Below are 57,391 nucleotides of genomic sequence, written 5' to 3' on the forward strand. Positions count from 1 at the left end.
TTTTTTTTTTTTTTTTTTTTTTTTTGTGCTTGTTTGTTGTTTGTTTTGGAATGGTGAGGGGGAAGCTTCTTGAGACTTCTCTTTCAACAGTGTGGCAAACCACGCCATATCCTGGCTAGAAGATTGCCGTGTCTGGAGGTTATTGCAGTTGGAGCCATTTAAACAGCATTCACAGTCAGTGCTGAGAGTTGCAGTACTGCAGCCCTGCATAAACTTCTGTTCCTGGTATTTCTCGAAGCAGCTGCAGAAGGTTCTTGGGTTTTCCCCCAGAGCCCCATCTCAAATACCATAATTTTTCAAACTTAGCCTCGCAAACTTCTTATTTGAAGTGTGCTTTCTCTGCTGATTGCAATGCTTCTCAGTTGTTAATAAACTCTCTGATACACTCTGTTGCTTTTGTGTCTTGCTGCAGAAATGAGAAGTATATTGTAGTGGGTCATAGCCTAATAGCTTTTAGATCTGGCAATATTAAATGTATTGCATACATGGACATCTACATCTGCCTTCAGGTATGTCCTGAATGATGTGTCACCTTTAGACTTTGGGTTTCATCAGGTTTCTTCAAGTAATGTATTCCATTTCATTTACATGCATATATTTTTAATATATTACATTTTCAAAAAGTAGTAAGTCCAAATACACCCTGAGTTCAAAAACCACAGTACCTGGCAGTGCTAACTTAAGAAGAGTGCTACTGTTCAGTGCAAAGACATGGAGTCATGTGCTGTTCTGACTGGAAACCGCCAGAATCAAATGCCTGACTTCTGTAAGGCGGGCTACATGAGCAGGCAAGAAGCAAATCTACATCCGTCCATATCCTAACTCAAAGGAAATGGGAAAAAAATACATGTATTTTGTCCTCTCTAAAGCATTTTGTAAAAGGAAGTAAAGCTCTAGCATGGCCTGGAGATCCTAAGAGATACTAAAATAACTAACAGAGTTTCAGATGTCAGTTTTGCTCTTCTGAAATTTCTCATTGGAAAGGTATATCTCATCAGTTGAGAATTAGTGTCTCTATCAAAAAAGTGTTTTATTTTGGGTAATGCTTTTATTTGTATCAGGATGGTTTTGCTTAATGTGTATAAGTAAAAACGGACTTGAGCTGGAGGGAGATACTTCCTGAAAGAGCAGATTTCATTCACTGCCCTGTGTTAAATTGCATTAAGTTTAGGGAATAGCACTATCTTCTTTTTAAAAGACTGGCCTTTGATCTGCAAGTTAAATATTCAATTGTAAAAGTAATGGATGTTGCAATTCAAGCAGTGAAAAGAAGATGAAAACTGAAGCTGGCACTTCAAACAGTGCCTGTTCCTAAAAGTTTGCATCAGATGATAATGGAGAGGGTGGTGATGTGCATCCCTGCCACCAAGCTGTCAGTGCCTCTGAATATGCCACTTTCCTACCCATGTTCTTAGTGCGCCCTTGACATGGACTGATGGACTGCTGTTGCAACCATCCTGTCCGTACTCCTCCTTGATTCTTTGGGATGGGGTAGTTGCACTTGGAAGTGCAGGTGGCATCCCAATCCAGCTAGACAGAAAACAGATGCCTAGCTCCTGCACCTTCTGATTAAAAGGAGGTGAGGATTTCAATCGCAGGGGCATTTGCCACCAAAGGACAGAGTACTGTGGAATAAAGATGAAGTGGTTGTAGGAAGTGGGGACAACAAGGCTGCTGAAATACAGGCTGTCTGGCAAGGGCATTATTTCCAGGGGAGCTCTCCTCACCAAACAGCCGTCACAAGCCCAGATCTCCTTGAAAGAGAATACCACAGTGCATGTTGCCTGCACAAGCAAAATTCAGGAGCCCAAAGCTGTCAGAGAGGGCCTGGAGGTGTAGGAAGGGTGAAGATACAGAGCTCTGTTACTGTCTATTCTTTCCCTATACTGATGCTATGCAGGAACAACCAAGAGTTTCAGGAACATGTGCCAGCCCAGCATGCATGGCTCCAGGACTGCTCTCTCTGTTCCCTCATTCCCCTACCCCAGGGGAGGATGTGGTCCTCATCTATTGCTTTTTGCAGGTTCCTCCTTCTGAGGGGCAGTGCACAGAGGTGTGCTTGAAGCTATTCTTGCCATCGCATCTTCAAGGCATTATCCCACCTCTGAAATGGTAAAGGCTGCTATGAGTATGATTACGTGTGTTCTCTATTGTAAAAATGAGCTTAAACGTAGTGATTCCAAATTCCTTGAGATTTGTAAGCTTGATGGTCGTAGTCGTGTATCCTTGTTTCTTGTCTTCTCTTTCTCCACATGGGTGCCAACCCCACTGCACTTCAGGTTTTGGGGTAAATCTCTGGCTGCACTTTTCTGGTTTAAGGTTTCTTAGAAAGTGGTGATCATGAGCCTGTCAGACACTTGTTTCTAGCCTTGCAATGACATGGAGATTCTCGAGAAAATTCTTCAGATGGTGATAGCATATCTTGAGCTATGTATTTTCCCAGGGAAATCCTCAAAAATATTCCTGGAACTTAATGGTTCTTTTATCATACCACATTTGATGAGGCAGTGACAAATGCCAAGTTCAGTGCCCTAAAAACCTATTTTAAGTAATAGTAGCACTGCTGCACACATCACAACATACACATATATCTTAAAGAGAAGTCAGCTACCGGGAAATGAAAGAGAAAACCAGTTGAAGTAGATCAAGCTGCAGAGCTCTTCAGCAGGGAATCCAGAGATTTTCTTCCTTGTCAGCACCCTCCTTTTCATATGGATGTACATTACTTGAAAAATAGATGCTTCCAAACTTGATCTATGCTCTCTAGTGTGGTCCTAAGCTTTTTTAAGGTGGGAACATTGTCTAGAATGGCACTTCTCAGAGAACAAATTCTTTAGTACATCCACTGGAGTCACATTGTCTACCTCTTGCCATGGTGCTGCTTTGAAGAAGGCAAATTGCCTGTGGGTAGATTAAAAGCTCCTTTGCTGTAATGTGCAGTTAAAACGACAGGAAAGCAGAATGTGTCATGCCAGAGATCTTCATGCAGTTCCTCAGAGCTTGGGCAGATCAGCTTTGCTCTGGTCTGGGGGTCCCAGCTGATCAGAGGTCCCAGCAGCATCCTCTCAGAGACGTGAGGAGTATTTCTGCAGAAAAGTAGCCCCAGAACACTGTATCCAAACAGAAGACAACTGGTCGGTGACCTGTGTTCTGATAGGTACTGATGATATTGTGGCACGAGGGTTTTCTCAAGCGGGATCAGTATGTGTTTGTGAGAGGCTGCAGGTACCAGCAAAAGGTCAGTAATTTTAGCTGGAATTCGTGCTGTGCAGACCGTTTCAGCCACTGTTGAGAGCACAGAGATTTCAGATAGAATCAGTGAACTACTTGCTACAATCTTGCTGCAGCAACTTCGAACTGGTTTTAAGATACCAGTATTAATAAGACTTTAAATTTTCTGCATGTGAGATTCCTTTTGTACCTGCACCATGGGTGGCTGTCTCCCTTCACAGCATCTTAAGGCTTCTGGGTTCACACAGACGCCAACTGCATGTAGTAGACCTACCCATTGTCCTACTGCAAGGACAGGCTCCTCAGTTTGCAGCTGGGGATAATGGTCCCATGTTGAGGCATTTGAAAGTGAGACATCACAGCACGCAGCACTGCAGAGCTTGAGCCCTGTGAACATATTTCCAGTATTCCTAGAACTTCTAACCTTGAGACATTCAAGGATAAGAATGTGAAGTGAACTCAGAAAATCCGAACTTGTCTAACCATGACTTCGTGCAGTGGTCCTTTTCCTCTTGCTTTTCCCTGTAAGGCAGGGATGTTAAAAGAAAATAGCTTTTGCCACTAGGTGGCATTTAAGGATTGTGTTTGGTGGTTGTTGTGGTTTCGTTGGTGTGTTTTTGCTTTGTATTTGTTTTTCTTTTCTTTTTTGTGTGTGTTTTGTTTCTTTTTTTTGTTTGTTTGTTTTCGGTTTTATTTTTTTAATACCCTGAAACACAGTATTGAAAATTGCCTAACTAGGCAAAATGGATTGCTAACCTAGTTTCCTCTCTCCCTCCAGCTGTTGGAGAGAGTCACTGAAATTGGCTTTTGGCTATTCCTTGAGATGATCTAAGGGCTGCCAGCAGAGTAAAGGAACAGGACTTACCTGCTGTTTCTGTAGGAGTTGGTACCCTAGAGAGAGTGAATCACCTGCATCTGAGGGACAGCTTTTTTCCACCCTTCTCCTGAGGAATATCTGCTGCTGGGAGATATCTCTATCCTTAGTGCTGTAGAGTGAACAGATACCTTAATCCAAAGGTCCAATGTCACAATGTTCTTTTCTGAACTTGCTATTGATGCAGAGGAATAAATATGGATGCGCCTTTCTTGCTGTACAAGAGATAACATTGCCTGCATTTTGTCATTGCCCCCTGAACAGCTTGTCTCAAACAGCACATGCACATTCAGAGCACGTGTGAGTCACCATCCACCTGCCAGCAGGGACAGGTCATGGGAACAGCATCAACCTAAACTCTTCGCTTAGATGCTAACTTTGCTTACATGTTTTATAAAGGCTATTCAACACATTTTTTTTCAGTGGCATAAAGCTTCTAAACATCTGACATCTTTGCTTAGTGTTTGCAAATAAACTTTGACAACTTTGCTCAGCTGCAAAGGCAAAAATAGATTAATGCAGGTAAGAGTCAAAAGTAGTAAATGAGGACTGGTCTCGGAAGACAGCGGAGTTCAGTATCTGGGGCTCAGGCTGAAGATCCCAGAAAAAACATCATCATCATCATGCTAATGATGCCAAAATAGTGGCAGCTAACCCTCTCTGCAATGCTACATCCCCATCCCAGAAGGATCCCACTGGCATGACAATCATGGTGGATTTGTTAGCTTGTGTCATGCATGCCCCTTTGTCAGGGCAGCAGCAGGAGAGATAGTTCTTTCTTTTCTTGGGGTGTGGTGTTGTGGTGTCCAATGCCTGTCATGTGCTTGCACCCAAGGAGCATGCCTTCCCACTCTGCTCTTTCCAAGTACCTATATGCAAACCCACTTCATCCTCTCCATCCACACTTCTGCACCAGCCTTGCTGACATGTCTCCTGCTCTTCACCCTGGCCTCTGGCAAACCTTAGGCTATCAATGGCCAGGCAACAACATAGAAGTATGTGGTTTGCCTGCACACTGCCTACAGGGCCTTTCTCTGCCTGTAGCATGCCCCAGAAACAAAGATGACAGTGCTTGTTGCAGGAAGAGAAACAGTCACACAACAGTCACACAAGTCAATAAAAAGCAGATGGCTAAAACCAAGAAAACTGCCTGTGTGGGTTTTTTTATCACATGATAGCAGGGCAGAAAATGTGCCCATCTCTCCATGGCCGATCACACAGTAAGAACATCAAAAAGGGTTTTACACCTGTTTGATCAGCAATGCTTAAATATTAGTAATTGCTAGTAATAACACTATAATACTTGTAGTATTATTTATTACACGTATTTGTGGAAGTTGCAGTATTCTCACTTCCTCTCATCATGCTACAGGTTGCATAATTTTTAAGTTCTGGTTTTAGTAAAGAATCAAAAGGAGCAAAAAATACTGGATGATGTGAAGGTGTGAATCTGAAACACTTAAACAAATGCTGGCAATTAAAAAGCTCTCCTTGAAGGAATTTTTCTTGCAAATGCAGTAATTTTCCATCTGGGTCATTGTGGGGGGAAAACAAGCAAAAGGCATAGTTTTGTGAGGGAAAATAGGAAGCAAAGTAAGCAAACTCATCACTGGGTTAACTAAACTGGCAGGTTTCTTCCCTGACTCATATTTCTTCAGAAATTCTATAGGTGTATAATCTGTTAAAAAGTAGATGGAGTAGTGATCCCAAAACTGCTGTCATTTATAGCCATAGACAGATGCATGTAACTATTCATATTGCAACATTATTAAGTTGAGGCTCTCATTAAGGACAAATCAGGGGTGACCTGTTTTAATATGCCATAATAATTCATATGCCATATGAATTACCTGAAATTCTGCTGGAAGCCTGATGAGTTAAAATTATCTCATAGCTTTATTATCTGAATTGGCGCCAAATGGAATTAAATCTAGTTAAAACAAAAAAAAAGTCAAATTTTAATATAATTATTATATCATTAAATGTGAACCAAATGCAACTCAATGTCCAGGCTATCAGTAGTTTTGATACTAAGCCAAATTTTTAATTTTTACATTTCTTTGGGTTGACATAGGCAATACATCTGATTTATCTAGTGCATAGGTTTTTTCTGCAAAAATTACCATCTTTTCTATTCTGTGATAAAGTAACATTTACGATTGTGGAGTTCTAGCTGTTTTCATTCTCGGCAGCCTCTTGAGTCTGATTCATTCCTCACATCCAGAACAGCTTCCATCCCTTTGGAATGGAACAAAAGTTGTGTCAGATAAGCAATGTTCAACATGATATCCTGTTCCCAATTATACCCCTATGATTTTCCTGTGGTTTCTCCTTCTGGGGGCCCATTAGTCCTGGAAGAGAACATTCAGGCTGTAGTATTTTCAGTCTGCCATGTAAAACAGGTCTTTCAGTATAAACTTTAAAACTGTAAATATACTGTCAGAATTTGTATCTGCATTTAACTTGTATTTTCATGTCACACACACACACATGTGAATTGAAGAGGATTTAGGGCTTTTATCATGACAAATGCAGGGGGTTTTGAGTCACTCTGTTTAAAGGGGCTCTATTTATTCCCTTCACATAATCTTCATCAGAAATATTTATATTATTTACTGCAAAGAAGACACAATGCATGACTAGGAACTTTGTCCACTCAAAGGGACATGCTGTACTTTGCGTCAATAGCTGAGGTTGAGCTCAACTCCAAACACGCTGCTGACAAGCCAGAGTAGGGAGATGTAGCAGGTGTTTCAGAGGGTTTGCTCTGCATGGTGGTGAAACTTGTGGTCTTTCTTGTCCCAGCACTCTGCTTAGTTGGCTTCCAAACATCAATAAACCACAAAATTCAGTGTTTCTTTATATGAGCAGAGCTCTGAAAAAGTTCTTTTCTTGCTGTGTGTTAGAAAAGTGCAGCAAGTAAGCAGGAATGCATCTGTGTTTTGAAAACAGGAAGGCTAGCTGTGAAAATTCCACCAAGACCATGGTCTCAAAGCAGTCCTCAGTTCATACGGCTTTTTGTCTTCCCCAGAAGCTATTACAGTGTTTTCTTTCCACATGGAGATTCTTCTTACAAATCAGCTGCTTTGAAACCTTTGGGTTTACCAGACTCTTCTTTTTAATTGGCACCTCAGGGTGAGTATGTAAAGAAACATGTAGGAGAAGGTTGTTCCCGAGGTGGTAATGGCTACTTTTCTCTCTTTGCTAACACAAATACACCAAGTTCCTTTGCTAGAATTATCTTGAAATTGACTAGCCTATACTGTTTGTTTGCCATTATATTTTTCCCTTAAATTTCTGTTGAGATTTACATGTGCAAATAAACAAGTCACTACAAAATTTCTGTCTAGATCCCCATCAGCTGCAGAGCATGACAGCTGCCTCACTATTAACCACACCAAAACTCACTATTTGGACTTCTTATTCTCAGTCCAGAGTGCCAGTTTGCCTGCCCAGTTTTCGAGGAGTATGAGACTGGCTACAAGTGAGACCAACAGAAAGCCAAACTTATCACTGTTACTGCAGTTTTTGATATCTGATCCAGCTACTGAATTAGTGATGAAAACCAACTTTGAAAGAGTAGCAAAACTGAATGAAAGCCTAAATTATATATGAGGCTGCTAGCTTTTTTCTTTGTCTTTCTTCCCTCTTCCTTGCTGCTAGTGTTGCCTGTGCCAAGTCATTCAGCAGTCCTCTTTTGCACTGCAGATGGGGCACAAACACTTCTAGAAGTTGCTATTCATACCCACAATGATGTTCAGAGCTCAGATACTCATGTCAGAAATACTGTAGTATGAAAGTGTAATGCTACTCACTGTCATGCCTCTGTTCAAATGACTTCTTGGTCAGTAATCAGCCCCAGCATCATAATTCTGGTGAAAACATCTGTATTTTTCCTGTGCATAATGAGAGGGTTAAGGAGAAAATTTTATTACTATGTTGCCGGTATAAACTAATCACGTCTACCGTGAGGAACATACAAATAGCTTTTCAGATGAGAGGGGAAAAAAATCTGCCCTGTGCTAGCTAGATTTTTCAAGACATTTTAACAGCAAACAATTTGTCTTTTGCCAAAGTAGCCAGGAGGGACGGAGAGATAAAAATACTGGATGATTTTGATGTAAAACTGGGCAAGAATTAGGAACTTATTAAACAGCTATAATGTACTGAGAAATAAATATATTCTCAAGCCATTAAAACTTTCAGAGGGGCTGGATGGCTGCCACTGGCAAAGGTCTGTGACACTGTTGCACACATCCTTGTCTAATAGCTCTTCAGAGAAAAGTGGAAAATTTCACAACACAAAAATTCTTGCTTATAATCAAGCATCTTGGACCACTTTGTTCCACAGCGTGGTGAAGTTTCCCCTGGCCACTTTGATCCTTTCTCTCTCGCAGGTCTTTCTGATACCCTTCAAGGTTATGTGAAGGAGCTGGGAGCTGGATTGCCAGGCCTGACTACAGGTGGTTACAGCTACTGGAAAAGATCTTCTCTGAAACGGTCAGGGCTGATACCTGAGGCCAGGCTAGCTTGTTCAAAAGCCATCATCAGCAGTTGGAAATCTGGGCCCTCAAGCCTGGATTTGGTGAACAAAAACTGCAAGGAAAGTCAGACCCTCTCACAGGAGTGGAGAACTGACAGAGCAGGTAAAGACCACAGCTGCAGCTACATCCTACATGGCCCCAGTCCTCAGGCTCTGCACAGTTTTTTGAGTGCCTCTGGCATATGCAGAAATTGAATGGGGAAGGGAAAAGCAGGTCCTTGGTGGTTCTGTGCCCCTCATGCTCTCACCTTGGCATAGTCAGAGCCAAGAGGCACTGGCTCCTCTGCCAGCTGCCCACCACCCTAGGACAAGGGTGGCCAGTAGGGCCCTTCCTTCCTGTGCGGCAAGGCCCCAGGTACAGCCAGCATGATGTACAAGTGTGCTGTCCTGGGGAGTTGTGCTCAGGAGTGTCCCCATGTGTGCTTGAATTTTATTAGTGTCACTGCAACTGTACTGTATCACTATTCAGCCCCCTGCCAGCTTCTCCTCAGCTTCTGGAGTTACCCAAGCAAGCCTACCCTTCCCTGCTCTCGCATAGCTGTATGTGAATACTGAATGTGTGTGAGAGGACTCTTCAAGGCTCTTGTGCCTTTCCCTTCTTGAGACCAGTTTTCTTGAGATGTTGTGGTAAAATTTTGAGATCAATGAGATTTCTTTCAGGGATTTCTAACGGAATTTGCAGGGGGGGAGTATTTGAGTACTCATGTGGGCTGCTGAGATGCTCTGTTTCTCAGAGAAAAGATCTTGTCATTAGGATGACGTCCAGGATCTGGTGGCCATGAAGAATTGCAGCTCAGACCAGAGCACAGCATGGTTTTTTCTTTGGACTCAGGAAATATCTGTCTTCATCCATCATCTGTGACTAACCCTGGGTTTTCTGTAAAGAACTGTAGTTCTCCCTAGCTTTTTAACCTCAAAACATTGCAGACCAGCCAGGGACTAACTTGCTTTAAATAATTAGCATATTCTTGTATGCATACATTCCAGTTCTTCACTCAAGGAAAACCAATAAATTACTTTTAGCTGGTATAGATTTAAGGTAGAGCTAGCTCTTGCTGCTGCCTTTGATGTACTTGGATCTGGTCCATGCACGGAAATGTAATTTAACTTGGGCAGGTATCACAGTACCACAGCTGAACCACTCTTAGAGCTGGTAACAGACACCACCAGGGCTAGCACTGTGCTTTGTAAATAAACCTGCTTGCTAGCAACCACTCTATAAATCGCTAATGCAAGACACACTGTACGGCACAGATAAAGCTTCAGAGGCGGATCTTATAAAGCATCCAGCACACACAGGGAGCAGCTGCGATATCCCTTCAGTTGCTCCCCTAACCAGATTAGAAGGCCCATGCTGAAGTATTGAAGGCATATGACAGACTGTGAGTCTGTCTTCTGCCTTTACCTACTAGTTTAAGCACATTGTGAAAAGTTTTGTGTATTTCCCTTCAAACAGCAGATGAAGTATGGAGTCACATATATGGATCTTATTTCTTTATCTCTACACAGAATTGGTATGTAAAGGTGGTGATATTCACAAAGGATTGTCATTCAGAGTTGTCCTGTGAATAAAATAGAAACTTCTTAGTATGTAAGTATATGGTGATTCTTAAGATACTTCAGAGATACCTGACTACAGTGGTTGAAAATATGAAAAATTGTTCTGGTCTGTTCAGAAAAACCTTTTGGTCCTGTGAGGTGCTGGTAGACTGCAGTGCAAGCACATGCTGCTGGCAGCATGGTTTTCCAAGGTGATATAAGCTTATTTCACCCCTCTGGGTGAGCCCCAGCCTGTGGCCTGTGAGCACAAATGGAACTGCAGCAGTTCTAATGGGGTCACAACAGGGTGAGTCATTTGATAGTCAGGCTTGAATTTTCTATCATAGCCAGAAAATATGCCAGTCACTGATTGAAAGAGGAGAAGAGAAGGGTGGGGCAGGATTTGGAGGGAAAAGGAAGTTCCTGTTTCTATAATCAGTGGCCTTTGGTGCACAAGGATCTTCCAGGTCACAAGAAATGAGAAGGAACAGTTTCCCTGAAATGTCCGACAGATGCAGAAGATCGGCAGAAACCCAACAGAACAATATGTGGAAGAACACATCAGGGCTGAGTGAAGGTGCCTCTAGCTGAGAGAAGGCATACTCTACACATGTAGGGCATGAGCAGTCACTGCACATATCATACAAGCCCACATGATCCAGTGCAAACTGTTCTGTATGTACTAAGTTTACTGAAAACATTTGTTTCCATTATGTAAGATTCCAGCTCCAGACTGGTTTTTTTTTTCCAAATAAAAATGCAGGGCATCTTCAAATCCATTTTAGCTATAAGAATTTTCAAATCTTTAATGTTCAGTTCTCCATGCAGATGCTATCAGCGCCTGTAACTCATGTTTTCACCCACCATGGTAGTGGGTCATGGTAGTGTTCCACAAGTTACACATTCTTCCCTATGGCCAAAAATTAACTTTGCTAATAAAATGCTTCATCCTGGAAAATCTGATCAAGTAAATGTCTTTCCCCCCAGTGTTTGTTCAATGAAATCCTTTACAATAAAAATTTTTAAAATTTAGAGCCTTGGAGGGTTCTTTAGGTGATGTTTCCCCTTGGAATCCATTAAGGCAACATTCACATTTTTCTGAGAAGGTTTTCAGGTGAAGTGAACCATAAGATTGCTCCCAAGTAAACATTCATCTCTACCTAGAAATGGCCTCATTACTCAGCAGGTTATACATTCATTACAGGTTCTCATCTCAAGAGCTTGCAGAGTCACCTGGAGCCTCGTCTAAGTGTTTTAGCACTGGCGAAAATGGGTATTAATGATTGGACCTAATAGGGCCACATTGTAAGGTTTGATTTGAATGCCACTGAGTAACTGGGCCACCTGGAGCTGACCTGACTGAAAATGTCAGCACAGCATGTGACTATTGAGAGGGTTAGGCACTGCTGTTTCGATTAGTCATTTTATGACTCTGTACCTAAATCCATCCATTCAGCTGTTTTTGGGCTTAAAGCCAACCCCAGCTGCTCAGGCTGGGAACTGCCTTCTCTTAGGAAGACCAAAGGAAATTATTTGTGCTGTGTCTATTTGAATCAAAGATCAGCAGGGGAGACTTTCTTCCCATCACAAGTGAATTCAAGGCTGTGGGTGACAGGTAGGCCACCACTGTAGCTTATAATGACTCCAGTTAAATCCCCATCTGCATACTTTAATTGCAAAGTTTAAATTAGGATATTGTACAAAGAGGGTTCCAGACGTAGGTGTCTTGCTTTCTTAAAATAATCCTTAAAGAGCAGTCACATGCCTAAAGCTCTATGATGTGGTAAAACTTTTCTGTCAAGCCATGGCAGATACCAATGGGCTATGCAGTACTTGAATGCTAATCTGACTCCAACTTTAACACTTAAAAGATGCTGTCTCTTGAGATAGCCATTTCTGGAGTCATCCCTCTTATTCAGAAGTGTAGTTACACACACTAAATATAGCGATCAAAATTATAAATAAAGTGAATTTTGTGAATTGAATGAAGTCAGTTGTGGTGACTGATTTCAGAAAAATGTGTAGATCTCCACTTTTCAGCAACAATATCCTTATAGTCTGTGTCTGATTATGGGATTGAAGGAAAAGTCAAGTCATAAGGGACCTTCAGAGGTCATTAGAGCAAACTCCTGCCCAGAACAGAGTCAGCAATGAGGTCAAACCAGATTTTACAGGATTTGTCATGTTACTTCAATGTCCATCAGTCTCCGCAAGAGTTTTGATCCTTGCCCTCACCTTCTTTCCTCCTGCACAATCTGAGGATCACACACAGCAAGATGGTTGGACCCGATGATCTTGGAGGTCTTTTACAACCGTAACGATTCTATGATTCTATGACGGTCTCCCAGGTTTGCGCTAAGTAATATTAATATATGTTTAATGTATATATGTATGTTGCAAATGCAGTGAGAGCTTAGACAAGTCCTGCCTTAGGCTTAGATTTGTGGCAGTGGCTTTATTTGAGGTGACCTGCACCCCAAATTGCTCTCACTTGCAAGTTCTTGAAGATGGCCAATTAGGTCTATTATAAAATGAATTCTTTTTTGAGTAGACACAAGATTAACAGACAAAAGATTTTAATAAACTACTTACTACCCAGGATAAACAAAAGAACTACTAGTAGATACCTAAACAGTGCATGATAAAGGTATCTGTATTACAGCTAGTGAAGAAATAGTATAGATTTAGGAAATCAATATAATTTACCACCGAATTGATGATGGAGCACGTGACTTTCCTTTCACTCAGTTCCTGGGAAAGTAGCTGAAGACAGGCAACCTTGTTTTGAAGAGACGTCCCCATACATTTCCAGGGAATGTGTGGAAGACTTCTGCTTTGTGGAAGTTTTGTGTAGCTTTTATAATTTGTAAAGTGTCTGCCAGTCTGAAATTCAAGGCTTATCTTTCTTCAATCTGCTCTCAAGGGGAGAGGTTTATTGTCAGCTGGGAATGCTACCTCCATGGCACCAGAGATAACTCACTACTGGACAGATATCCGGCTTGGGTTATCTCACCAATTAGCAGATTCATGTGAGGGGGAAAATGCCCTGAATTATTGCACCACCTGATAGACAGAAAAGATAAGCTCTTCTGGGGTAGAGAGGAAGTCGTGCTACAATATATTAGCAAAATACTGGGAAACAGAACCTGAAGTGCCTCTGTGCTCATTCATACCTAATTAAGTAGGTTCATTTCATCCTTAGTTTTGATTCTTGCCTCACCACCTTTCCTCAGCCAGAAAACAGGATCTCACAGAGCTGGGCTCTACTTCTGCATTAAAAAACATTTACAAAAATGTGCCAATTTTTGCCACATAGCTGTCACTGTAATATAATGTCTCAAAAATTATTTTTTTATATACAGCAGAATTATATTTCTGAGTTGAACACTAGTCACAGGTCTGTATCAACTGGCTTGCCAGCTCTTCCACATATGTCTTTTTTATGTTCTCAAATACAGACTTTCTTTTTTTGTGTGTATAATCAAAGATGTCTGTTGTTGATACTACAGCTTGTCAGTTGATTACAAGATTGTATGAATTTGCTACCCTATTTCAGTACATCATTATTTTTCCTTGGAAAGATCTTAAATAGATGATCTTACTCTTTTAGGCACTTTGGAGAGATACTTCCATTTATTAATCCATGAATGGTATATCTTTAATGAAATACCAGAAGAAACATTTCCAAATCATCACCACTTCTTCCTGTCTGTGCAGGAGTCAATCTTTGACCAAAAAGGAGAATGAACTCCACACTGAAGCAGCCTGGGTACCCTCCCCTCCTGCTTCAAAGATGCCTGCAAAGACACGGCTCCCAGATGCCTGCAAATAGTAATGCCAGAAGTTACCAGTGCTGGAAGTTAGGAGAAAGCAGTCACACAACTTCTTTTGCCTATTCTTCAGACTCTATTTACCAAACAAGCTCTCATCTTGGGCTGAAAGTATGACTCAGACTGATGTGAGAAAGTATTTCAAGAAGCTCATGAGTTTTAATCATTATACTCCACCAGATGTCAGGGAGCTCTCAAAGTTTTTCAGAGACAGAACTCCAGTTCTTATCCATCTGCTCAGGACTAATTAAAATATAGTCTGGACAAGACCAAGATGTATGTTGAATAACTTAGCATAGGAAGAAAAAGTGATAGCAAGGCAACTTCTGTGAAACAATTAGCCCCCTTCAGGCCACAAACATTCTGACCTGGTTTTTTGCCATCCTTTTGCACAGTAACTTTAACATGCAATCCTTTTGTCTCAGTGCTTATGAGGGATGTCTTTAAATAGTCCCACTGCTTTTAATGTATATCTACGGGCCCCAAAAATCCATTTTGGACAACCAAGGCTGAGCTGAGCTGCATTAGTGGCTTTTGCATAACTTTGCTGCATCGTGGTGCTGGCTGGTATGGAGAAGTGTTGTAGGTTTGTCACTGTGCAAAAGAAGACTGTGTTTATCATCATTGCCTAAAGGCAGGAAATATGGAAACAGCGTCCAGGAAAAACGGAACAATGGCTGAAACAATTAATCTAGTGGAATTGCATTCAAAAACAGAGTAATGGAGGGATAGTTTTTCTCTAACAGGAGTTAAAGAGGAGGCTTTTGTCTTTAATTGTTAGTGATAAATCAAATAATATACATTTTTTATGAATATCTGAGAGAGCAAGTAGTCATAATAGAAACCCTTACATAAAATCCAACTTCTAAATATAGAAATATGAAGGGTTGTTCAGCCTGGAGAAAAGGAGGCTCAGGGGACACTTTATCACTCTCTTCAACTACCTGAAAGAAGGTTGTAGCCAGGTGGGAGTTGGCTTTTTCTCCCAAGTAACAGGCATCAGGATGAGAGAAAATGGCCTCAAGTTGCACCAAGGGAAGCTTAACTGGATATTAGAAAAAATTTTTCTTGGAAGGAGTTGTGAAATATTGAAACAGGCTTTCCAGGGAAGTGGTGGAGTCACATCTCTGGAAAGTATTTAAAAGACACATAGATGTGGTGCTTGGTGTGTGGTTTAATGGTGGACTTGGAAGTGCTGGGCTGATGGTTGAATTTCATGATCTTAAGGGTCTTTTTCAACCTAAACAATTCTATGATGCTATGGTTCTAAATAACTATTCAAAGTGAAAACAATCTGTATTATTCCATACAGTGGTCTAAAAAAAGAAACATAAATCACAGAGGGTTCACGCTGAAATTTCTTTCCGGTGACTCAGATAGTTGTTTCCAGAAGAAGCCCCATACATAAAACGTATGATAAGAGGAACATAACTAATCATTTTTAAAACCCGTAAATTGTAGAGACGCATTTCCCCCTCCTCCCCTTATCTGCTTCACCAATGCAATCACAAAACTATCACCGAGCAAGCAGAGCAGGTAGCACTGCAGAAAATATGTGCAAGGAATTGGGAAGCAGGTACTATGAAAAAATGTAATTATACTATATAAAAATATTTTTCTTTCAGGACATTCATATGGAAGTGACAGCTACATCCGAAGAAATACAGGATATTTTTCTAAAATGTGGAAGTTAAAAGTTTCTCTGCAAGATTCTATCTAAACCTGCAAAAAACAGGCTTGATTTCTAGACTAGCTGGTGAACATATGTAGCAGTTTTCCAGTTTGTTCTGTGGAATGGTAAGACTGGCATAAAACAGCAAAAATGAAAGACGTATTTGGAAGCTCTTGGGAGAAGCTGGTGTGAGGGCCAAAAAAGGGAAATGAGGGAAAAGCTCGGCATTCCAGTTGTTAGCTCTGGGACTTTTTATATGGATTTTGACTGATCATGTTTCATACTTTCTACATGATCTTTCTCCCTAAAGTACAAATTGTTAAACCCAAGGCATTCACAAGGCAATAAATAAATAAATTATGTCTTCTGCTGTATAACTAATGTGGTATATTTAATTATGTGAAGTTACAGCCTTAGCTAATTAGTTGACAAAAATACAATTTTAAAAGCCTTTCCTCTGAATTTTTTCATGGAACTGAGAATGTTTGTTTTTTCTTTAGTGGCTTAATAATAAAAAGCTTCAGAAAATATTCATCACGAGAATAATGATTTTTTGGAATATGCATTTTCCTTTTGAATCATATTTTCAAACGAGACTTACATACATCTTACCAAAACACTTCCCATGATTTCTCCTGGGAAATGTTCACTGCTGCATGTGCTGCCTCTACACAACTGCTTGTGTTTGGCTCTTTAGGGAACTAAAACTGAATAGACCAATTTCAGGGATACCTTGATGACTGGTAATGCCTGACTATCAGTAAATACAGGTCTGATTTAGGGGGTTTTTTTCTTAATACCTGAGAAAAGAAGCAGATATATCAAAGCCCAAACACTATGAACTCATAAACAGTTAGTCTCATGAACATTTGAGTGCATTCAAGAGACACATTGGAAACATATTATATTTGCAGGATTTTATTTCATTTCAGTCCTCATCTGTTCTTGATTCTTCAGAGAATCCAAAGACATCAGCTGGGATCTGAGGGCTTTGTCATACATTAATTTGAAATTTGGAAGGACTTTCTGGTTGAGTCATAACCTCCAAAGACACCGCTTCTGCAATGCCAACAAGCATTTCCACCTTCTGCATTGCAGCCACATATTACCATAACACTGTGAACCTCTTGTTTGAGTCTGTCAACATTTTCTGGCAATAGCTAGAAAAAAAAAAGGTTGCTTTTATCCTGCCTCATTTTCCTGTTCTGCCGTACAGTGTTGCCTCTGTGTCACTGGTGCTGGGAAGTAACCAGGCAAGATCTCCAGTACCCCATCCCAAGTGATGAACTCTGTCAAGCCCTTCCTCAGCAGGAAAGATGGATTTCAAAATGTTTTTCTGTAACGGCTGCTTCTGCTGTGATGCAGCCAGCCAGGAGCTTACATAAGTGGCTGGACCAGTTACCAGAGCCAAGGGTTGCAAGAAGTCCCAGCTTATGCCTCTGCCCCCCAAGAGGGGATTTGTGTTTACTTTCATAGGCAAGTAGAAGGCAGGGGCAGGTGCAGTGGCTCTCAGCTTGGTGGACCATGCGGTTGTAATGGGACTGGAGCCAGGGGCCTGCCTCACTTGCCAAGGGTAGCCAGAAAACTCCTGTGGACCTGGGGAGGCTAGGAAGAAGCTGGGAAGTGCAATGTACCAAATACCATCCCTAATTTCTTCAGCCTTGACTGTCTGTCCATTAAGCCCATTTAATTTAGCCTTGAAGTGTAACTAATATTAAGATCTGTTTCCTGTGCAGAAGTTGCATTACCTGGGGAAGCATGGTTCTGGAAACGAAAAGCGTCTCCACCACCATGGGTTTCTTACTACATGGAAAGTTTGGTTTGCAACCCAGGAAGGTGAGGTGTAGTTCAGAAAGAGGATAAAATGGCTGTTTTCCCATCACTAATGTCAAGGTCATGGCTAACATTCCCTTTTCCAGGAGTACGGCTTATTTGTCTTCAGTTTCTTTTCTCTGACTGCTCTAGAACTATTATAATGGTGATTTCTGTTACTTTGTTAGTGACTCAGTGGCTTTAAAATGGGACTTCTACAGTGATGTTATACTAATAACTAATTGAAAATGTTTTAATTGAAACCTGAATTGTGTTGACATTTTAACTTCACCTCTGACTCAAATAATTAATACATTAAATGGGCACTGAAATATCATAAACAGTCAGTTTTGAAGTAAAGTATTTTAAATTGAAAAAAATTAAAGCTAATTGAATGTGACATATCTTTCAGAAATTCAAAGTAACAGTTCAGATGCTCTAAATACCAACCCCCTTCCTTCTCCCCAGCACAAAAAGTATTTGTTTCTTTTAAACATCAAAATGTCATGAATGTGCCTTTCAACCACATTTGTTAAGAAATGTACTGAGGGGTGGTTAGAAGTAAACATGAGTTTTAAATGTTCTTAATTGTTTATCCTGCTCATTGTACAGTCTTGGAGCTCATTCACCCCAAATAAGAAAACAAACAACAGTTATTTCCATGACTCACAAGCACTCAGAAAAACACATGGAGAGTTTAGAGATTTTCTAGAGATCTGAGATTTTCTTGGTCCTTGAAGTAAAAGCATATTCACAGCTAGTAAAAAACCTCTTTGGTCATAGCTCTAGTCATAAAGGACGAGTAGTAATTGCATTCAGGAGCTCAAAATGTTGGTGCTGCTCTTGGCTCTTTCTGTTCTTGTACTCCAGTCTTTGCCACGTAATGGACAAGACATCATCAAATCTTTCAGTAAGCCTGATCTCCTCCTTTGGAAGTTAAATAAGATTTAGGGGCTGGATAGAGACATTTACCAGCTTTGTAATTTGAAAACAATTGCTGTTAGTGAAGAGCTTTCTTACAAAACACACAAACCGCTTTTCATTCCCATTCCTATTCTGCCAATGCAGTAAAAGGCATCTGAAAAGTCAAGAACAGTGTTCATGTAATCAACATTAATATTTATTCATCAGTTGAGAGATTTGTTAAGAAGAAGTCTCTGTAGGAAAGATGAGGGGTGCAGCTGATGCATCCTTTTGACTGTGAAGCCTTAGACAAGACACACATGCAGAGACCATGGGAGGAAACAACAGCAGAGACAGAAATCCCAGTTCCGTTTCTAGCATCTCTTATTCTCAGCTTCATTACAAGCAAAATTCGGGTGTAAAACACTTAAACCTGTTTTTCTGACTTTCTTTGGTCTCACAAGGTCATATGGAACTTTTAAGGTCACCTATCTAATGGATTTTTAGGTCAAAAGCTCAGCTCACTGGCAAAAGATACAGACTAGGGCATGCTCAGAAGGAGAAGAAAGTCAACTAATGTGATAAAGAGAAAAGATCTGAGGTGAGGGAGAACACTCAGATCTCCCACCCTGTTGAGGATACAGCTGTCTCTACAGCAGCTGGCAGCATCTTGCTGAACGCAGTGGCCAGTTCTGGATAGTTTCATGTGGTCACTGAGACCACGCCAGTCTGGGAACACCTAGGCCATCTGAGTCTCTAGGCTTTGGGGCTCAGTGACCTCTCCAGAGCATACCTGGTACCCCCTAGCACATTTGACATATATGCCCCAGACATCAGCTTCTGCAGCATTCTCAGCAAGGCTGGTGTGAAGGGAACAGCAGAGGTGGGACAGCATGGAGGTAGCACCTCTTGTTGACCTCAGCTGGATGACATCTTCCAACCACATGTCTGTTGTCTATTTTACTATTGGAAATGTTAGTTTGACCTGCAATCATGACGTTGTCTAACAGCTCTTGTCCCTTGTGTCTGAGGGATGACTGAAGCTACAAATCCTACTGGTGCCTGGTTTATGGCAGAATAAGCTAGTCACATGCAAGCTGGTCCATGCTGCCTGGAACCCTGAAACATGCCCAGGTTTTGTACTGAAGAGATCTGGTACACAACAGAGGCTGGCAGCAGGTCAACACTTGCTTCATCAGCCCTTTTTGGTTGCTGGCACCCTTTGGTTAAATGATATAAATGTTTTCAGTGAATCTCAAGAGTCAGCACTCAGGATAACAAATTTATGCTATTCCATTAACATATCCTCCTGCTTTATAAACTTAAGTGAATTGCCAAAAAAAGGGGAAATTACTTCTCTGTGTTTTGATCTCCCCAAACCAACTGTATTTCAGCATTGACCCACTGTATTTCAGTTTTGACCCATAGGTTTTCCCAACTTGGTTATTTGAGGCATGCAAACTCAGGTTGTGGCTTAGAATAATTCTGTATTACCTACTTGAGGCATCTTTGTTATTAAAGTCCTGTACCACTAGGCTTCAGTTCCTACACACATATTAAAGTACTATCTCCTTCCACTTTATTCAAGTATCAGTAAAAATAAATGGACAGAAGAACCTAGTATCATTACAGCTAAGAGATGATCTCACTATGTATCCCTGCAATCATTCTCTTTAAGCCAGCATGGAGGGAAGAAGGGTTGGGGATTTTGGACCCTTGCCAGGATCCCTGTTAAAGACCAATTTATTTTTCATTATTTAATAGACAATGTTGAAAACACAAATATCAGTGGGATAAAAAATGGTTTATGTAAGTGGCAGTGGGGAAACTCTGTGGTAAACCAAAGGTGAGACTAATCCCCTAACAGAGAGGAGTGAGTAATCACAGCTGAGTCAGAGAGAGCAAGGTTTCACTGGGTGCTGAGTGCATCCATGAGAAGCTGAGCGTTTCTACTCCTGTGGCAGTGGTCACTACAGGCAAGGTAGGACCTATGTGAGCACCAGAACAATTTGGAGAAGACAAGTGAAAGAGCTACGTGAATTTCTAGTGAAACCTGACCCAGTGGCTTTTTACTATCTGTGTAATGAGGATTACCACTGAGCAATATATTACTGGGAGTAAAAATGCTCCATGACAGTCCTGCAAAAAAGCCAAAAAAGAATCATTTCTATATATTTCTTTTAAAAGGTCAGATAACCTGTTCAAGAGTGCTATTAAGCCAGGAGCAGCATTATCTAGAACAAGAGACGTATTTCCAATGCTCAGCTAAGATTGTGCCACTTTATAGCTCTTGTTAAAGGTGTGCAACATCAGGATAGAGTTTAGTATATCATTTCTCAGGGGAGCCATTTGCCTTACGGTATTTGCAGCTTGCATAAATAGAGGATGAGAGGGATGTTGATTCTGAGTCTTTTTTCTAGGTATAAATACTGAAGAAAACAAATCAGATGGGTGGCTAGGCCCCCGAGTGTGCTCTGAAGGATGCAAAGGGAAATAATCTCCTTTAAAATATTCCATTTGCAATCTTCTGCCTAATAGGTTGTCCCTGGAAAGCAAAAGCGTGTTCCAAAGTGCCATCAGATCCTTAGTTAGCTGTTGTTCCCGACAAACTGGGAAGGCTCAGGCTGTTCCAGCAACCTGTCACTGCCAGAAAGGGGAGATTGTGTTTCCACCCTCTCCCAGCCTCAGTTACTCATGCCTGGCCCTGAATTTCAGTGGCTCCTTTGCTAAACTGCACTGTCTCTCTGACTTGGCAGGGAGAGATGTGACAGGTTCTGCATGTGAGTGGCACAGAGGAAGGTCAGACACACTGGAGAAGCCAGAAGGAGAGAAGAGGAGGACATGAGCAGTGTGACTCCAGCCTCAGTCACTAGCATCCTCTGACACCTCAGAAGAGCAGACAAAACCTACTCTTTTCCTGGCTTCTTTTATTTTTAAAGGACAAGTAAACAGCTTTAGACCCTCCCTTCTCCCTGTCTCCACCACCAGGAGGGATGATGATGATGTTATGAACACAACTTACCTGCTGCCTTCATTTGCTGGTGTGTCTGTGTAGGCTCCTAGCAACTCCCCTTGGGTAGTTTGGGGTCTGTGTGCACCCTGGCAGCGTTGTGGTGCTCACTTACCTTCACTGCTCCTGAGGCTTATCCAGTCTTGGGGGAAAAAACAAAAGGGTGAAAATAAACCACACTACAGATTCCAGCTGGATGTTCACTTCTAAACACAGGCTTGACAAATAATGCTCTATCAGTATCAATGCACATCAGTGACCATATTGTTCAGTCTTGCATTTGGGAGTGTGTTCCAATTAAAAGCAAATTGTTGAAGGAGACTTTCAAATTGATTTCATTGAAGAAGAAGAAATGAAGGGAAGCTGCTTGAGATCTGACAATAGCTGGAGTGATTTGTAAGCATGAAGCATGCAAGATAACATTTAATTAACAGTGGCAAAAATAGAACATCACTTTGAATTTACGTAAGTTCTCTTGTTCTACATATGAGCAATGCGCTTTCTTTAAGTCTCTCTTTTCAGAAAAGTGTATGAACCCTCCATTCCTGTAGATGATACACCAGTCACAGGTTGGGCAGCATTTCCCCTCCCTCTTTTGAAGATTTCAATACTCACATGTAGGGTACCCAGACAGTATGTTCTAAAAAATCTCAATCAATAGTGTTTTCTAAACCAGTGAAAATTACTGTTTGTTTAGTAGAAATTACGAATAAATCCTTGTATCTGACTGTGTAGAAACTTCTTTATTAACTGCTGCATGAATTTGAAGCACCTCTATGACTTAATCCAGTATTATGTCCAGAGCATATGGAGAAGCTGGGATACCTGCAACTCAGGTGGCAATCCTGGGCCCCCTACTCAGCAGAGCCGAACAAACAGGGTTTTGGTGCTAGTCACTGGATCCATTTTGGATGCCTGCTGTTCCCAGGCTCTGTTTCTCCCCCCTGACCAGTGAGAGGGCCCTGACACCGTGGATGACTCCAATTTTCAGTAAGACAGATCTTGAGAGAGTCTTGGCTCACAGCACAACTCTGAGCTCCATTATTACTCCAGTAATCACTACAGATGGGAAACCCTTTCCCATGGCCTCTGCTCAGCACACGGGGTGACCATGTTGCTCTCTGCATCCAGTTTCCACCCTGCATCAGAATGTCAATGTTGAGACACCACTGAAGTGGTCATTAGGTTTGTTCCAAAACCCTCTCCAACCCATCTGGCAGGCTGCATCTCCCTTTGCAGTGAAGCTGGGCAAGTTGCCTCTCTAAGGACACCATTCCTACCCACCTGCTTTGAGAGTCTGTGATGGTAGGCTGATGACAGAACAGCAGCTGTTTAGTAGGATCCATGGTGCTGGACAGGGTGCCTACCTTATTCACTGCTCCTCCAATTCCCTTGTGATGGAGAGGGTGTTTTAGACCTAAGAAACAAATCGAGGGACATATAATGCTGAGTAGCCAGGTTGTGCCTTCCCTTTCTGTGGAGAACTCCATCCTTCGCTGGCTAGGGCCCTGAGCAACTGGGTGCAACTATGAGCAAGTGCCCAGATGATCTGCTGAGTGGTCTCCAAGACAGAACAGCTCTGAGGGGCTGCAGCCCACAGTGAGCACGCAGCTCACTGGCATTTGAACACACTCGGTTTTGCTCCAGTTTTCAGTTTTTCAAGCTTACTGCATGCTATACTACCCCTCTGTAAATTAGAAAACATCAAAGAAACCATATCCCAATAGGAAAAACAGCTGTAATTAGTAGTAATGAAAAATTGTACAGGAATTAGTAGTTAATCCACTAGTAATCAATAACTAATTATGCATGGCAATTAATCAATTCTACAAGAAATATGAGCATAGGTGGGATCTATTTGTGTGATCTTATTATTGAGAATTAAGCTGTGCTCCAGTTTTTGTGACAGTTGTTTTAAAGTCACTAGCAGAACTGATGGCTTTTCAATTCTGGGGTCTCCTAATCACACCCCTGGGTGACCAAAAGCTTGTTCTTTTCCAAATGATTTTCCTTTTGCATTTCATGCAATGCAGGCTCCAAGACCTACTTGACTTTGATGTGTCCTGTAAAGTATGCAAATACACACTTGTCAGAACTTTCCCCTCCTGCTCCACTTTTCTTTAGTAAGGCTAGTAAGGACAACTGTCCAAATCAGCCAATAGATGGGAACACACTCTGATGGATCATGTGCCTCAATTAAACTGGTTTTGGATGACAGCAAGCCACAACCACTGAGACAAATCTCCCAGGATTCAGTCTAGTTCATTCTACATTTTATATTAGATCATCTGAACACCATTTCCACTGTATCCTCACCTCCCCACAAAATTGTACCATTCTCTGGCTGTAGAGATTGACAACTCAGATGGGCTGAGAATGAGCAGATTTCTTATTTTTGTAATCCCCATTATCTGTGTTCAATCTAACCAGATTATGATAGTACACACACAGCAATTTCTATATTTTGTGAAGAATCTATTTCTAACACAAAAAATACTGTATTTGGAGAGGTAGGGCTGATATAGCTGTAGTGACAAATGCATCAGCCAAAAACAATCCCCTTCCAAAAATAGCTACATGTTTGGATGTAATGAGATAATAAATCTGGGTGTTAGCTGCATTAAGAATGGACTTTATTAGGCAGGGATGGCTCTGTGAAGCTTCCCAGATTTACTTCTTTTCTGCCTCTTATTTTGAGGATCCAGTTCTTCCTTTCATATTTTTCATCATCTCCTCTACTCAAAGGAACCCAGTGTACTTTAACAGGAGTCTTTTTTCACTGGTAATACTAGTAATATTGCTTCTTCCCAAAGCTTCAGCTCAACCTAGGAGCTTGCAGCAGCACAAAGACAAAGGATTTTTAATACAATAAGAAACTGCCTACACATTCCCAAAGGTGAGGCTGGAGCTTGACTGATTAAACAGTCAGAGACCCTGTTTGGTTATCACCTCATTTGGGACACTTCATTTCTGGCTTCCAGGACTGAAGGAGGATTTACTATAACCCAGGTTCAATTATGGCAATGTAAGAAACATGCCTTATTAATCTCACTCACCTTGCAAACTGGCCAGATTTCCAAACCAAAAGATTTTTAAGAGAAACCAGAAATTTGGGTCTGTGTTTGGACCTCCTTCAAAAGGTGCCCAGTTTAATGCTCAGTTTACTACAATACCTGAATTTGAGCAGGATTGAGACCAACAGCTATTTAGAGATATTGCTGATTTTGTCATGTCTTGTATGCTCACAGAAGTGACAACAAAGTGCTTTGAACCTGCTTGTTGTCCTGTCTGCTTGGTGTAGTCCTTGGGCCCAAAGAACTCATCAGGAGAGTATTTTTCCCTTGTAAATATAGATTTCCTAATTCAAAGGTTGTGAAATCTTTCCAGAGTTGTTAGGTTTTGATTGTGTCCCTACACACCCAACTCCATATTTTTGGGATCTGCAAAATCCACATGCAGATAGTTCTGATATCAGGAGGGACCTGTTTGGCTTGTGGTAGGTGACAGCTATAGGTCGTGGAGCTGCATGTGTCCAGCTCCTGCTGAGCCATGCAGCTTGTGTGACTTTTCACCACTAGAAGGGGTTTTGGACTGGGGTAAGCCGGGTAGGATCAGCTGAGACTCTCAGCAAGTACCCCCATCAGCATAATTGAACTTCTGACATCTGAACAAGCTGACAGAAGGAGTCATCACCATCCAACTTGAGTTCAGCCCATATTACTGTGCTGTAAATGTCTGCTGGTGTCTGTCAGTTAATTCCAGCTGAGTTTTCCAAAGACAGCGATTGTTCTTCAGAAAAATAATTATGATTTTTTTATCATCTGCCATTATGATAATTCTGTAATTTGTTTTTTGTTGTGTGATAAGTACTCAGTCATCCCCTGTACTATTGCCTCATTGTTTTAATAACTGAGCTTTATATAATATTTTATTTAAATGTGTGCCAGGGCCTGCCTCTAGCTGCACATGTCCAAGGTAGGCACAGTGGTCAGTGGGCCCTGATGATGGTCAGACTGAATGATAGAGCAGCTTCTGCTGCTCTCCTTCACCAAAGAGAGTCCTCCCCAAGCACATCCTCACCACCAGCAGTGGGAAGCATCCCAGGGTAGGAGAAGTCCTGTAGGAGAAGAGCCAAGATTATCTTCACTTGACAAGTTTGCTCAGACTCCCAGGAACACTGTAAAGAGAGAGTCTGTAATACTGTAGTCCTCTCTCATGGGGCTCCAGGAGCCTGGGCAAGGCAGAGCCAGGGATGCACCAGGGGAAAGGAGGAGACCTGGGGTGCTGTGCCTGTGAGCTTCAAGTTCAGAAGATGTTTCTCCTCCAGGTTTGGGGAATGTCAGCTCCTGGCAGAAGCAATGAGGCACTCATATGGCTTCTCCTCTAGGGCCTTTCCCTTCATCATAGCCCTCCTTTGGACACTCTCTAATAGCTTTGTGTCTCTCCTATACTGTGGCACCCAAAGCTGCCCCCATCACTAGAAGTGAGACTGCCCCAGTGCAGAGCAGAGCAGGACAATCCCCTCCCTTGCCCGGCTGGTGATGCTGTGCCTGATGCCCCCCAGGACCCGGGTGGCCCTCCTGGCTGCCAAGGCACAGTGGGTGCCAAGTGGTGGGACATCCATGAGCAATGTGCCCTTCATGAAACAAGCATCATGTGCTTGACCTGAAGGACATGCTTGGGAGTCTTCAAAATGCTGTGCGAGCCCTGATGATGGACACTGAGCATCAGTATATAGATGGAAGGCAAATTTTGGTTATAAATCTGCTTGCTTTCCTGTTAGGGGCAAAGTTATAAAAAAAACTATTAGTCAACACTGTAATTGATGGTTTGATGGTAATTTGCAGCAGCACAGTACCATGAATATCAATTTTATTCAAAAGAACAGATAATGAAAACTTTTCATTTTGTAGTGACTCACGTGTAATACACTGCATTTCCTTTAATAGGAAATGATGTGCGTACAAAATCCATAGCTGCTATGATTAGTTGTTGCTGATCTTTAAAGATAAGAAGCAAAGTGGGGGGAAAAAAATTGAAAACTGTGTCAATTTATCAACAAGAAAGTTACTCAGATACCAGAAGTAATGAGTCTCTGAATAAAAATGACTATAATGAATCACTTCCTTGAAGTATAATTTAGCTGTGTTTAGAACTGAGTAAGTACAGCTTTGCGGTCCTAAGAAGTGTGCATTTCATGAAGGCAAGTGAAATTTCTGAGAGTCATTAAAAATTAGTTTGATCTCTGTAACATAATTGGTACTGAATACATTCCAGTGAAGGACAATGGAATTCAGAGCTTTCTGTACCCTAGCCACAAAAAGTAATGTAGTCCCTGCAGATACATAAATTCTACTTAGCATGTGAAGCCAGTGCAGTGTGATGGCACTGGAGATATATTGGAAATTTGCAGGAGCAGACATTAGGTGGGAAGCAAGTTGTATAGTCAAGCACTTAATGTGTTCTGCAAATCTACTTTCCTTACTTTTCAGTTTCGTGCAACTCCTCCCTAACTATTGATCGAAACTTCACCACAGAGAAAGCAGGGCATGATTGCACAGACTCAATGTTAGCAGAGCAGATAATCAGAAGATGTTTTAGAAGTTTCTTAGACTGCCATTCAGAAAGACCAGACTTGTCTTTCTCTGCGTGCTTATTTTTATTGTCAGTCGTGAAAGATAAAAATCAACATAATTTTAGCAGAAAAACTTCAACTTAAAAAAATTATTATGTATTATTACAGGGAGTTGCATATTACTGCCAATAAATCTATGATTTTTTGTTACTGTTTTATGAAGAAAGAATTCAATTCTGGGAACAGATGGTCACTTCACAAAGCAATAAATCATTTTAATATCTCACTATTGTCAGTCTTTCTAAGTTAGAATTGTTCTTCTGAGTTTTTACCTCCGAAGACAGAAATCAAAAGAATCGAAGAATCGTAAAATATCCTGAGTTGGAAGGAAGCCACAAGAATCAAAGTCCATGCCCTCGCCCTGCTCAGGACACCCCAGCAAATCACATCATGTGCCTGAGAACATTGTCCAAACTCTTCTTGAGCTCTGTCGGGCTTGGTGCTGTGACCACCTGGTGACAGGTTCTGGAGAACCTGTTCCATTGCCCAACCACCCTCTGGGTAAAGAATCTTTTTCTGACATCCAACCTAAACCTTCCCTGTTACAACTTCAGGCCATTCCCTTGGGTCCTGTCACTGGTCACCACAGAGAAGAGATCAGCACCTACCCCTCGTCTTCCCCTCACAAGGAGTCTGTAGACTGCAATGAGGTCTGTCCTCACTCTCCTCCAGGCTGAGTAGACCAAGTGACCACAGCCACTCCTGCTGCGGCTTCCCCTCAAGGCCCTTCATGATCCTTGTGTCCCTCCTTTGGGCACTCTCCAATAGCTTTATATCTCTCTTATCCTGTGGCACCCAAAGCTGCCCCAGCACTGGAGGTGAGGCTGCCCCAGTGCAGAGCAGAGCAGGACAATCCCCTCCCTTGCCCGGCTGGCGATGCTGTGCCTGATGCCCCCCAGGCCCTCCTGGCTGCCAGGGCAGTGCTGACTCACGTTCAACCTGCCATCCGCCAGGTCCTTTCCATGCCACTGCTTCCCAGCCTCTCATTCCCCAGTCTGTCTGTACATCCAGGGTTGCTCCATCTCAGTGCTGAATCCGTCACTCGCCCTTGTTAAATCTCCCATAGTTGGTGATTGTCCATCTCTCTGATTTGTTGAGGTCTCTCTACGGGGTCTCCCTGCCTTCGAGGGAGTCAACAGCTCCTCCCAATTTAGTGTCATCAGACAAATTTCTATGAAAGATTTCTAATGCACCTTACTTATTGAAAATAACCCTTAATTTCTGAGTTGTTTTTTTCCTTAAAAATCCCAAACAGCTTGAACAAGTCTGTATCTGTTCCTGTATCAAGTCCTATTTTATAAGGCCCTTGGCTGAGATTATGTCAGTTAGTTAGAGCACAGTGCAAGTAACACCAGGATTGTCAGTTTGATCCCAGTATGGACCACTCACTGAAGAGTTGGGCTTGGTGATCCTTGCGGGTCCCTTTCAACTCAGAATATTCTGTGGTCTGTGAGTGCTCTGTGTTGGTGGGTTCCATAATAATGTTCCCCTTTCCATTGCCAAAAAACTCATGGCAAACATTTTTCAGTTGACTGATTCTTTCAAATGCCTGGAGTCACTTCTCTAGGGACAGATTTTTTTCCCAGTATCTCCAGAATATTTCCCTTCTCTTCTGAATAATTTTAACAACAAAGACTTTACAGCCTCTATTAAATCTCTGCATTATTATTCACATATTGCATTTATACCTGGTGTAGATGGAAAGAAAAACCCCAACATTTCAGCTGAAGAACTATTGCAAGATTTTAAGTAGAAGAGTTTTCATTGTCAAATCTCAATGGATTTGAGATTTTTAAGGTGCGAAATTCAGCCTCCCTTTGGGCAACTCACTACATTATTTTTTCTGAGCAGTCACCCTGGGCTTAATATTAGTCCAGCAATGCAGGAGTTGATTCATGTCCTGTATCCCTCTGTCTTCGAAGAGTTTTTTTTTTTTGCAGTAAGAATTGCTGATTACTTTCTTTCCCTGCAAACAACAATTTTTAACAGTAGGATCTTTAGTAGATTTTGTGGTGCTGAAGAGTTTTTCAGTCATTGCTTGAGTGCTGGCTAGCCTATCAGTTCAAGGTCTGTGGTTTTCTTTCTTTCTTTTTCTTTCTTTCTAGCCCAGTGCTCTTGTGCCATGTGCTGTTGTGGTGTCATGACACCTTTTATATCACTTCCCTAAGAAAAAATCAGCGGTGATAACAAGGAAAAAAGATGAGGAAAAGTGGTTTATTCTCAGACATCAGAGTCTGCACTAAGTCTGTCACTCACATCTTTCCCTGATGACTTTGTGGGTTTTATCAAATCTCTTAGCATTAAGAATCTTTTCTACAAGGCCTTGGTGTTTTGGCGGTATTTAATCCATGTTAGCATTGAAAAAAGTACCACATGAAGCCGAAAGGTGGAAAATCCCACAATGAAACTGCATGAAGCAAAAGACTCTGAGTTTGCCTTCACTGGTGACTTAGTCCTCGGCTGTTGGATCTGAAATCTGCTGCTGAAACTTCAACCCTGCTGTTTCCTAGTGACCAAGGTGTAGTGTTTTAGAGACCTCTACATCTCCTCAGTTTGAAGGCAGGCATATGAATGGGAACAGTTTGACACAAGATCTTATTCCCAAATGGCACAACCCAGAAACTGCACTGAAGGGTGCTCAGGAATGGCTGGTGGTGGTGCCTTTCCCTGGTCTTAAAATCAAGAATCAAACATGGTTAGAAGGGAAAAAGGGATTTTGCCTCTCTATTTATTTTAAGGATCCTTAGGTGCACCACGTCCAGGTGTAATGCACTGAAATGCACACCGCAGTGCACACCCACAATAGCTCGGGTATAACATTATACGTCTTACTAATTAGCATATCTATCAATGATTCCCCAATGAGAGGCTCGAGTGAGCCCCCCTCCCTGAGGAGCCTTCCCCTGGATGGTTCTATCTTGGTTTACAGAATGTGTTCTGGAGAGGACCTTGAGGTCTGGGGCATTCTGATCCCTAACTACAAGGCTTCTAAGATATTTAGTCTCCTAGCTTGACAAACAAGTCCAAGAATGTAGGCTAAAAAACACCAAGAATACAAAAGCTACAAAAGGTGTATAAAACGGGTATAAAAGAAAAGGCCAAAAATCATCATGGCATCAGTGGGACTGCTTGCACTTAGGGCTACCCTGACAGTGACAGGCACCCAGAAAGGATGAGCTGAGTGAGATGTCTGGGGACAGGACAAAGATGCTATGTCACTTCAAGTTTTCTCAGAAAAAAAGCTTTTTCATTGAGTCCTGATTTTTCTCTCCCTGATTGACCACATCAGTGGCCTTCTATGATGGAGTGACTACATCAGTGGACAAGGGAAAGGTTATAGGGGTTATTTTTCTGGCCTTCTATAAAGTCTTTTACACAGTCCCCCAAAATTCTCCAAATTGGAGAGAAGGATTTGATGGGTGGATTGTTAGGTGGATGAGGATTGGCTTGACAGTCACATGCAGAGTGTAGTGGTCAGTGGCTCAGAGTTCCAGTGTACATCAGTGATAAGTGGTGTCCCTCAGAGGCCTGTACTGGGACCAGTGTGACTAAATATCTTCATTAATGTCACAGATAAAGGGATCAAGTGCACCCTCAGCAAATTTGCAGATGACACAGCAGAAGGATGGGATTAAATCCAGAGGGACCTTAACAAGCTCTAGGAGGGAGCCCATGGGAATCTTACGAGGTTCAACAAGGCCAAGTGCAAGGTGCTGCACCTGGGTCAGAGCAACCCTGGTATCAGCACAGGCTGGGGGATGGACAGATCAGAGCAGCCCTGCCCAGAAGGACTTGGGGGTGCTGGTGGCTGAGAGGCTGGACATGACCCAGCCATGGGCACTCACAGCCCAGAGAGCCAAACGTGTCCTGGGCTGCATCCAAAGCAGCGCGGCCAGCAGGGCCAGGGAGGGGATTCTGCCCCTCTGCTCTGCTCTGCTGGGACCCCACCTGCAGTGCTGCATCCAGCTCTGGGGTCCCAGCACAGGAAGGACATGGAGATGTTGGAGCGAGTCCAGAGGAGGTCAACAAGAGGATCAGAGGGATGGAGCATCTCTCCTATGAAGACAGGCTGAGAGAATTGGATTTTTTCAGCCTGGAAAACAGAAGGCTTAAGGATGACCTAATTGTGGCCTTCCAGTACCTGAAGGGGCCTACAAGAAAGATGGAGAGAGACTTTTTACAAGAGCATGCAATGACAGGACAAGGGGCGTGGATTCAAACTGAAAGAGAGTAGGTTTAGGTTAGATATTAGGAAGGAATTCCTTACTGTGAGGAACACTGGAACAGGTTGCCCAAGGAAGTTGTGGATATCCCATCCCTGGAAGTATTCAAGGCCAGGCTGGACAGAGCTCTGGGCAACCTGGTCCAGTGAAATGTGTTCCTGCCCACAGCAGGGGGGGTGGAACTAGATGAGGTTTAAGGTCCCTTCCAACTCAGGCCATTCTATGATTTTCAGATTCTAGAACTTGATGTTTCTGATACTGGGTGGTGACACCAACACTGCTAGCACTTCAGCAGGGCTCAGAAAGCCCACAGTGGTTTGCATAAGGCTGGAGCAGGGATGTAGTGGCCAAGGACCCCCCACTCAGAGACCTGAGTCAGGGCTGCTTCATGTTGTGGAGTAGCCAGCAGCACTTTTGTCTGTTTTCTTTGGAACAAAGTGAAACATTCCCACAATCCCCACTTTTTCCATAAACACAGCCCTACAGGATGGATACGCTCACCTGGGTCTGACCAGTCTGCTAAACACATCCATCTGTTCATGAGTCAGTTACAAAATCAGGGCTTCCAAAATGAAAAACGGGGATAGTCTGAGGCACCCTGTGGTTTTCACCCACTTCAGTCAGGGAGATTAACTGCAGAGCTGCTGAATAATCAAGACACTTGGTTTTGTGTGAATGACTGTGAGATTAAGAGCCATAATTTAGAGTGAAAGATTTCAGGAATGCAGCTGGATTAATTAGGTTTCACCATTAATTGAGCCCTGGAGGAAGAACAGTTTGCTCTTGTTACTGCCAGGTATCACTCCCAGAAAACATACCAATCAGCTCTTGCTCTCAGAGCTAAAACACAGCTCTGGTCCTCTGCTGAGCTTGTGCTTCCCAGAGCTCTTCAAGGCTGACACTCCTTTTCTGGGATAGCAAAGGCCTGGAAAAAATGAATCTATATTTTTGTATCTTGGCCTTCACGGGTCAGCAGGACACCTGACCAAAAAATCTGAAGGAGGGAAGGTACCAGTAAGTGTACTGCTGAAACTTATTCTGTGTGCAGGTATAAGCAACCTAGATAAGCCAAATTTTTGCTCATAATAGTTCATGGTTTTTCAGCAACATGTATTCAGAATTTTAATTTCCAGAGAACTGAACAAGACTCAGGAATTTTAATCAGTATGTTAAAAGATTTCTTCAGAAAAAATACAACATAAGAACTGTTTGCCAACTGTTTGAATGTGTTTATTTATGTTTGGATTTGTGTAAGGAAGTCTCATGCTATAAATTTTTATTAAAAACATGTCATTAGAAATAAATAGTACATTTATAGTCATAAATAAACCAGTAGTTTTTACGCACACTAATGTTGCTTCCTCTTACAAAACTGGAAGCGTATTTCACCATCTTTTTTTGTTTGTTTGTTTATACTTGATATAAAAGGATAAAGCTGCTGCATGAAGTTTATATTTATTGTGGGTTTCATATATCCCCAGACTAGTGTTTTTGTCTATTTTCCTAATAATATTTATACAGGAAACATACCCTTCTATTCTTGCTACTGATTTTGGATATGATAAATGAACTAAAACATTGCAGAAAGAATGTAATGATAATAACAAAGATGAATACATTTGTTGCTTTTTCCTGCTTGCTCATGGGAATGACTGATTTATATGAAAAAAAAATATGCTTATAGAAAGGCTCAACACCACCAGCTAGTTAAAGGAAAAAATATGTTATTATAGAACCTTACTAGCTATGTGAAGATGTGTGTCCTGGTTTCTCAGATGCTAGGAAAGCAGAATTCCTCAATGCTGTTCTCCTTTCTTGTTTCTGTTTCCTGCAGATCAAGTTGGTGATACTCAATTGTCACACGGTTGATATGTTTGCCGCTGGAGACCATTCGCAGCACTGTGTTGTCACAGCCAATCTTCATTTGGGCTAATTAGGGAAAAGAGATATAAAGGAGATATAAAGATACATTTATATGAAAGAGAGTAAGGGAAAAGAGATATATAATGATGGGAATTATAAAGCACCGATACATGCAATTTTGGAAATAAAGCAAATTTGCATGTAGTAATGACCTGCTGGTGGTGATACTGCTGATCAACCTCTGTGTTTGTTACTTTTGCTTTACAACACTTGAGTATTTAATCGTGTCCTTCCCTCATGCAAATGCCACTCCACATCTATGTGCTACTGTTAGATACCATGAGTGATGGCTAAGGGCAACGGCACTCTTTCCTGGAGATAGTCAAAACTAGCAACATTGAAATGTTTCCTTTTAGAGGGGTGAGTGGGTTTGTGTGTAAGGACATTCTTCACAGGAACAAAGGCATGTGAGAGCCCCATCAAGACAAACTCAAATGGAAGTGCCCAGCACATGGACTCACTCTGAGGGAAATCAAGTGTACCACTAACTGCTGCTTTAGATAAGCCATTTGAGTGGAGGCTTGGCAAAGCCTTTTTGTTTGGGGAATTTGGAGCACCTTCCTCACTTGGGAAGAAAATGGTAAGTCACTGGGAGAGCAGGATCTGCTGAGATGGATTTTCATTTCCTTCACACCACCAGGAAAACACATTTTAATCTCATTCCACTGCTCAGCATTCTTATTCAACAGTAGCACTTGCCAGTTAAATCTTCGAACAGTGCCTGGACTGCTAAGGTATGGTGTGATGAAAGGCAAGGGAGACCACAAGGGCCTGGAATGTTCCCGCTCTCCAACTCTGTGGAAATCTCCAGTGCCCTGTTGATACTCCTGAGATATGACAGGTGTGCCACAGGAGTTAGTTTGTCATATCACTGCCACACTTTGCAGTCTGCTGTTGAATATTAGGGAAACTGGCACCAGCATGATAGTGAAACAATTTCAGAGCCCCAGCAGGGTTCAAAGTAGAGAATGGGAGCTCTGAGGCTTTTGGGGTATGTATTACAGCTGCAGCAGAAAAGGCCTTGGAAACACTGAGTAAATGAGACAAAAGCTCCTTAACCGAAAATGTAACAATCTGCCTTTGTTTGTTGTGAATTTCCAGACTTTTTAATGTGCTGACATTCTAATATTTATTTTTGTCATAGGACAAGAATTTTTAAAATATGTATAATTTAGGCTTGTCATAACGATTGCTGAAGGGGCAAATGAAGGTAGTCATGGCTGTGCTGTAACACACAGCCAAACCACAGGCTTGAATAGCTTTAGCTCTCATTTTCTGCCAGATGTGAAGTTCACCGGTCTAGCAGGAAGTCCAGGTGTGTGTGGGGGTCTCTGCATGTCTTATTATGGTTAATTATTTTATTATGTGGAGGTAATTGGAAGAAGGAGTTCTTACCAGACCCATGAAAGGAGTGGCAGAGGTCAGCTAGAGGAAACATCTTGGATGGGTCTAAGCCAGCTCCTCCAAGAAGCTCTACAAAATCTCCCACTCCAGCACAGCCTGCAGACGGTTTCTTAAAAAGGCAGAGGCTAAAAGTTATTTACCATTTACCTACAAAATGTAGCAGTTCTCCATACATGATTGCAGCCAACAATAGGGGTTTTAGAAATCCCCTGTGCTCAAAGCTGTGTGAAAACAGTTTCTCATCCTTAGCAGTACTACCTTGATGTGACATTAGTAAGTTAATTTTCTTAAGGGATTCCAAATAAAGACATAAGTAGACTCTGAAAATTACTGACATGTAGATAAGGCGTTGATTCAACTGCTTTTATTGCATATAAGCAATCTGGTTCTGGATGCTTAGACTTTATATCAAATTAACGCAGGCATGGGCTTCATGTATGCCTACATTCAGCTGGCAGGCAGGAACTTCAGTTCCACTATACCATACTTATTCCTAATAAAAATGCTAAAATGCACCATTGTGGGAAAGTTCAATTAAAGTAGAAAGTAACAAAAAGAACAGTTTTGTCTGAAAACAATGGCTTACTATATATTAGACCCACAATTTTCCTGAAATTAATGCTGTTTGCCAAAATTATCTTGCATGGACACCTTGAGCACCTTTGGGCTGTCACCCCTATGCTGTTATTTAAGTGCCTGGTTTCTTTATCTTCCTTTGCTGTTGTCCCTTTTCTGCCCACCATTGAATAAGTCAACTAATTCACTTGCCCATCTCTCAAAGCCTGGCTTGCTCAGACACTGGCAATCTCCTTGAAGAACTCAGACTGCGAGACTCACTGGCAGGAGAAAACAAATTTCCTTGCTCTATTCTTCTGGATATTTTGGCATTGACACCTTCTTAGACCTGCCAGGCACAGGTATCGCCAACAGCTCCTGTCATCTTCTGTCTGTTTGTCACCAAGCACCAAACACCCCAGATCAGAGCAGATGGAGCAGACGATGCTCAGCATGTGGAGCAGGCAATCAATTGTGAGCACGTTTGTATTTTCTCCGTGATAATACCTTGCTATCTAATGTCTCCTTTCTCTCTTCAGAGCATTTGCTGCTTTCATTAATTTAAATAGAGACAGACAGCTTTCAGGGAAAATGCTCCTTTCTTTATAATGAAATCCTTATCCTTTGTTATGGCAAGCAATCATTACACGCATTAATGGTACTTTGCATAATTTGATTGCCATTGCAACATTACAGAGACAACGGCTCTCCTCTCTGAGGAAAAACAAGAGCCCTCAGCATGCATACAAGCGGTCTGGAGCACACATGCCTTAGCACCTAGTGTCACAGGCTGTCCCTGCTTCACCCCTTCTCTCTTCCATGCCCACGAAAATTGCACAGGCTAATATTTTCTTAGCAAATAAAGAACTCACCTTTAAAAAGAGGCCATTTAATTGTCCCAGGATAAGATCAGATATTTTTATCACCACTGGGTAGATTATGGAGAAGCTGCAGTTTCTGTGCTGGTGAGGAATGACCATGGTAAACCTTCCTGAGGGAGTCTGAGAGATGACATTGCAAGCTGGGACACAGGAAAAGGTACTAGAGTTACTTGTCCAGTCATCACTGCACGTAGCAAAACTACGTAAGTACGGTACCAAAAAAGCAGAGATAATTTAATTACTGTGACTTACAACCAAATGTCAAAAAATATGTGTGTGGCATTTTCTGAAGTTCTTGCATAGCATTTGTTCCTTAAAAATTCCCTCCCCATTGTTTACTACATAGCATGAGGTCTGGCAGAACTTGAGGGTGAAGCAGTCAATAGGAGAGCTCACACCCCAAATCTATATGTCAGGGAGTCGTGCTGTCAAGGGCTCATAGAGTTTGTCAGTTTGAAGGACACTCAACACAGGTGGAGGGAGGGATTTTGTTTAGTTTCGACAGTTTCTTGCCTTATACTGCCAGCAACCTCCTAAATCCTATTCTGCTCCTCTTAACTGGAGTTCCTTATCCTACAAAAGATCTCATTGAAATGAGAGCATGATTTTAAGTTCAAACTTAGGAGTTCAGGTAAAGGACTAACTTACCATCTATGTGAGCAGCCCAAGGGATCATTGACACAGACCTGGGGTCCTGCAGCTGCTTCAGCAGGACGGTGAAAGACACCAGCCACCTCCAGCAGTTGAATACAATAATCACATCCATGAGCATGAAGCCACACCAGAGTGGGGACCCAACTTGCAGGCTCAAGTCTGAATAACTTGGAGTAAGGATGGGGCAGGCATGCTGCCACCTTTCTTTTTTTTTTATTACTTTGCATGGTTAGGCAGATAAATCAGACTGGCCCGAACAACAATTGTTAAATGTCCTGTCCTCTCTGGATAAAACAATTCAAGTGAGGTGCTGGAACAGGTTGTACAGTCAAGTTGGGAGCCCCACTGCTGGAAGAGTTCAACACTAGGCTGCATGGGGCCATGGACAACCTGGTCTAGAGTGTGGCATTCCTGGCCATGGTGGAGGGGTCGAAACAAGATGATATTTATGATCTCTTTCAACCCAAGCCATTCTATGATTCTGTGGTAATTTGTGCCTTGCCAGCTCAGAGGCTTAGGGAAAGAACTTGCAAATATATTCTTGTGATCTTATATCTCTCATAACTGCCACATAACTATTCAATACGCTGATTTTACTGTTGAACTATTTCAAATATTTTTTCCTCGTTGTTCACCCAGATCTAGAAAATGCTGAGATTGAAGCTGCTAAATTAATACTGTTTGTTCTAGCTAAATGTGTTGGAACATGACAATATTGGATTGGGAGGGATCTTATTTGAAAGAAGGAGCCATATGGCCTTGTGTATTGAAGCCTGTGTGATCTCTTAAGCTCCTTTTTTTTCCTTTGGACAGACAGCAAGTCTGAGTCAAGCCTGCAGGTATGCAGGTGTGCATGGCTCTGCTGGCCTTACTGCAGCCATGTCAGTGCAGATAACCACAGTGAGAGAATCCAGTGAAAAGCAACACATTCTTTTTGCTTCCTACCCCAAATTCAAGTCCCTTTGGTGGTATGAAATGCAGACTTACGGAAGAGATTGCTGTTTTTCTTGACTGTGACAGTAAATCCGTTGCCCGGTTGCTGAATCCTGAAGAAGATCATTGCCACGTTCTGTGATGATCTGATGCTCCTCTGAATATTCCCACTTTCACAGAAGTCTACATATCTTTGAGACGTGGTGAGGGGATGGTCCAAGGAACTGGGAAATTTCTCCCCCTTGAGTATCCATCCATCAAACACCTACAGAGGTTCAATAATTTAAAACAAGGGTTTTGCTTATTGCTCTATTAGCAGAGAACAGAAACATGAAGTATAACAGACACTCTTTTATTTTGACATCATATAACCTCTTCAAAGAGACAAACTGAAAACAAAAATTCTTTGTATTTATTGATTTCCTAACATTTAACTAATTATTCATGCTTCAACTGATGTTTAGGAAAGGGATACATATAACTTTTAATGTTTTTACCTCCTTCAAGTGACAATTTTGGTTATCTTTTTTTTGAGTGAAGTATCTCTTTTTGCTTCAGCATCATCATATTATTTTTTTTTCGCAATTTCATTGTTACTATGAGAAGTTTTTGACCAATTTTATTTGGGAGCCACAAGAAATATAAGTAACCTTTTCAAACTCTGGGCATTATGACAATTGATCTGGCCTGTAATTTTCCACCATCCATGTTTTACAGCTTGTCATTGAAATTGTCCTGGTGGCCTTCCAGAGATATTGGAATACAAAAAACTTTGGGGAGGAACTATTGGCAGAGGTATTGCTCTCATTTGTGCTGGCTCTTCCACCTCATCCTAACCACTAGAAAGCAAAACAAATTCTGCACCTTAAGCATCAAATCTTTCCTTCATAACAAAAAAGTAACAATTTTCCCTCACCATCTTCAGAGAAATGTATCAGAAGTAGAAATACCTATTAATTCTAGCATAGATATGCAGTTGCCTGCCTTGCTGTTTCAATTCCCTCCTAGCTGCTCTCACATGGTAATTCCTTAAACACTTCAGTCAATACTCCCAAAATTCAAGGACCAGATTCAGCCATCGCTTCAGCCCATAATTCTGATGTGAGTATGTGGGACTTCCTGATGCAAAAAACCATTAGGATCAGTCTCTGGATTTGCCAGAACTGTAAATTCCTGAAGTAATGAGATGCAGGTGCTCAAATTACAGGAGGGGAAAGCTGCCTGTATATATACAGCAATATAACACAGAAGTTTGGGACACCGCTACCAAAGAAAGGAAAGCTCAATAAAACAAAAAGATCTCTTGGCATTTTTCTAGCCTCTACGAGTGACCGTAAGTCCAGGTACAAAAGCCTTGGACCCACAAGAGACTGAAATCAGCCTCCCTGTAGCTACATGGGGAGAGGTCTCAGCCAAGGTATGGAATGGAAGGACAGAATTCTCCAGGGTAAAGGGAGCAGGAGACAAGGAAAGGCCTAAAAGTCAGATTTCCTCATTCTCCCCATTCCTGGACCTCAGCTGGCCATTAGGTGGGATGTGGTCTGTGCTGTGCCTGGCCAGGGCAGCCCAAAGGGCAAGATGCAGGGAGAGGAGAGCCAGGGACCACCGAGCCTCCCCTTCTCTCCTTGACCCAGTTCAGATCTTGGTGAATGTTCCTGCCTGCGAGAGAAACATGCTGGTAAAGTTTTTTAACACTCGGATATCAATGGCTCTGAGTCATGAGCCTCTCTCTGTTCAGAGCCAGTGTTGTGAAAAGTTCTAGCAGGGAAATTTTAAAGAAAGCCTGCAATGATCCATTCACTATTAATCTGATGCTGAGTGACCTGTGAGCAGAGGTCCCAGAGCAGTAACAACCACCCAGAGAGCTGTATCATTATGTGCAGGGCTCACAGTGCAATGATTCACAGTGCAATGAGAAAATCCTACTAACCAAATTTTCAGCCATTCCTAAAAGTATGGACACTCCATAGAGGCGCTTCCAGTGCTGTAGTTTGGAGAGGGATCCTCATCCTGCATCTGACTTTGCTTTAGAGGAGTTGTGATGGGGGGGGACACACACTCAGAGTGCCTCAGGGAGAAAAAAGAGCCATCCCAGAGATGGTTGCTCTGTGAAAGCCTGTTTTGCACACACAAACACACGCATACAGAGATGTCCACGTGCACTCGCCTGCTCCTTGCAAGCACAGCAAACACCTCACAAGTCAGAGGAGAGCAGAGACGTGCAGCTTCTTACCTTCAGGAAGTCACCCCCTTGGCAGTCGATGTTCACAAAGTCGTAGTCTATTGTGATCAGCTCCTCAGGCTCCCCGATGAAGAAGGTTGCGCAGTGCAGCTGTGGTTGGTCTGCGGTGAAGGTGAACTGCCCCTCTATACTCAGCATGTCAATGCACCCTGGAGAAGCAGGGACAAAGGGCTGCTGCCTCTGCCTTCTCTGGAGGGAGACTCAGTGACAGCTCCCACTGCGCAGGGAAAGGGGGGGATAGGAGAGACCCCCCCAGCACTGGGATCCGGCTGGCTGTGAGGACAGGGAGAACCAGCTGAAGCAATTAGGAGCCTGCTGAGCATCAGAGGATAAACAGTAACTTGCAGGTGTGAGCACAAGCATGTTACGGGGGGATGCGGGGGGTGGTGTGTCAAAGCATCTCTGAGCAGAAAACTCTGTGTGTGTATGTGCACAAGTGCACAAACACTCTATTCTTTCAGATTTCTCTCTAATCACAGCTGCTACACCTGCCCCACCCCTTGGCAATGTGACTCTGCCCAGGTACATAGGTGTAGAATCCCCATCCTGCTCCAGTTATTTGGACCATCAGCTATGAACCCTAACCCTCTGCCTCAAACCACAGGTTTCTGTGGTTGTAATGTTTTGTCCTTCTTCTCCCTAGTCTTGCAAAAAGCTCCTGCAGCTCTGTCATTCCCAATTAGCCCCTTTTCCCCCCCTGAGGTACTCCCAGGATTCTCCCACCAGCCAGTAGTCCCTACCAGAGCACCAAAGAAACTCACGGAGTGACCGCCGGTAGATCTGTCCTGCAGACAGCTCTCGTTTCAGATCTTCACTGAGTAGTAGGAAGGGGTCATCTTCACCAGCATCTCTCACCTGGTGAAAGATGGAGGGCAAAAAGAGTCTGGGGCAAAGTGAAATGCAGCCCTCTCCCTGTATCTCTCAAGAACAGGCACAGCACATTACATCCCTTCTCCAGAAACAGTGCAGCTGTGGAAGAGCTCAGGCAGAAAGATGCCAACCTGCAGTAGAGGGGAAATAAACCTGGTACATAAGAGGTGATCCCAGCAGCTAAGTGCACTGAGAGTCTCTTAAATCCTCAGTAAAATTGCTGAGGATAAATAAATGGAGGGGTAGTACAGAATACATGGGACTGTTGCATTAATATCACCCAGGTGTAGGTTCAATGCAGGAAAAGTGGCAATAGGAAAGGGAGAGAGAATAAGGCACAATGCTTGAAAGCTGAGAGACAAGTTAGAAGATAGCAGCTAAAAGCACAGCGAGGTGTTTAATCATCAGCCCTATTGCTCACCTCTAGGTATCTGGTTTCTCCCTTGGAGGCAGCCAGGAAGATGAGAACGAGGTGGCATTGAAACTGGAAAGCAGACGGCATGCTGACACCTCCTCTGGCGGCCGTCCCTCTCTTTGTGGCGAAGTTTCTCCGGGTCTGTGCCGGTATGCAGGAGCCGCTGGGGTGTCTTGGAGCGACTCTTTTTATAGAGCTGTTGGGAGGGGAGGCACTTGGTCCCCGTACTGATAGGGTAACCCATGGTAACTGAATTCCTCTCGCAGTGACACAGTACGTGGGCATGACGAGGGTCCAAATTGCAGCCACGAATTTTCAAGACGGTTGAATTCCCCTCTCTGGCAGATGTCTTTTCTACTTATCTGTCTGGTTGAAAAGCTGACAACCTCGGGGAAGAGAGCCCATCCCCGTGCAGATGGGGCACTCATGCAGTTTTCATTTCCAGTTACCTCGAAGTGAGCAACGAGGAGCATCCCTCCCTCCTCCCGGGGCAGTCCCGGGGTATTTCGGACCTGCAGGGCTTCCTGCCTCCCTTCTGCTGCTCTGTGACACGCAGCTCTCTGCAGTGCCTACGCCAGGTGCTTCCTGCTGGCCGGGCCTGGGTGGGCACCCCTGCATCCCAGGCAGGCTTGCAGCCTGTGCCAGCATCCCTCCAGGGCTCTGCAGCAAGTATACAAGAAAAACCAGACAGTTTTCCCCACCAGAAACAGCTATCATACAGAAGTTATGAAAACTCGGGGTTCCAGGGGCATATTCATCACAGAACTCCTGATACAGCTTCAGCCTTGATCCTCAAGGGAAATCTGAGAAGATCTTTAAAAGTTGAACCTGTGAGTGAAAATTTATAACTCTGCAGAGTACTAAAAATCAGGAACTCAGCAGAGGTATTAGATGTGGGTATAGTCCTGTTTTCCCCTGACCAGGATGAACCGTCAATACGCTACAGAGGGTGACTACCCTTTCCCCACCTGAGGCTTCTTGCTAATGTATCCTTTTGCTCTATGTTTTCATGTCAAAGGTCATTTTGGTTCAACAAAACCTAGAAATAATATGAGCAAGACTTGCAAAATTTAAAGTTTGTTGCTCCTGATTTCATTGCAAGGATTTATAAACATCAGAAACATTTGCTTGCTGTTTTGCACAATTTGTTGGTTGAAAAATAAACAAATAAATATTATTCTGTCTACACACCTGTGGCTCTGACCTTACTACAATGCAATTCTGATCTTACGGTTTGCTTTATTGTAAACTATAATACTGTTCCATATCTGCATGGAACTTCTGTGATTTTTTGAGAAAAAAAATACTGAGGAAATGGAAAACATTATTTTTGAACTTTGGCATCAGGTTGGATTCAAAAGTTGGTAAAACTGCTTTGTAGAAATGAATAATTAATCACTGCATGAACTGAGACCGAATTGATTCTCTTCATGTGCTTACCTTGAATTGTTTAAATACTGTCATTTTAGGCAAGGATTATCAGAAGATTATACAAGGAAGTTTGTAATCTGAAATCCATTGAAGTTCCTTGGGAATTACAAGCTTTGCTGGAAAAAATGCAGGGTTTAGCCCTAGTTTGCATTAGAGGATGGATGGAAGGTTAATCGGGGAGGTGAGAGGTGCCTTGGAGACCATCAGGATCAGAAGGGGCTGCAGGGGAGCCCAGCCTTACTCGCTATTCTTTTGCTCACCATCTAAAGAGATTGATAAGCTTAAAATTATAGCTTGACCCCTCCACTCTCCCCCACCCCGAGGCATTTTGCAGAATCCAGTCTCAAATTCTGGCTGCAGTGTCCCAGTTTGCCCTGCCAGTCCCCAGCCTAGACCTCAGATGCTGAGTGTTGAGGAATATTCAGTGCAGGGAGCTTGGTGTGCAGCTGCACTGGGAGCTGCAAATGGAGCTCCTTGGGGCAGGAGTCTGAGCCCAAGGCAAGAGACTGTGAACTGCTGACCCTTTGAATTCCAGAAGGCCCAGGGACCTGTGGCACCAGCCAGGTGACCAGACACTCAGAGACACAGCAAGAGTTGAGGAATCAGCTGGAAGATCACAGATGATCATATACATAGACTGTGAGGGTATAAAAGCCCAGGCGTTCCTTTGTTCAGGGTCCCTCTCTGGAGGCACCAGCTCGAGGTTTTCATTCTGTTGCTGCACCATTATAAAATTACTTAAAGGAGACAGAAGTCTGAGGCTCTGCTGTGGGAAACCTGGGATTGAGCCAGTGAGGAAAGCTGGTCTGCCTGTGTGAGTGTGGGATGTGTAGGGAGTTGAGTGGGGACCCATTGGCTCAGTTAAGCTGCCTGCTGTGAAGGGGCTTTGGTCTCAGCAGTCGAAGTTTCTGATGGTGGGAGTGTGACTGCCTGAGTGCCTCCTGAATGGTCAGACTGGGACATTATCTTACTGTGAGTCCTTGAAGATCTTCAGTGAAGGAGAGAGAGTGTTTAATTGTGTGTGAATTTGTTACTGAAAATTTCAGATTTCAGAATTCAACTCCAAAAATGAGTGAAGGACACATGGCACTGCAGATAAATTATTGTGACTCTATTAAACCAGATGTGAGGTTATCTACTCAGAATGAGACATACCGACAGTGATGTCAGCACAGTTTAAACACTTGCCTGTGAAGAGGTGAGATCCGGGCTTAGCATAACATTCACCAGTGGAGATGCCCAGAAAGCAAGAAGCCCCACAGTCTGAAGGACATCCTGGCAGATGAAGTGAGGGCACTGTCCTTCTCCAATAAACAAGGTGGTGGAAAGGAGGATAGGAGCCACCTCCATATCTGTTGTAATTTATTGCTCAAACAGGGCCTATGGTGATGTTGAAATTCCCATGCAACACCTGTAGGAGTTTTGAGTGTACAAATATTCTGTGTAACATTGGTGCAAAAGCAACTTTGCTGTTGATGTGGACTTAATTTTAACAGAGGTGTTAAGTTGGGGTTTTTTTTCCACTTTTCAGCTCTGGGCTCAGCAAGAGCAGATGAAGCATGGTGACATCCTGACCAGCCTCATCACAAAGCCTCCCAGAGCCTGGGGTAACTCTCTGTGTCTTCAAACAAAGGGCCTTCCTCAGCCCCCAGTGTCATATGCTTTCCATTGTGCAGCTCTAATGCTTGGGGAAGGCAAGTATTTGGGAAGGGATAGGGAATCACATACAAAGAGTTGCAGCTGCTGCTGCTGGCTGGGGCTCTGCTGCCTCAGGTAGAGCTCAAGCAGGTAGATCCCCAAAAGGGACGAGTTGAAGGGGAAAGAGGGGTTCATCTCCTAGCCCTGCCTCCCAGCTGTCAGAGGGTGAGAGAGGATGGGAGGCCATCTTCTCACTCAACTCTCCTGTCTCCTCAGAGTGTATCACAAATCCACTTCCCCTCTACCCTCCCTTTGCCTGCTGCAGCACTGCTTTTGTTAAAAGTCACTTGCAGAAACTGAGATTTTCAGGAGATGAGGATGTGACTAACAAAGCAAAGAAAAATCACTTTGAACTGGGTTCAAAACACCCCTGCAGCATTTCAGAAGAGAAAAGCACCTTCAATGTGATACAAACCCTTGGCGAACGAAGAGAGTGTCATTTTTCTTTCACGGAGTTGAGTCATGATGACACCCTGAAGGACAAATTTTTTTGTTAATATCAAATTGTTTAACATAGTCAAATGCATTCCCCAGTGACACCCTGCCACAGGCTAAATAATCCAGTTGACTGTCACCTTGATCTGCTAACACACGTAACTTACCCTGGGAGCAGCCCCTTTCCCTGGCAGAAATGATGGGAAGCCATGGTGCTGGTGAGAGTCTGGGCTGAGTGCAGGGCATCACTCCCTCTGCTCTGCTGCAGCTCAGGATGGCATTGTTTAGGCACCCCAGCCTTTGCAGAGCCTTGGGCTGTTAAAGCTGGGCTCATGGGTGGGCTTTTCAGGAACGTGCTTTGGAGTACCTGCCTGCCCCACTAGTGCTCAAAGCTTGTAGGTGTCTTGTCAGCTATTATAGCAAAGAAGAGATCCCAGCTATGGTAAGAAGTGGAGAAAATAAAGCTGAATAAAGATGGTAGTGAAATAAACACCATTTACCTTCCCCCATTGTGATCAAATCATGCTCTGTCCTATAATACAGGTGGTAAATGCAGTTTCTTCTCCTAAAAAGTAAAAGTAGTTGTTGCAGGAAGAATATGCATGAAGAGCTCAGTAGTGAGATTTCTTAGCGAGAAGCGCTTAAGCTACAGACACTCCTTAGGGATCCCTCCCTGTGGCAAAGAGGGGCCAGGTGTTATGAACCCTTTCTGCTCTCCAAAAGGGTCCCTTGGGTCCCCAGCTCATTAATACAGCTCTTCTTACTCCTCAGCTGCAGCCTGACTCCTGGAACAAGCAGCTGGAGTAGAGCAAACCTCTCTCTAGCATTGGGACCTTAAACATGAGTTAGTATTTCCTGTATAGACACAATCCCGGGCAAGCTCTGACTCCACACCACAGGGCTCAGCCTGGCTGCTGCATATCCCATGGAGGCTCCTCTGCTTGTCTGTGGCTGGTGGTTTCTTGAACCGAGAGGAGCAGCAGCGAGACTGCAGTGCAGTTGCAATGAAGGGGAGCAGTCCTGCCTCAGGCACTCTGTCCTCAGCTGTTCATGCTGATTTCTCACTACTGCTCAGAGCTGGCTGAAGAGATGCCATATGGGGTCATGCACAGTGTGAGACATCTGACTGGACTTTACACTTCCTATCGTGTCAGCTGCTAAACATTGTGCTGAGCTACATTTATTTCCCTTATGCTCTTTCCCACTGTAACTGAGAATTCATTCAGGGATCAGCTTTTCATTTCCTTCATGGTGTCTGGGAGACGTACTACTAGTCATTCCTGTCTTTTTATCAAGCGGCTGCAGGTCTCATATCAATGTCAGTGTCTTTGAAGAGTAGAGATTACTACACATCATTTGTAGTTTATTGTACATGTTCAACTGTTTGTGAATCCTTCAGTATATTTTTTCTGAACAATGGGATTGGTTAGCCCAGATTAAGGTGAGAAAGAAATCCAGTGGCTCTAAAGTGTCACTTATGCTACAGTGAAGGCTAAATTTTTTGTCCCATCTTTGCTAAATCGCAATCAGTCACTGCTTTGAAATAACACCATAGAAAAGAAAGCAAGGGGAAGATTGTACAGCAAATCACAGTCCTGAAGGCAATTAGGAAATCATGTCCTTGATACAGACGTGCACAAGACTTCACTTCAAACTCTCTCTGAGACAAAGACAAACATGTAAGGAGCTCCTGCTCCTGGCCCAGTTCCCTCATACCTTATGTCACCACAGAAAACACTGGGATAACTTCATCCATACTTAGTACTCAAAATCATTACTGAATACTTCACTAAAGTTGTGAGGAACTTAGCAGCCACATCCCATAGCATCCATCAGTCTTCTCAACACTAAGAAGTTACACCATGCTTCATGTTACCATTCTCGATAAGGGCAAATTATCAAGATACCCAGCACATCCACTCACTGCCACATCCCATTGCAATGGTCACTGCCCTGCCTGACACCCAGCCAGGAAGCAGCCCAGAGCACAGACCTAGAAAAATAAATGTGGAGTTCAGAGTTCCAAAGCCCTTGCTGTCTAGAGGGCCCAAAGTGTGACTGCATTCAGGATGCTAACAGAGCCCGTGGTCATAACTACATTTAGGAACTGTTCGTGAGACTGCTTGAGAAATGAGTTTGATGCCATGGCAGTTAGCAATGAATAACTGCCTATTCTACAAAATGCATCAGTCAACTACTGGAAACACCATTTAAGCACCTGGACTATGGATATACAACAGGGAAGATCAAATTCAGCATGACTAAAGTAAGTAAATTGGCCCTGTCAATGGTTTGATATGTCCTTTTTGCAAAAACCCAATCAGAATTGCAATGACAGCTGAAGGAGAGCATTTCCAGCAGCAGAAACACAAAGTCTGAGATCACATTTTGTGCTCCAATCCTTTACTCTTGTGTTTGTTTTAGGGTCAGGCAGGTGTCCCAACTGTCCATGATCCAACCTGAGCCCAGGACTCCTCCGTCTGTAATCAGTGGGCACCTCCATCACTGATTTCTGTCGCTACCTGTCTGCCTCAGCTTTGTGTTGGCTATGAAAAGCCTCTTCCAAGCCTCACCATACATCTCTCTGTAACACCACTTCTATTACTTCTCTGTGTGTGTCTAAATTTGCTTTAAATAGAGCTGAACTTTCCATAAGGTGAAGTAAGTGTAGCTTGTTAACTCTGGGCAGTTTGACACAAGAGATGGTGTGATTTGTCATGTTAAGCGGCTTAGAGGGATGACAAACACATGTGATTTATGAACTGAAAGCCTATCAGCATCATGCAGGCTTGATGATAAGTGTTGCATTAACTCTATTTATGGCATTGTCTAAAAGCAAAGATTTTGAAACTCGCAGTTTAGTGGGTTACAAATAATCAAGCAAACATTATATTCAGACACTGAGATTACCCTGAGGGCGGTTATCACTACAAGCTCTGCCTGTGACTCAACCAGCATCTACACAAAGCAGTCAGGGCCAAGAAGTGGGAGAAAAGTTTTTTCCCAGGAAGGAGAAAAGAGATATGAGAATGGGCAACTGGCAAAGGCACATGCCATCGCTCTGGTGTTAGGAGAGGTGCCAGAGGTTTGTTGAACTGTTCAATTTTAGCGTGGACCTTTCTCCTCTGTGAATCCTCTACACAGAAGCTCAGACCTCAAGGACTGCTGCAGGAAGGTCTCAACACCAGAGCTGCACACAGGTGTCAGCATGGCTCCCAGGCAGCCTCTTCCATCTGATCATACTTGCCTTTGCCAGCTGCAGCAGCTACTCTGATCAGTACCAGTGTCCTTGCAGAAGAACATTCTCCTTTCCAAAACATGGCACAATTACTGCATCTAGACTTTGCTTGGAAGTGTAACCCTCATGGCCCAGGTTACATCCTGTTCTAGATCTCCTTTCCCACAGCTGCAACTTTCTCTCAGCAGCCCTTCCCAAAGCACCAGCCCCTGTTCCTCCTCTCCCAAATTTCCTGTTCAGCTTGTGGCTACTAGAATATTCACCACTTTTTTTTCCATGCTGAGCCAGTTTATTACACAGAATATAATTTCAGATGTGTTGGGCAATCTCTGTATTTACATGTATCATGTTCCAAAATTTGTTTAATCTGTGAAGTATGAACTTTATCTTTGACAAAGCACCACTTTCCTAAGTGATATTTTGAGATTTTTTTTTTTTTCATCCAAGAAGGACAAGTATTTCTTAGCTGAAGTGACCGTCCTTGACTGAATCTTTCTCATCTGGGAAAAAACTGTAATTCAACACAATTCTGGTAGTGTTAGACATCACAGTAATGGACCCAACCCCAGAAACACTGTGAATTGTTACACAATTCAAGCAGTCAGTATGAGTCAGATAAGAGATGTCAGCATACCCAACATAATGGTATATTTATCTTTTCAACTGCTCCCTCTATGTAGTCCTTTATTTTTCATGTATGTGATTCCTTACCAGTTGTCCCCAGCACTGTGCAGCCCGCAGTGCCAATTTGATCAGTTAGGCTCCAAATGCTTTTAGGTGAAAGTACAGGAATATCTTGTGTCAGTGTAAAAATCATGTAAGTTGAAGGACCTTGAGGTCACCTGGTCAGCATTCTTCCACCTCCTGATGTCTAAAGGCAGCTCCACCTTTGATAGAAATGTCACAGAGCATCTTTACCTCAAGTGCAGTAAGGGGCTTTTTAATTTCAAATATAAACTGTTCTCCTTCTTGCAATACAACTCCTAGGGCACCAAAAATGACAAAAAAACCCCTCTCCCCCAAATGAAAATTGCAGAATTATGTCATTAGTGCAACAGCAAAAACAGTTTTGCTTTCACCTACCCAAGGCATCAATAGTTTGATGAGATGGAACTCTCCAGCCCCATGTCTCATCCAGACATTTTCCTCAGCCACAGGGGTCTGTTTGCTACTGCTGCTTGATGCCCCCAGACAGAGATGAGGATTTCACATCTTTCTGTAGCATTCTCAACTTCTTGCCATTTTTCAACTCCCAGAAAACAACATTAAGTAGTGCTCCAGGTGGTACAGTTGCCTTTCTGCCCTTTATAACTTGTTTTACCCACAGATCTTTTTGCTGCCATTGCTTTATTCTGTAGTGCTTTTCTGAGTTCATGCAACTGCTGGGAATGTAAAGTCAAAGCAATACACAGAGTTTTAGGGCAGAGCCCACTGACAGATATTTGAAAGCTATACTGTGATGATTGCTCTGCAACCCATGCAGTCAAACAGGACCTGAGAGGACAGCTTAGAATTTAAAGCAAATGTTCAACAGGAACATTTTCCACTGATTTTCCCCCAAAGACCTGGGCTCTGAGTAACTACTCCTTCTGTCTTCCTCTTAGCTGTCTTGTTGCAATATTTGCAGTTTTACAGACATGTCCTTATTTAGCCAACGAGCTCACAGAAACACAGCTTTCCATTGAAGGCTAATTTAGAGTCTCAAGCACATGTTCTCAGCTGCTGCAAAATTATGCCACTAAGTGCAATAGGCTCTGTCATTTTACATCAGCTGAGAATCTACTTGCAAGGGCAAAATAAGTGGATGCAGCTGCAGTTCTCTTCCTTGGGAGTTGCCCCTTATACACAACTGATTGCAGGTGGCTGAGAGTTGGTATTTAAAAAGGACAAGTTTTTTGGTGTTTCTTTTTTTGAAAATATTTCTGCTGAAGTTCATTCATTTGCTCTCTTTGATGGCTGTCCAGGACCTGTAGCCCAGCATACTCCAACTCAGAGGAAAGGATGTGGACAGAACCCGCTTAAAAATGAATTTCCAGATAATAATTTAAACATTCTCTCTCATGCCATATCATGTGGGAGAAGAAATATAAAATTGAAAATATGACCCCTTTTTTTCTTCAAATAATACAGTACAATTCAACAGACTTAATTATCCCTAAAAACACAAGTAATAATTGTTGGCCTGCCAATCAAAGCCCTTATTAGACATGCACATGATGTCACATCACAGTCTAAATCTTAATCTAAATCTAAATCTTCCTGCCAGTCAAAAATCTTTATATAGATTAATCTGATTTCAGATACAAGTTTTGTATGTGACCTTTCACCCAACTTTTTCAAGGCTGTGATCAGAGAGAAGCTGGATCTTTAATGTGTGCTGCTGAGCTGGTATGATGGACTCTGGGCTGTCCCTGAGAGTTTTTCTCCTGGCCATACTCTGCTTTGTGCTGTAGCATGGAGCCTGAAAAAGGGTCACCTTGGGTGGCTGAGGGATGTAGGGTGGACCTGCATTACTACAATTGGTGGACAGCAATTAATGACATTGTTGGCTACTGGAAATGTCACCTGTTCTGCTGGGGTCTTCTGGGGTCACTTCTCTTGCCCTTTCCACAACCCCAGGCAGCTTCATCTCTCACCTTCACAGGGAGAAAAAAATGTTGTAGAAGATTATTATCCCGTTGCATTTGATACCTTCCACACTGCTTGGGATTATTATCCCATTGCACTTCCACACCTTCCATTGAAGAGTGGGAAAGGTGGTGCCTTCCTACTGGACCTAGCTGGTAAGTCACAGCTTGGAGGCACAGCTCCATTACAAACCCCTTGTCTTCATGGTGGTGTCATACACTCTGGGATTGGTAGTTGGATAACGAAACTGTAGAAGTTATAAATTTACTAACAGGTAATGCATCAAGCTTTGTGTAGCCAGTTGCACTGGCACTTCAAGTCTCTTTTGAACCGAAATAAAAGCAAATGGCAGAGGCTGAGGCTTTCAAGATAATGGAACTTATCTTCTGCACATCTGCTCTTTAGATGTCAAACCAAGCAATTTCACAATATATAGAGAAGATCTTGTCTGGCATTGTTGTATCTTTATTGGTCTTTGATGTAACTTAAAAATATTAGGCCATACTGTGGTGTTCAATTTTCTATAGATTTTTCAGACAGCCTGATAAAACAAATGGAAAAAATGTCAGTAATTAGACATCATTACTAAAGTTGAGGGACTCTGGAGAACGCCACACAACAAGCTTGATTTGCATTGTAAAACTTCATAGTGCTTCCTAGATTCATGAACTGCAGAAAGAGTTGAAGTCAGCAGGAAAATATCAGTAAACAATGAGAAAAACATCCTGCCTTCAGATTTGAAGGAGACATTTTTCCCTTCTGAGAGAAGGAAAACCCAAAATGTTCACATCTTCAGGACATAATGTTCATAGTGAGGCTGGCCTTGCATGAACCATCATGCACAGCCAGTATAAGTGGCTTCAGTGCTGTTCTCCTTCCTGAGGAGTGCTTATGGAACAGAGGATTGCTCACAGTTTTTCTGGTTCAGAAGCAATTCAAAATTTTCGGGTGATCTTCATGTATCTTTCTTAGCAGTGATGTCTACTACTGGAACTTTAGTTGGCTTCTGCAGGAGAGGAGTCAGAGAGGGCCGCTGGTCCAGCGGGTCAGCCCACAGCCCAAGAATAGGACGGCGAGTCTTACCCCAGGGCCCCACATTGTGCAAAGGCTTTGTGGGTTTCAGCTTTTGAATGTGTTTTGTGCATTTTCTTACATTTCTGCTCGGTTTCCAGTCTTTGTACAAAAAGGATTCTTCTTTAAAACTGACAGAGTTTAACATTTGTCCTTGCAGTTAAAACAGAAAAAAACAACACCTAATAAGACAAGCCCAAACCAGTGATTTACAAGGTTTTATAAAACTTCGTTGGAAAAGAGATTATTTGAGTCATTCTCCTCTGATTCACCCACAGCTCATGTGCAAGTAAGCCCCTTTCACAGAGGAATTAGGATGTATACAATCCCTAGTAAATTCAGATGAGATGGCTCCACTAGCCCTCTCTGTCACAGCAGTGACTCCTGCTGCCTGACTCCAGGGCACATTGTTGCTGCCAGCTGTGACCTAGCATAATCTGCTATGCACATGGGCTGCTACATGTCCAAGCGTTCATCAGGGATGGGCAGAGGGTTAATGAACTTTCTGGAGCTTTTTTCCAAAAAGCTTCTTGCTCAAATGTTGTAAAAAAGAAACTGGTTTTTACTGGCATAATCTTATTCCTTTAGCTTGGAGTTGAAGCTTTAGACTGCTCTTTCACTTCCCCTTGGAGGACAGTGAAAGGCTTAGAGGCTAGCAACAGTCTGGGACCCATGAGAAACCATAAAAACAGTGACATTTTTTCTGGCTGATACTTTTGCCATCCCAGTCCAACTCTTGCAATGATATTGAGGTGCATGACATTAAAGGGGACAAAAAGTTGTCCGGTTGTTACCAGTTTTACTTTCATAATTTCTGCCGTGTTGGTCTAGAAGATATTTTGCGAATCCCGTATAATTTTGCCACTGAAGGGTTAAAGCATGCTGTGGCTCTGTCACCATTGCAAAGTTTTCTTTTTTTTCTGGGATAACACCATTTGGTGGTGGCTCCTTTCTTAGGAGGATGTCTGCCCCTTGCTATATTTATTACACCCTGTAGAATCCCCTGCTTATAATTGATTACATATTCTTAATCATAAATAATTTCAGACAATTGTACACTTTACTGAATGATATTTGGAGGTCTGAGAAGGAGAGATAAGTGAACCACATTCCTCAAATGTTGCCTAGCAGGGCACATCTTCATTGGGGAGTGGTTTTTTAATAACCTCTTACACAAACAGAAAGTCTTCTTTTAATTCAGATGCCCTTTATTATAGTTTGAGTTACAAACAAAATAACAAGGAAATAAGAGAGCTCTCCATGCAAGAAAAAAACCACAATATCCTGCCACTACGGATTTTCAGGGCTTCAGAAGTACACTTAAATCAAACAGGAGTGTGTAAGTACTCTTAATTCAACCCAAGAGCAAGCTAACACTGGAAGGGGTTGTCCTACTCTCTCTTTGCCTGGCCATGGGGCCCAGGGAACCCCTGCTTCCATGGGGTGGATCAGTGTAAGATGAAATCTCATTTTTCCATGAGATGACTCACATTACAAAGTTGTACCCTGGAATTCCATCTAATTAAATCCTCCACAAGTGGTCCTCTAAAAGACCTCCTTTTAACCATGCCAGAGGAGTGAAAGCAGAAGGCATTTCCACATTCCCCCCAAAGACCCAGTCCTTCCATCAGCCCTCTGAGCAATTTGCTGACTAAATCTTCTATGTATTTGAATAATTTATCATATGAATAAATTAATTTATGCCGAGTGAAGAAATTGACTACTGGGATGCAGTAATGCCAACAAAACAAAATTGAAGCTGGAGACATAGAGGAAATGAACCTGTAACAATGACAAGCGGTATTGTATGCTCAGGCAGCAAGAGACAGCTGTGACCACATCTGAAATATGAGTGTGGGGAGCAGCATCTAAAAAATGTTTTAGAATAAGCAGAGCTGAGCTAAAAAGAATCGGCTGGTTTTGGGCTGCAAAATGAGATCATTATAAAATGACTGAAAAATAAATTGCAAGTTTTACGTCTCATTCCAAATTTTTTCCATTCAGGAAGTATATAAGTAACATTCCCATGCCTTTTGCTTTCCACTGACATTTAAGAAATAGAAGTCTCAACTCCTGCCAAATGATCTGTAACCCCAAGCCCTTGACCTGGGCAACTGATAAAGGCATGTTACAGATGCAGGGAGTGCAAAGACTGGAAATATCAAAAGCCAGACCTCAAGTAATGTAAGCTGGCTGTGGTCCAGCTTACACCAGCTGCTGATCAGCTCCATAAATGTCTTACAGCAGTAACAGCTGGAGGAATGATGGTTTGCATGCACTAAACACCAGTGAGGGCTACCTAACTAGGCATGCTTTGCTTGCGTTTGTGGCCAGGAGATTGATTACATCGAGGATTTTTAAAATCCCTCTTTCTTTAGCTGTTCTTCAAAGAAACTATTACATGCCACAGTCAAAGTAGCAACCAGAATTACAAATTCATTAAAATCCACTTCATTGTCCTTATTGGAATCCTGGTCATTCATAATTTTATCAACCAGGAGGGGGTCCTTTTGGCCCTAGAGAGAAAGAAAAGTGACTTAGCTGTACAGATCTTGAATGTGCAATTCTGACACACCTGGCACCACTGCTATGTTATGAGACTGGTGTTACTAAATAAAAGGCTGCATCAAATATGCACCTGAACAGTAATTATATCTCTAGTCACTACAGCATCAGCAACTAAAGGCAGTGCAACCCTTAGAAGGAATACAGGTACTAAATAGGCACTGAAATAAATCAAACAGATTTTAGGAGATGCTGAGCACAGATCCCTTTTGACAAGATGGATCTGTGAAGTGCATTTCTCTGTATCATCCCTCAACAAAAAATACTTAGATTTCCAACAGGCTACTCATAAATGATCATATTTTATATCCATTCATCACATTCAAAGATCTCTGGTTGGCAAACAACACATCCTATTCAGTGGCTGCAAGAGTATTGAATCTCATAATAATAAATCAATAGCCAAGATTAAAAGAAAATCCAATTCAAGGAAATGGATACAATGTAAAAAAAACCCGGTGGTCATAGGGTCCACAATAATTTTTACGACTAAGAGGATGCATAAAAACATTATTATTAATGCTTATGATTCCATAAAAGCATCCATTCTGTGCAATGCAGAACATAACAAACATGCAAAGAGATATTCAGATGAGCAGCTTATCATTGAAAGGATTTTCTTAGCACCTCTCTGCAGGGCACACAAGCAGCAGTACTGTGTGGCCCGTGTGCACAAGCTACTTTCCTGTCTCATGAGAACTGGTTGCTGCATTTAATTCTTTGATGGGCTTATCTATGCCCTATTATGAAAAACACACAAACAAAAAACTAACTGGACTGTATTTGGTATTGATTTTGTTACTGCTTCTAGGCTGGCCTAGCCCTCCTGCTCAAAAGCACCATGGAGTATACAGAGCTCCAGTACCCATCTCAGCTGCCAGTAGTACATGGGAGGGCACTGGGGCTCAACCACCCTCTGAAAACACATTTCTGAAATGGGACATTTGACATCACGTTCTTCTGTACAGCTCCACGAAGAACTGTCAGCTGAGAGACTGTGACAGGACGGGCCTTGCACAAGGAGATGCTATTCCTATCCAAGCACTTGGATAGCTGCTTAACCCACCCATGAAACAGTCACTCAGGAGTTTCAGAAGCTGCATCTTACTGAAAGGAAGTCAGTGAGCTCACTGGTGAGAAGCTCCTTGAGTTCTCCTTTACTGAGCTTATATCTGTCTCCTTCTTGCCAGAGTAGTGATGGCAAATCTTGATCAAGGTGTCCATTGCATCCTCCAGTTGTGTGGTCATAGTAGTGCTGTGGGGCAAAGATACCGTCACTGACATTGCACAGGAGTCAAACCAAAAGCCAGTCTCTGGGAAGGAAAGGAGGGCCAGATGGAGACAGAAATTGTTACCAGTACTGAAAAGTTGGGCTTTCAGCTGATCCATCCTGTTGGCTGTGTGTGAGCAAGGATGCACTATATAAAAAACCCATTGTCCTGAACTCACACGCAATTGCTTCAAAAAGGTAAATGGAAAGGAAGGATTTTTATTTAAGAAAATGATCTACTGTGGATCCGTTTTATAAAGCTACTTCAAAAGGAAATCTTTTATACCCATAGCAGAAAATACAGGAAAAATGAAGCCATACCTTCTTACCTGCTAATTTAAAAATTTTCCCAAGAAAATGAGTTTGACAAATTCCATCTGCAAAAGAGAATGTGCTTTTATACAGAAAGATCCACACCGGTTTAAAGATGATCAGAGGAGGATCACCAGTAATAAGGACAAGTATCATCTTTCAATTTATTTGGTCTTGTTTGCTTGGGCTGAGCCTTTTTCCTATAAATTGTCTGCAGTAAATGGATGTGAGCTGGACACCCCCAAGGTTTGCCTCACTTGAGCGTACAATAAGAAGGTACACAGGGAAGCAACACCAAGAAAACGGATGGAAATACAATTATATGCAAAGTAGTGGACCCAAAAAGTAACTTAAAGGAGAAATCAGGTGTAAGTGAAAAATTATGATGAATAAGCTGTGGAGAAAGATTAAAAAGCCAGAATGTGCTTGAGGGTAGGACTGGAGTCCTTAGCAATATCATCATGCAAAGGTTAAGACTTACCTGTTTTACAGGCTAGCGGAGGTGCACACAAGAAAATACCCAGATCACAGAAGGTGATGGTCACCCTCCTTTCAAACCCCTGCACAGGCTCTTGTTTATCAGGTTGAGAGGGTGGATTACACACATAGAGACAGACGTATAACCGTCACAGGGATGACAGGTCTTCTGTTTCCCTCTGCATTTGCCTACTCTGTTCAATAAAAGCCTCTTGCTGTAACTGGGTCACTAAAATATTCACCAGGCAGAGTAAAGGGCTGCATTTGGAACACGTGGGATACTTTTTATCATTTGACCTTTTACAAATATGCCCATTCAGGGTCTTGAAGGTCAAAATTAGAAAATGCTAGCAATCACCAAATCGATATGAAACAACTTTCCACCTTTTTCAAAAGAACACTTTCTAATCTGTCTTTCAGCATTTCTAGAATCTAAGTGCCTCAGTGCTGGCAGCCAGAGTTCAAAGGTACCTGGGTACCTGGGGGTAGGCATGTAGGTGAGTTTGCCACATATCCCTTGGGACATCTACTTGAATTGTCAGGTATCTCCATACACCTAAAACACTGTCTCTTGCCAAATGAAATTCTTACTGTAGTACTTGTGTCCTCACGAGGAAATCAGGGAACAAGTTTCAGTGGAAGGTGTGCCTGGAATTACAGTGTACACTGAACAACAGACTTGGCTTCATTTTTATAGCCCTGCACAACAACTGTAGCCCAGCATCTCTCTCTGAATAAATGACCTTGCCCCAGAAAGGCAATAAATGACCTCTGCCCCAACCCCAGCAACTCGCTGATGCTGGAAGTGATTGCTGAGGGATGCAGGAAACAGCAGCTTCATTGTGGTAGGGCCTACCTACCACCCAAAATAACAAATGACAGACACATGAAATGAAAAACTGCTTGTGAGTTTGCTTGAGGGTTTGCTTTCCCTCAATAAAGCTGCACACACATGTCCAGTGAGCACAACTGTGCAGATGAACAGGGGACAGAGCTGCAGCTTCTTGTTTCATTCCAGCCAGAGGGAAAGAGAATGAGGTGGGCATTGTTTTTAGCTCTGAAATTCTCCAAGCACTCCTAATTTTGAGTACCAACATATATCTCGGCCCACACCCCT

General features: G+C 42.6%; 2 protein-coding genes across 3 annotated transcripts; both read right to left on the minus strand.

The window, feature by feature from the left end:
- Nucleotides 1–32,480: 32,480 nt before the first annotated feature.
- Nucleotides 32,481–41,340, minus strand: LOC121665024 (corticotropin releasing hormone binding protein). Of its 2 annotated transcripts, none has more exons than XM_042028892.1 (7): nt 41,156–41,340; nt 40,626–40,719; nt 39,856–40,013; nt 37,677–37,887; nt 36,027–36,175; nt 34,591–34,708; nt 32,481–33,201 (listed from the first exon to the last, which is right to left on the minus strand). In XM_042028892.1, the coding sequence occupies exons 1-7, from the start codon at nt 41,234–41,236 to the stop codon at nt 33,044–33,046; spliced, it is 969 nt and encodes a 322-aa protein (XP_041884826.1). In that variant the 5' UTR covers nt 41,237–41,340; the 3' UTR covers nt 32,481–33,043. The 2 variants fall into 2 exon arrangements, with proteins under 2 accessions (XP_041884826.1, XP_041884828.1); XM_042028894.1 differs by having other exon boundaries at nt 40,626–40,865; nt 41,156–41,319.
- Nucleotides 41,341–54,007: 12,667 nt separating this feature from the next.
- On the minus strand, nt 54,008–55,463 carry S100Z (S100 calcium binding protein Z). The gene is given in 3 exon segments (XM_042028914.1): nt 54,008–54,166; nt 55,324–55,400; nt 55,403–55,463. Coding segments are annotated over 3 exon segments (297 nt in total).
- Nucleotides 55,464–57,391: the final 1,928 nt, after the last annotated feature.

This window comes from Corvus kubaryi, unplaced genomic scaffold (assembly GCF_017639235.1).
Source record: "Corvus kubaryi isolate FWS band 111438036 unplaced genomic scaffold, C.kubaryi_AGA036_p1.0 37308, whole genome shotgun sequence".
Taxonomy (NCBI): Eukaryota; Metazoa; Chordata; class Aves; order Passeriformes; family Corvidae; genus Corvus; species Corvus kubaryi.

Excerpts from the sequence above, each read along its gene's own strand:
- LOC121665024 (XM_042028892.1), bottom strand. The coding sequence starts at position 41,236 with ATGCCGTCTGCTTTCCAGTTTCAATGCCACCTCGTTCTCATCTTCCTG. Across the intron at positions 36,176-37,676 it reads GAAAAACAGCAATCTCTTCC|CTTGCAATGTCATCTCTCAG; the intron begins GTAAGTCTGCAT and ends CCTGTGTCCCAG. Across the intron at positions 33,202-34,590 it reads CCACTCCTTTCATGGGTCTG|CCCAAATGAAGATTGGCTGT; the intron begins GTAAGAACTCCT and ends TTCCCTAATTAG.